The 53383-nt window shown below is 50.2% G+C and overlaps 3 protein-coding genes across 3 annotated transcripts; 2 read left to right on the top strand and 1 right to left on the bottom strand.

Moving 5' to 3' along the window:
* Positions 1–509: 509 nt before the first annotated feature.
* Mmrn2 (multimerin 2) lies at positions 510–21354 on the bottom strand. The gene is made up of 7 exons (XM_021635995.2): positions 21104–21354; positions 7741–7869; positions 7558–7664; positions 7383–7463; positions 6543–6716; positions 4645–6438; positions 510–2006 (listed from the first exon to the last, which is right to left on the bottom strand). The coding sequence occupies exons 1-7, from the start codon at positions 21265–21267 to the stop codon at positions 1630–1632; spliced, it is 2826 nt and encodes a 941-aa protein (XP_021491670.2). The 5' UTR covers positions 21268–21354; the 3' UTR covers positions 510–1629.
* An 862-nt stretch (positions 21355–22216) lies between these two features.
* Sncg (synuclein gamma) lies at positions 22217–26425 on the top strand. The gene is made up of 5 exons (XM_021635988.2): positions 22217–22445; positions 23205–23246; positions 23534–23661; positions 25808–25870; positions 26129–26425. Exons 1-5 carry the CDS (start codon positions 22325–22327, stop codon positions 26147–26149), a joined length of 375 nt encoding a protein of 124 aa, XP_021491663.1. The 5' UTR covers positions 22217–22324; the 3' UTR covers positions 26150–26425.
* Positions 26426–46795: 20370 nt separating this feature from the next.
* On the top strand, positions 46796–50174 carry Fam25a (family with sequence similarity 25 member A). Its single transcript, XM_021635990.2, has 3 exons — positions 46796–46939; positions 48147–48209; positions 49984–50174. Exons 1-3 carry the CDS (start codon positions 46867–46869, stop codon positions 50115–50117), a joined length of 270 nt encoding a protein of 89 aa, XP_021491665.1. The 5' UTR covers positions 46796–46866; the 3' UTR covers positions 50118–50174.
* Positions 50175–53383: the final 3209 nt, after the last annotated feature.

Here is a 53383-nt window from a genome sequence, read left to right as displayed (position 1 = left end):
GTGGCATAGCTCATGGTCAAACCATCAGTGTTCATCTGACACCGATACCTCAGCACACTGGAATGCACAGAGGGTAGTAGCAAGTAATTCCTGAGGGTCAATTATTTGAGTTAAGGACCCCAGCAAGCAATGACAATTGCTAGCAACCCATTACCAAATCAAATCCCATTTAATATGGAGAAGAGGATGTCCGACCAACCTTAAGCACTACCGAAAGCCTGCTTCATTTCCTGACGACTGTGTGGCTGCTCTCTTGAGCCTGTCGTGGGGTCTAGAGACTTGAAAATTGTCACATTCAGGAAGAACTGCCATTTTGCACTGTCCTGTCCAGTGACGGTGTCCCTGCCTGCTGAGAAGGCCTCTAGATAGTCTTTGTAGAATGAACTGAATATTAATCGCTGACGCCAAGCACGCCTGGAACGAGAGTCACTTTTACCCCAGTTTCATTTGTCCCGTTTCCCCGCAAGCTTCACAAATGTTTTCCCTTTCAACAGTAAACAAGGCAGGGCTTTGGAGGGCATTGCTTTATTCCAAAGTTGATTGTTACCAGGAGAGCTTAATTTTCCTCTTCCCTTCCTTACAGATGCTGGGGGAAGGTGTGGACCGTCGTGATAGTGGGAGAATGAAAGGGGTGAGGCCACATGGTGCTGTCCCTGTTTGGCATCTGTTGGCCTTTGCACTGAGCGAAGCGAGGAGAAAGGGCTGCGGAACTAAAATTAAATACACAGATACAGACAAGGGGCGAGGTGACTGAAAGTTAAAATAACTTGTTCTGAGACCACAAAACAACATCCCAGGCTAGCCTTGAGCTTGCCAGGAAGCTGAGGGTGCTGCGAATGTCTGATCCTCATGCTCGCTCCACGTGCTGAGGTCACGGATGGGTGCCACCATACGCAGTTTATACAGTGCTGGGGACTGGCTCCAGGGCTCCATTTCATTTCCCATGGCTGATTCAACCAGGTGGTAACTCCCTTCTGAAGCCAGAAAGGCTGGGCTTTTGTTGTTGTTGTTGTTGTTGTTTTGGTTTTCTGAGACAGGGTTTCTCTGTGTAACAGAGCCCTGGCTGTCCTGAACTTGCTCTGAACTCAGAGATCAGCCTGCTTCTGCCTCCCAAATGATGGGATTAAAGGCATGCATTACCATGCCCAGCAAAAGGCTGTTTTTAACTAGCTTTTCTGTAGTAATAGGACAATTGTTTCCAATTTCAGGGAGGAAAAAAATATTTTTTTTTCTTCAAGTTTTTTGAGGTATTGGAAAGAGAACCTGGGACCTTTTGCATATCAAATGCTGTCACTGAGCTACACCTGAACAGGTTTAAATGTAGTACAGAAGTTTCCAACTACCGAAGGAACAAAATGGGAGGGAAAAGCTGTAGAAATGATTGTCTCAGAGCCAAGACAAGCCATGCCATTGGGAAAGGCATGGGAAGCCCAGCTCCCACTCCAGGCACAGGCACAGTCCAAGGAGCAGCTTTCCTGGCCTCTCCAACCTGTGTGTCCAGAAGAAGGTCTTTGCAGAAGGTGTCCAGGAAATGGCTAGGCCACGAGATGTTCTCCAGCCATCGCTGGCCAGAGCCTTGGGCTAAGAGCAGCTGGCAAGTCTACCAAGTCTGATGCAAGCTGAGGGGGTTCAGGTCTTGACCATCAGGAAGCCCCCAAATGCGGTGCCCGGTTGGCGCTCCTTTGTTACAGACCCTTGGATTAACTCAAACCACACCCTCTCGCCCCTTTGCAGCTCTGCCATAGCAAAAGCAGTGGCTGTACCCCCGTGTTCTGTACTGTAAACTGGAACCCGGTGATGACCTTCAAATACCAGCTGCCCCATGCCTGGGCCTGGGCCGAATGTAACGCTCACTGCAAACAAGTAGACACCACGTTTGGGGGCCCGGAAGTAGCTGTGTTCGGGGAAGTAGCTGCTGCCCACATTGACGGATGTGGTGTTGAACCTCACCATCTGCAGAGCACTCGCCGCTTCAGAGGAACTGGCATAGAAAGCCACGGGGGAGCCTGGCGGGCGGGAGAATGCTCAGTGAGTTATTCATTCATTCACCAACTCTGCCATCCTCATCTTACTTGTGCTACAAGCGAGACACTATTTCTAGATACCTTCCACATTCCCAGAGTGTTTGTCTCAATCAGTGTGATTTCAAAGAGGAGAGGAAATACAGATCTGCTCTCTGCTGTCTGACTGACAAAGGCATTTTCTCCTTTGATCCTCACAGAGAACTTTTTTCTTTGATCCTATCCTTTCTACTTTAGAGATATAAGTATCTTTGGATATTTATGCCTTGGTGGGCTGTGCAAGAAGCCTGGGTATCCAGCTCCCGGTTGTCTGCTTCCTGCCAAAGGTCTTTCTCCCCTCCCTCCCTTCCTCCCCTCCTCCCTCCCTCCCTCCCTTTCAAATCAGTGTTAGGGATGGAACACAGGACCACACACATGCTAGACAAGGGCTCTGCCACCAAGGCATGCCCCCAGCACATAACTGCTAGGTATCATGAGGCATCTGAGGAAAAAGAAACTATTACCTATCCACAAAATAATACTGGGAAATAACTGGGAGCAGGAATGGTGTTCTCACCAGATGTGGGCACAAAGACCATAAAGGAAAAGCTTGCCAGGCATGGTAGCTAACAGCTGTAATTCTAACACTGGAGACAGAGGCAGTAAAATCTTGATTTCTTTTTTTTTTTTAATTTTACAAATACTTTATTGTTTTCTTTTAAATATTAAAAAAAATTCAAGGTTATAATTACAACTTTTTTTTCTTCCCTTTCCTCCCTCCAAACCCTCTTAGAAAATCTTGATTTCAAAGCCAGTCTGAGCAACAAGTAAGACCTCCCTGAGCAGGGGCGAGGGTGGGGAGGGCTCTAGCTGGTCATCTAAAATTGTTGTGTTTGTTATTTTATGTGTATGGATAGTGTTCCTGCATGTATGTCTGTGTCCCATGTGCATGGGTGGTGCCCCCGGAGGCCAGAAGAGCTCACCAGATCCCTCAGACCTGAATTCACAGCATCGACATGGTGAGCGCCATGTGGGTGCTGGGAAGAGCAGCCAGAACTCTTAACTGCTAATCCATCTCTCCAGCCCTGGTTAGTCATCTTAACATAATTTCCAAAGTGCCACACAAAGCCCTAGCACTGCATGTGGGAAAATTGAAACCTATAAAGGGACAGTTTGCTGATCCAGAGCACACATGCAGACCTTGGCCCTGTGATTTGGGGTGCTCTCCTGTCCTCACTTGCAGAAGCACAAGCCTACTGAAACTAGAGGCAGAGAAACACCCACCTGTGCAGTGAGGAAGGGCGCTGGCTACTCCACCTATTTAGGAAGCTGAAGGGCAAACTGACAGTCATGAGATGGGACAAGAACAGTGTACCTTACTGGAGTCCAGACATCACTGTGTATGTGTGTCGGTGTGTGTGTCTGTGTCTCCTATTTTTCAGGAAACGGAACCAAGGCCTCAAAGAAGTCTGCGGAGCAGTTAATGACTTAAGTCCATCATTTTGCCTCCAAATCCAGAAATAGCTTTAGGAATGACGAAATGTTGCTTCTCTCTGTGTCTGGAAGACTTAATGAGAATTGTTTATGAATAGCTTTTCCTGTTCCTGCCACACTGAAAACAGGTCTGGTGTTTCAGTCCCTTAAGCACCCAGCAGGTGGAGCGCCTGCTTCAATGAAAGGAGACTTTCCTGCAGCGCCCCCTACTGGCGGTTCTCTCGGCCTGCCTACATCTGGCGAAGGATTCCTAGGCGAAGGAAGGCCGATGGGTTTCAGGAGATGGAAGCACTGTGAAAGCTGAGGGTGCACTTCCCCGAAGGGCACAAATTCAAGCTCTATGCCACCTCGCAAGAAAAGAGTTGTTAAAGGGAAAAATATTTTCGAATAAAAAAAAAAAAATACTGCAGGAGGAAACAGAGGCCTGACCTTATCAGTCAGGCAATTGGTGAGAAGCGTGCTGGGACTTGCACCACTCGCACTGGGTTCCTGCATACTAAGCCCGTGCTGGGGAGACGAAGCTCTCAGTTTTGGTAACAACTCTTACGTGAGCGCCTCCGGGTTCAGCCTTCTGTGGACTTGCTGCCCCTGAGAGCTGGCCTCATTGTGCTGCTCACTGGTTAGGTTAGAATGTCATTTCCTGGTCTTGAGCCCCAGGTAAGATGTGATGATAATGAAGGCATGATTGAGCAGCGCAGGCTGCGTCCTGAGAAAGCCCAGGGAAAGTATCGAAGGATATTTACACAGCCGACTGTATTTACTACGAGGGGAAGGTCTGTCCCTGTGTCACCTCCGGTGGGTGCTGCCGTGACGGGTGACCCCTGCTCTAATCTACCCTCCCTAGAGTGCAGGGGGGAGCTGATGAAAGATGGGGTGAAGGTGGAGACATTCCACTCTGCGCCACAGCTGGGGCCTCGGCCGACTCATGGGTTCTGCAACTACAACTGATTCTTGGGACTCAGACCCTCCTGTACTCCGGGGAGCGTAAGAGGCCCATAAGCCCTGGAGGTAGGCCCCTGAGTGGGGGTGACCAGTGATCCTGGTTTCTCGCCCCTCATGCCCATCCCCAGAGAGGAGAAGGGAGCAGCTGGGTCGGCAGATAGCTCCGTCCTAGATTCACACAGTCACTCTCCAGGCCCCAGGCACTCACCTGCCTCCCAGAGCTCTGAGTACAGAACACGTTGCTCCAGCCCTTTGGCGTGCGCATCCGCAGACATGGCCACTTGCTTCTTCTCCCTTTTCCGGGATGCTCCCAGGCCTTTCTTGTCTTTCTTACTCATCATGGCCTGCAGCTTACTCAGGTCCAGGCTGGTGTTGCTTGCCACCAGCTCTTGGAAGTTCTGGAAGAGGCTGTGGAAGAGCTGCTGGTGCTGTCCCAGGCTACGCCGGGTGTCCGAGAGCACGGTCTGTACGTCTTCGAGGGAGCCGTTGAGGGAGGCCTCACAGCACTGCCCAACCTGCTTGACGTGGGACCTCAGGCGCTCGACCTCCTGCTGCAGGTCCGCCAAAGCCATGGCTTCCCCCTCTTTCCCCGAGGTGTGGCCGGGCTCCCGTCGCTCTGCCAGTGGAGGGCGCTGCTCCACAAGGCCCCCTGCGGCCTGCTCCAAGGTCTCCACCCGAGTGGCCAAGGCCTCCCAGCCGAACAGCTGTTCCTGCAGCCCGGTGGCCGCGTCCTGCAGGGCGAGGCGGATCTGCTCGTAATTCAGAGGCAGCGGGCGAGGGGTCTCCTCCGACAGCTCCTCCATCATCTCCTCCCCGAAGAGTGCGGCCAGCACCGCCTGATGCCGCAGCGCATCCTCCAGCAGCGCCGCGAAAGAGCCGTGCAGGCGACGCACCTCTTTGCGGGTCCCGTTCGCCGCCGCCTTCAGCGCCTCCACCTCGCGGTCCATAGCCCGCAGCTTGCTCCGCAGCTGGGCCCTCTCGGCCCGCGCCCGCTCACCCTCTCCTTTGTACGCGTCCATCGCTGAGGACATGGCATCTACAGTGCTTTGCAAGGCCAGCAAAGAAGGACCGTCCAGCTGGTGCTGTTCATCCAGGCTCCCTTGGGTCTCTTCCACAGTGCGCATGGCGTTCGTTTGGCCCTCCCGGATGTCGTCCGTGTCAGAGTAGAGCCTCTGGCAGTTGCAGTCCTTGACGTACTTGATGAGGTCGGCGTGACCTGCCTGCAGGTGCTGCAGAGTGAGGTTGAGCTCCAAGAGCTGCCTCTCCATCTCCTCTTTGTTCTCCTCCATGATCAGGGACTTCTCCATCAAGATGACCCGCAGCTCTCGAAGGCCCGTGTGGTTCACCAGCAGCTCCTCCACCTGCCGTTCTACCTTGCTGATCTGGTCGAAGGTCTCATCCGATTCAGAATACAGCTCCTTGATTTCGTCCACGTGCTGCTTCAGGATACTGTTCATCTCCTCGAGAGTGCTCTGCAGCGCCTCCTCCCTCTGGTTGACGGCCACGTGCAGGGCAGAGAGATTTCGCTGCAGCTGCCCCAGCCTGGCCTGCAGGCTCTCTGGCTCTGGCCTTGCTGCCGCAGCTGCAGCTGCTACCACCAGGCTGCCATTGGTCCCTGGATGTTCCTGAGCCTTGACGAGCTGCTCTAACTTGGTGCCCACCTCAGCCTGGACCTCAGAGAGGGCATGGTGCAGGGAACGGCGCTGGGCATGCAGCTGGACCTCCACATCCTGCCACAGCTGGCCCAGTCTCTGGCTATTCTCCTGGACCTTGGTCTCAAGCTTGGCACCAAGCTCTTGGAAGTCAGCCCTGGCCACGGTGACCTCCTGGATCATCTTGATGGCCTGGCGATTGGCGGCCACATCAAGAGACAAGTTTCTGATAGCCTGGGAGAGGCTGTGCAAACTCTCACTGAAGCTCTTCCAGACGGGAGTGAAGTGTGCTTGCAGGAACGCATCGATTTGGGGCTGCAGCGGGTGCTCTGATGTCCTGCCAGGAAACTCTGCAACAGATACCATGTTTCACACAGGTCAGCTGCAGACACCTCTTCCCAGGCTGGGAGAGTAGGGCCTTTGAAGTCTGGTCTTCTCGGGGGCTGCTACTCACCGGATTCTGTTTGATTGGCTTCTGTCATCTCAGCTGTGAGGTTGCTGTCCGGGGCCTCCCAAAGGCCTGGGAAGCCATCTTCTGCCAGCTGGGCATCATTCTGGAGATTTTGAAGCTGGTGTTCCTGTCTTTCCTGTGGCCCATTGATCTCACTGAATTCTGTGATGGGGTGGCCTGAAAACACACCAGGCATAAGTGTTAAAGGCCGACTCACCAGGCCTGGGTCAGGAAAAGACTTGGGACTCAGAGCAGGAGAGTATGTTGGTCTCTTTTGAACTGGGACTTAGAAACCATTAGCCTTCTAGGAAGGGCAAATGTAGATCTCTGAGCTATCACTTTTTCACACATACCCACAGCAGACATGACTAATCAGTCAGCTTATTTCTTTCCTTGGCCACACTTTCATTCCTGACAGCTCTAACCAATAGATAGCTGATCACATAATGACATCTATTCCCTTGAAATCAATTCATAAATGGTGATTCTTGTGTTGACATTGGCACCAGGGGCAAAATGGCTTCCAGGCCCTGGTATTGAGGGGAGGGGAGGGAGGTGCAAGTGTGTGGAAGAGCTTCCTCCAGGCCTGGAAGCTTGTATAGGTCAAAGATCAAGAAAGGTACCTGGCAAAGCCAGCTTTCCAAGAAAAATGGGGTCAGTAAAAGGGACGGGAATCAGTTCCAGGCAGTAGGCAAAGGGCTCTGGGAACCTGGCCCCAGAGAATAGCGCAGGGCCACAGGAAACCCACGCTGATTCTAAGGGCCAAGTTTTCCTGAGATGGTACAGCCCATCGGAGGAGGAAGAACGAAACATGTGAACTCTCCTTCCAGGAGAGCAACGCACCAAGGTCAAAGCCATCCAGCTGGTCCCAGGTCTCTCTGAGCTTGCCACTCGCCTCTGTGGGCTCGGGGCTTGCTGTGGGATCTGCAGAAGGAAGCAGGGTATGCTCATCCCAGAAGTCAGAGAGACAGCATGCTTTATGGGGTCAGGGCTGAGAGGGGGCTTTGGGAAGCCCTACCATGGTCCTGGCAGTCCGGACCCTGGAACCCTGGGCAGCACCTCCAATCCACAGAGATCAGCACCTTCTGCTGGACCTGGTACACAGGCTTCTGGGCCACTCGGTACCTGAGGAAGAAGGCAGGGCCTCAGCACCCCTGGTAAGCCCAACCGGGCCTGGAAATGGCCTGTCCACCCCACTCACGTGACTTTGACTCTCTCGCAGTCAGAAGCCCCCTGTGGACATGGCTGTTGTGAGTGGACCAGGAATTTCTCTGTTTTGCAAGCAGCTATGAAGGTGACCAGCTTGGACTTCTGGTAAGGGCACCAGTTCCTGGAAAAGAAGCCATAGAAGATTGCTGAACCTTGCCTGGTCCCTTCCGAGATGTTTAGGGATGTTCTATCCTGCCTCCTGTTCTCCCCAGCTCTGGGAGTCTGGAAACCGTTAAATGCAAGGGAAGGAAGGTGTTGCCTTAATTCCTAGGCTCTACAAAGCCACTCAAAAGAGCCCCTGACCCAGTGTCTTCCCAAAGCCTCCCAGGGCCAGTGGAGTGAGACCTAGAATCCCCATTTTCATAACATAGCTACCTGCAGGGGGTGGGGAGGAGGTCTCACTGCTCCCTCGACACCAGGGGTCATCGTGGTGCAGCTGGGTTTGGGGAGCCTTAGGTCCCTGAATCTGCGTTTTGTGGCTGTGATCTTAAGCAATATACTTAAGGAGTTCTTATTTCCCATCTCTAGTTGACCAGGCTGGTGCCATTTCCAAGGGCGTGGAGTATCAGGGGCTCTAGAGGCACTTGGTGCCCTGTCCTGGCAGCTGCCCAATTCTCCTATCTTTTCTCACCAGAATCTACTCTCTGGCCCTGCCTCCTGGGCATCTGGCTTCCTGGCAGTTACTGGGGAAAGAAGGTGGCTTGGGTGGAACCTTTCCTCTCTGGGAAAGGCCCTCACTTAGTGATCCTGCAGGGCAGCTGGAGATCACCCTCGGTGTGCTCAGCGCTTTGGAGGCAGCCTCTCCACTTTTACTCTTGCCAGCATGCACTGCAGAGGGCCTGCGATGCAGAGCATGCTCACGCTGACCTAGGGCTGGCTCCCTGGGTTCAATGCAAGGGTCAAAGTATCCTCCCTCATAGTCCACTCTCAGAACAAAGGTCTCCAGAGATGTAAGTGGCCATTGCCTCTGCTGCCCCATGCAATTCAGCATCTCTTGGGTGACGGGCACTGGGCTGAAGTTCAGCACTTGCTGTGACACTATGGTAGCACAGACTTTCCCTTAAGGGTCCCAAGGAGAACAGGCAAGCACAGAAGGGATGTGGTTAGACCTATAAAAGGTCTGAGATATATATAAATATCAGATATATACCTCATGTGTGTGTGTGCAGTATCTAAAGGGCAAGACACACAAGGAGCTGGAAGTCAGAAGAGAGAGCAGATAGAGGCAAAGGAACTAGAAACTATGTTAGGGAGGCATGGGTACCAGAAGAAGAACTGGGCCATTTTTTGAGGTCATGGGGAAGCACTGAGAGGTTTCAAGCAGGGAAGCAATATCACAGAAGCAGTCTGGGTCCAGGGTCCAGAAAGGATGCAAGTCAGTAAGATATGGATAATGGTAATGATAATGGTTTTAGGGTCTAGGGGAGAAATTCAGTCATCTTGGTCCAGGTGATGGGGACATGCAGGAAGTGGCCATGTTTGTAGGTCTCAGAGAGCAGCAATATTCAGGGGCTTTGCTGATTGGGTGGCTTGTTTGCAATTTCACATTCTGAAGCTGCTCTTTGCCCTGGGGCCATTAGGCACCATTAAAGATGTAATGCTTATTGTGTGACCACATCCATTGTGCTCCTGAGACATCACGTTCCTGCTCACCCCACCCCACCACACCACACCACACCACACCACACAGCCTGCTTTCCTACCAGGTTCCTAGAAGCCTGACAAGCAGCCTTTACCTTATAGGCATCAGGCCAGGAAAGCTTTGCAGGAAAACTAGCTAGTCCCAGCAAAAGAGACCTGAAGATGCTGACATGAGGAGAGTCTCTTGGTCCAACAGAGCCTCCTACATCAAAACAGGTCAGAAAGGCACAACCCGACCTCTGAGGATGACCCAGAGAAAAACCTATTGCAAAACAAGGAAGCTGGACCAAGGTGTAGCTTGGAGTTGGAGCGTGTAATTGGCAGGTATGAGGCCCCAATTAAATCCTCAGTACTGAAAAGAAGAACGAAACAGATCATCGGGAGGTCAAAATGGACCACTGGGAGAAGGTTCAAGTCTGTGCACAAGGAAAGAATACTAGTACTTCCAGGTAGGTGAAAAGTCACCACATCGAAGAAACAAGACAGGAGCTATGTGGGGATGGGGGAAGCAGGAGGTGTTGGCAGGGTATTCAAAGAGAACACTTGAAAATGGAAAGCCTACCTTAGCAACAGAAGGGGAAAATTAAAAGCAAGCAAACAGACAAAAACAAAAACAAAAAATCCCAGGCCAGGCACATAGCTTAGCTGGTGAGTGCTGGCCTAGCAGACAGGAAGAGCCAGGCTGCATTCCCAGCACAGAGTAAAAACAGGTTTGGTGGCTCAGTCCAGTCACCCAAACAATTAGGAGGTGGAAGCAGAAGGATCAGAAAGCCAACAGCAACATCACCTACACAGTGAGATTTAGGCTAGCCTGGGCTATGTGAGACCCTGTTTCCAAAACAAAAACCAAAATAAAAACCGACACCAGAAAGATGGCTCAGTAGATAAGAGCACTTGCTGCTCCAGCAGAGGACCCAGGTTCCCTTACCGCACCCACAAGGCAGCTCACAAGCATCTCTAATTCTGGTTCTTCTGACCCCATGGGCACCCAGCATCCATTTGGTACACGAATGTACACAAAGACAAAACACTCAGACACTAAATAAATAAATAAATAAAGTAAACAAATGGCAGGAAGACAGTAAGAGCGAGTGGAGATGAAAGTGAGAAGAAAGAGCATCATTCTCATGGCCAACATCCAAATGACAAGGATAACAAGCAAAGGGAAGGATCTGATGAAACTGTGTGTGTGTGCCTACCAGAGAGAAAAAGACTTATGTTTTAAGATGCAAAAGGCTTAAAAAAAAAAAGATGCAAAAGGCTCACTAAGTGCCTGCAATAAGGTAGAAATGAACTCACATCAAAGCTCACCATTATAAAATTTTAGAACTCTGGGAGCAAGGTGGTTATATTTACATTTTATAGAAAGGAAAGCCAACACACATACAGACACACACAGAGAAGAATGGCTTTGAACCTCTCAACAACATCCCCTGGAAAAGAAATATAGTGAAATATAGATTAAAAATATTGGCAGAAAAAGTTGCTTACTAGAATCCTATGTACATATTATCTATCAGTCAACAGAAGACTATAGAATAGACATGTTTTCAAACACAACAAGTTCCAATCAGGTTGTCTACTCAGCTGCTAAACTGGGAGGATTGCTTGAGCTCAGAGTTCAAGGCCAGCCTGAGTGAGACCTCTATCTCAAAAATAATTAATTAATAAGTCAGATATAGCAGGTTTCTAAGCTGTGTCTCCCATGTACTTTTTAGCAGATTACTAATAAGGTGATTCCAACCCTTGCCTGTACATCAAGACCATCAGTGGCTTTTTAAAAGTAAAAGTCCCCTGTGGGTTGAAGGTGCGTCTTGATGGTAGAGTATGTACTGAGCATGCCAGGGATTCACTCCCAAGCTTCATCATAAAGTAATAATAACAATAAATCTCTAAGCCCAACCCCAGACCAGTTTCAGGAGACCACAAGTCTGGGCCAGTGCATTAGCATTCTAGAACTCTCTGGGTCACTCCAAGGCACAGCCTAGAATTGAGTGCCGCTTGGACCCAGGAAATCCACCAGTGCCAGAGAATGAAACAGCCAGTTGTGGTGGAGAATGCTTAGAGTCCTAGCACTCAGAGTCTGAGGCAGGAGGATTTTGAGTTCCAGGCTAGCCTGAACTATATGGTGACTCTAAAGGCAGACTAAGCTATATATCAAGATTCTGTCTTGTGAGGCTACGGAGATGACTCGGTAGTTAAGAGGACTCGCTGCAAGGAAAACACTGCTCCATTTCCGGTAGAAGTGCAAACTTGTACAGCCGCCATGGGAATCAACAAAACAGTTCCTCAGAAAATTGGGGATTGACCTACCTCAAGACTCAGTCATACCATTCCTGGACATATATCCAAAGAATACTCTGTCCTACCACAAGGACACTTGCTAAATCATATTCATTGCTGCTCTATTCATGATAGCCAGAAACTGGAAACAACCTAGATGTACCTCAACAGAAGAATGGACAAAGAAAATGTGGTGCATTTACATAATGGAATATTACTTAGCTGTTTAAAAAAAAAAAAAAGACATCATGAAGTTTGCAGGCAAATGGATGAAACTAGAAAAAAACATCCTGAGTGAGTTAACCCAGACCCAGAAAGACAAACATGTTATGTATTCATTTATACATGAACATCAGCTATGAAATAAAGGATAATCATGCTATAACCCACAAACCCAGAGAAGCTAAGTAACATGAAGGGGCCAAGGGAGGAATGCATGAATCTCCCTGGGAAGGGGAAATAGAATAGATTTTGCAGGTGGACTGAGCACAGGTAAAGGTGGGAACAGAAGGGAGCTTGTGTGGGTGGTGGAGGGAGAGAGTACTGGGAGACACAACTGGAACTCGGGGCATTTGGGTGGCAATCTGGAAACCCGGTACAGTGCAAACTCCCAGAATCTACAAGAGCGACCCCATCTGGTAATGGGGGACACCGAGCCAAACTGGCCATCTTCTATAACCGGGCAAAGCTCCCCAAAATGGGACTAGGACATCAATCCAGCCACAAAAGCTTCCACCTATAATCTGTCCTGCCTGCAAGATGTGCTGGGGTCATGGTGGTACAGAACTTGTGGAAATGGCCAATCAGTGACTGGTCCAACTTGAGGCCCACGCCTGATACTGCCTGCATGGCCAGGAACTAGAGTCTGGACAGCACAAGACCCAGGATAGAACAAAACATAACTGAAAAAAAAAAAGGCCACAAAATGGTTCCGAATAATATTCTGCTATACTCAGATTGGTGCTTAGCCTAAGCATCAGAGAGATGCAGAGACCCACAGCCAAACACTAGGCAGAGCTAGGGGAACCCAATAGAACAGGGGGAGGAAGGATTGTAGGAGCCAGAGGTATCAAGGATACCAAGAGAGATGGCCCATGAAATCAACTAAGCAGGACTCATAGGGCTCATAGAGACTGAGCTAGGTCCTCTGCGTATATATTGTGGTTGTGTAGCTTTGTGTTCTTGTTGGACTCCTCCTAACAGTGGGAGTGGAAAGGGATGTCTCCGACTCTTTTGCCTGCACTTGAGACCCTTTTCCTCCTATTGGGTTGCCTCATCCAGCCTGGACATGAGGGATTGTGCCTACCATTATGATAGCTTATAAAGTCATCCATGTTTGGTTGATACTCCCCCTGGAAGGCCTGCTCTTTATTTGAAGGGAAACAGAGAGAGGGAGAAACAGGGAGAAGGGAGGGGGTGGGTGGCTGGAGACTGGGAGGAGTAGAGGGAGGGGAAACTTCAGTCAGAATGTAATACACGCGAGAAGTATTAAATACATGAATGAATAAATAACTAAACAAACAAACAAGAGCTAGCTACTCTTCTGGGGGACCAGCTCCAGTTCCAGGGAGCTTCTTCTGGCCTCTGCAGACACGAGGCACATGCATCATGCATAGACATACACGCGGGCACAGCACTCAGGACAATCGTGAGCCAACGATGTAGTCCAGAGGGCAGCCTGCAGGGCGGCTCTGGAAGAGTCTTCAGGAAGAGTTGGTTGAGCATCTGATAAGAGTGCTAAGAGTAGATATAGATGAATGGTTGAAAGGTTGAACTTCACTTAGTTAGTTAGTTAGCTAGCTAGCTAGCTAGTTAGTTAGTTTTTTGAGACAGGGTTTCTCTGTAGCCTTAGCTGTCCTGGACTCGCTTTGTAGAACAGGCTGGCCTCAAACTCACAGAGATCTGTTTGCCTCTGCCTTCCTGAGTGCTGGGATTACAGGCATGTGCCACCTTGCCCAGCTGAGAAGTTGAACTTTTATTTTATTTTTTGTTTTTTGGTGTGGTTTTGTTTTGTTCTGTATTGAGACAGGGTTTCTCTGTGTAGCCTAGGCTGTCCCAGACTCACTTTATAGACAGGCTTGCCTGGAACTCATAGAGATCCTCCTGCCTCTGCCTCCCTGAGTGCCAGGATTACAGGCGTGTACCACCATGCCCGGCTGAGAAGTTGAACTTTTAAACAGTGACAAAAACAGAAAACCAAGCAGAGAGGAAAAAAGATTTTAAAAAAAGCAAAAGACAGTGTTTTACTCCAGAGAAAACTCAGCGCATGCAGCGGATAAAAATGATTCACAGTTTATTTCAAGACTCAACTCAAGTAGCAGTCACCATCACGTGGCTAGAAACACTCTGAAGATAAGGGAGAATGGTGAGGGGTATGTGTGTGCCTGCAGGTGTTTACCTCTGAGAGCTACGGAAGAAGATGGGATCTGACTCGTAGACAATAGTACTTCCAAAGAAGTAGCAATGTTAAGTGTGTAATTCATACAGAGATCAATGACAAAAGCACTGCCTAATGAGTTGAACGTTATCCCTTTTGGGGACCAGGAGTTGCTTCAGCTGTGAACCTGAGGTGCTCTAGAGTGACCTGGGAATAGGGAACCTCAGTTGAGGAACTGCCTAGATAAGATGGGCCTGTGTCAAGCCTGGCTTAGTGGTGCATGCCTGTGATCCCAGCACTCGGGAAGTCAGGTGGTTCACTGTGAGTTCAAGGCCAGCCTGATCTACAAAGTGAGTCCAGGACAGCCAAGGCTACACAGAGAAACCGTCTTGACAAAACAAACAAACAAACAACAGCTTGGCCTGTGTCTAATTGCTGTAAGAGGGCCCAGCCCACTGTGGGTGGTGTCATCCCTAGGCAGGTGGACCTGGGCTGTTTAAGAAAGGCAGCCTCGGAAGCCTCGGTAAGTAAGCAGCTTCCTCCAAGGTCTCTGCTTTAGTTCCTGCCTTAACTTCCAGTGAGAAGACATATTAATTCTGGAATAGAAGGGCTGTAACCTGTAAGTCAAGCAAGACTTTTCTTACTGCACCCAAATTGCTTTTGATTAGTATTTTATCATAGAGAGGCAACCTAGAGCAAGAAGTCAGCAGGCTTTCTCGCTAAAAAGACAGATATGGTAAATATTTTCCGCAAGACTAGCTGCACAACTTGCCCAGGGCAGAGTGGAAATTTGAGCTTTTTGTTCAATAACTATTATAGTTTTTTAAGATGGGGCTGGAGAAAGATGGCTTAGAGGTTAAGAGCACTGTCTGCTCTTCCAGAGGTCCTGAGTTCAATTCCCAGCAGCCACATGGTGGCTCGCAACCATCTATAACGAGATCTGGTGCCCTCTGTTGGCATGCAGGCAGAACACTGCATATGTAATAAATAAATAAAACAAGTCTTTTTTTAAAAAAAAGATTTTTAAGATAGTAACTGGCACAAATGCACCCAAGTGTAGGCCCTCTGGAGGCCTTGTAGAGCCCCAGGGCAGAGCTGTGAGCAAGGGCAGGACAGATGCCCTTGAAGCTGGCCCTGAGCTTTCCAGGTCAGAATGGACTTTGTCCGTCCCAGCTGCTCAAGCTTGTCACTGTAATCTAGAAGCTGTCATTGAAGATGCATAATAAACGAGGCCAGTTGTGCTCCAGGAAAAACTTCATTTCATAAAAAAATAGGTTTCCCAGTGGCCATTGTTTTCTGGCCACTGCATAGATGCACATACATCTAAAAAAAAAAATAGAAGTTTTAAATATATAAATGAAATTGTGGGAGGCATGCTGATACACGCCTATCATGCCAGTACTTAGGGAACTGACGAAGGAGGAGTACAAGTTTTTGGGCAGCCTGGGCTACGTGGAAAGACCTGAAAAGGAAAAACAGAAAACAAACAGGGGCTGGGGACTAGGGCTGGGAAGTGCTCGCCACGTGAGCATGGTGACACAGCGGCGCACTCCTGGAATCCAGCTCTGGGGGGGCAAAGAGGATTCCTGGGGCTTGCCGCCCAACTAATCTGCTCTAGTTAGTGAGCACCAGGTTCAAGGGGAGACCCTTCAGTGGGTATAGAGCAACTGAGGAAGACGCTTGATGTCGACCTTAGGCCTGCACAGGCATGAACACACACACGTGTGTACACAAGCATGCACACATATGAACACACACATACGTGCACAAAAGGAGGATTGTAACGCAGTTGGGAGAGGGCATGCAGAGTCCTGAGTTCAACACCAGCACCACATAAAACCAGGAGCAGTGGCACAAGCCTTTAAGCCCAACACTCTGGCAGTGAGGCGGTGGAGGCAGGATGATCAGAGGTTCGAGTTCAACCTCTGCTACATAGCAAGTTCTAGGGCCAGTGTCTGGAATACATAAGATCCTGTCTCAAAAAAAACAAGAAAGAAAGAAAGAAAGGAAGGCCAGCCTGGGCTATCATGGACCCTGTGTCAAAACAAAACAAAATATAGGAATGCTGGCCAGGATATGGAGGTGGAAGTGAGAACGAAAATTAGTGCAAAACAGATAAAAATGTAGAAGTTCCTGCTGGTCATATCAGGGCATGCCTATAATCCCAGTACTCGGGAGGCAGGAAGTAGGAGGAGCAGAAGTTTGAAGCCAACATGGACTATATAGGGAGCTCAAGGCCAGCTTGAGCTACATATAGAGATCCTGTCCCAAAAATAAACAGGCTGGAGGGATGGCTCGGTGGCTAAGAGCACTGACTGCTCTTCTAGAGGACCCAGGTTCAATTCCCAGCACCTTATGTAATGGCTCCACAACTGTCTATAACTCCAGTTCCTGGGGATCCACAACCCTCTCCTGGCCTCCTCCGGCACCAGGCACACACCCATTCACACAACATGTTTTTATTTTAATTTTTAAAATTTTCATCTTCTTAAGTAGCAGAAAGTATTTTTGTGTGTATTTATGAGGTACAATAAATTTCCGTTGCGTATTTTACTTTACAAAATGTATACAAAAATAAAGAAAAATAAACCTAAACTAAAACAAAATACATAATTGCCACATGGTCCAGCTATAGCGCTCCAGTGCCAGCAAACGGAGACACCTGCATAGCCTGTCTACCAGGCAATGCTTGCGACAGTCGCGGCGTGGAGTTAGAGTAGGCATCTATCAACAGGTAAGTGGATAAAGAAAACTACGTAATCCCAGCACTCGGGAGGCAGAGGCAGGTGGATCTGTGTGAGTTCGAGGCCGGCCTACTCTACAAAGTGAGTCCAGGACGCCAAGGGACTATTACACAGGGAAACTCTGTCTTGAAAAACCAAGAAAAAAATTATACACACACACACACACACACGTATATATATATGTTGTTTATACATGATATATATGGTATGTATATACGTGTGAAATATATATTCAGTCATACAGAAGACTGAAATAATGTCATTTACAGGAAAATTGATGTAACTAGAAATCATCATATTAGAGAAAATAAGCCACACTCAGAAAAACAAGTGTCTCATGTTTATTCTCATATGCAGGGAGCACTAACAAAAGGGCCTGGAGGTAAAAGAAAGGCTATTTAAATAGAGCAAGATGATGGGATGAGGGAGAAGAAGAGGGCAATAGGGAGGGTGTGGACATGACCAAACACATAGTATGAATGTATGACAATGTCATAGTGAGGGGCCTGGGAGATGGCTCGCCGGCAAAGCACTGGTCCGTGCAAGCACGGGAACCTCCGTCTAGACCAACACACATGAAAAAGCCAGGCATGGTAGCAGGCGCTTGTAATCCCAGCATTGCGGGAGCAGAGACAGGAGGATCTCCGGGGTTTATAGGACCACCAGTATAACTGAGTTAGTGAACTGGGGGCTCCGTGAGAGACCCTGCCTCAAAAAAAAAAATAGACAGGGATTGAGGACACTCGATGTCAAGCTCTTGCCTTCACATACAAGTAGACATATACATGTGTGCGCGCACACACACACACACACACACACACGGACAGAGACAAACAGAGACAGACAGACAGACAGAATGTCCTGCGAATGACCAGTCAATGTCCTGAGATGCACAGGGCCGGTGTCATAGTCTCACAATGAGGAATTACCCAGAATGCCTCAAACAAGTCTAAACAAGCCCCGCACCTTGAAGCTTGTTACAGAGCCCAGGAGGCCTGTGTCTGCCTGTGTCTGCCGTGCCGGGCCTGGTCCAGCCTGCCAGGGGTGACGGGACTTTCCAGCTCTCCCTCCTGAACTGAAAGCCACGCTACCCACCCTTCCTGCGTAGGAACTTTCTCTTCTGAGCTGCCTTGCCGCTGCCGCCTCTCCCCTCCTTTGGCAGCTCCCCGCTTGGCAAAGCACAGGCAGCCAGCCTCGAAGCCCTGGGAAAATTCCTAACCTTTGCTTTGGTTTCCTCCAGCTCTTGGCAGCTCTTGGGAGGCCCTCAGCACATGTGCCCTGGGCTGGACATGCTGAAACTCCCCATTGTTCTTACTGCCTCTGCCTCAGGCCTGCGCCTTCTTCTGTACCTCCTATGTGGAGCCCTGCTGGGCGTACTGAGGGTCAGGTGCTAGGCAGGAGCGAGGGTAGGGTCCGGTCCCAACCCTGGGTGGGCACAGACAGGAGGGATGCTGAGCCTGTGTGGGAGCTGGGGGACCTGAAGCTCTCCTCCCCTTTCCTTCCTGGACTCTGGTGACCTTGAGTCAGGCCCTCCTCCTCCTCCCACTCCTGGAAATGTGCAGAAGTCGAGTCCCTAGAGACACAGAGAGGGCTTGTGGGGAAAGCTGACAGCGCCTGTTATGGGGGAAGGCTGAGGCTTTCTGCATAATGGATGTGCCCCAGCTGCGTGGCTGCTTTTGTGAAAGTGTATCTTTGCTAGCCAAGAAGCCCATCTCTACCTTTCCTTCCTAGGCTAGAGGCTGTCCTCCCTGGCAGCTGTGTTTCCTGAGGCCTGCATGCAGCTGTTAGTGTGTCGTCCCAGGGAAGACACTCCTCCAAGGGCTTTGTGTCGGAACAGGAGTGGTGATATATCTTCGCAGGCAAGCCCAAAGCCCTTTCAACAAGCAGCCTGGAGTTGGGGCTCCTGCATCGAAGACCAGCTGCGTCAGCCTTGGCCTGTGGGGCACCACTCTGCTGCTGTGTGACATCGCTCTGCTGTGTGACCTTTAGTGATGTGTTGGTCAGCTCTGGGCCTTGAGCTACCAGCCACGAAAGTACCTAGGGCTCCTTTTATTAGGAGGAGCCCGCTACTGGGAATGACACTGTGTGTCCCCACCCTGTGTGAGACAAGGAACACCTGGCTCCATCCTTGATGAGATCTGAAGCCCTGAATGGCGTCCCCTTTCCTCTGAGATGTCACAACAATGTGGTCATCTCTCCCACACTCAGCATGGTCCCCACCACAGACCAAGTCTCTCTGAAGCAGCTGTCTTGGGTCTGAGGAGCCCAGATTCTAGACAAGTGACCACGCCAAGGAACTGAAAAGAACCTCTTACCCAGGAAAGCCAAATGTGCTCCTTGCTAGCTCCTCGGCCCTGCCCCTGAAGGACCCCCAGGGGCTTGGGAAGCAGCTAACCATGTCCATCTGCTCTGGGACTGGCAGCCTGGAAAAGCGTGCTTGGCCGTGGCGGGGCCGCAGGGTGAGAGGAAGCATGCTTTTCCAGGCTGCCTGCAGAGGCTCCAACTTGTTCTGTTTCACTCTTCTTCCAGAGGCTCTTATCCCTGCGAGTCCAGGCCCTGCCTGGCCCCTGAGCTCTGAAAACTGGAAGGCCAAATAGACAGCAGGAGGGCTGATTTGGGCAGCAGAGATTTGGTGACTGATACTGATTCCCCATCCCCATCCTCACCCCCACCCTGAGCTGATGGAGTAATGGATCACAGCTCCTAGGACCCCCTCACCCCCCTTCCCCTTCTGTCCAAGGACCTGAGCAGCACTTCCGCCTCCTGTCACAGGAACATGGGAAGCAATCAGCCCAGGAAACTGCGGTATTTCCTTCCTTTCCCACCAGGTCCTCCAGATAGATACTTCAGTAACTTGGGCTTGGGCTGCAGGGTCCAAGCTTCTGGGGATGTGGGGAGGAAAGCCCAGTCGGCAGGAGTCCTAGCTCAGGTCATCTGGGCAGTGCAGTATGCACAAACCCTTTAGTCACTGGAGTCTGGCAACACCATCCAGGGAAGGATGGAGGGTCCTGTCCTCTGCTCTCAGGGGCTAAGGGAGCAAGCAGGCCATCTCCACATCCAGGATGTGGGAAGAACCAGGACCAAAGCGCCTCCTTTCTGGCCTCTCAAGTTCCTCCGTCCTTTCCTTCACAATGTGAGGAGGAATTTGCAGACCGGGACCTGCAGCTGGTGGCTTTGGGAAAGAAAGGCTTGGTCCCTGGTCCTGAAGCCGGAGGTGGGAGGCAGGACTGCCCGAATCAACAGCCGCCTGTGCTTGGGAGCCTGTGGTAGAACTGAAATGGACAGGACACCTCTTTCCCTACACCACCCCTTCCTCACGAAGCATCGAACGCTTCCTCTCACCCTGCGGCTCCTCCACGGCCAAGCACGCTTTCCAGAAAGCACCCAACACATATTCCCTTGGGGGTGTCAGAAGCAGATGGAAACCTGGTCCAGACAGGCGTGGGAACTCTATCACACACCCTCTCTTATGTAGTAGGGAGGCTGTGGGTGGGCGAGTTGGCACAGTATAGATCGAGGGGTTCCCACTCTGAGAGCTGGGTGTGAAAGTGAAGGTCCAGCTATCCTAATCCTTGGCTGTGACCGGGGGCCAGTTAGTCAACCATTGTAAGCCATAGGCTCCTGTGCTGTGAATAAGGCTGTAGGGGTGGTTAATATGGATAATACTTGAAAAACGGAGCCCCAGAGGCTGGCCCAGCAAGTGGCCCCTGTGCTCTGCCTCGGACATGTTCAGTCATGAGACTCCAAATCCTGAGGGACAGACCAGAGTCCAGGTACCTCTAAGCATAAAGAGGATGTTAGAAAACCATGTCTGGGGCCCGGCTGCGTCCTGTCCACAGAGGGGGCCTCATGGAATCGCTCTAGGATTCCCCGCCTCCACGAGCTCTGGGGATTGTGGTGCCCTTGCTCACTGTACAGCAATCATGGTCTGGTACCATGGGCACTTAGATCCAAATGCCTTCCCTGGGAGCGGCCGTCCCCTAGGGTTTAGGCTGGGCCAGCCTTGCTGGGGCTCAGCTTTCAGAGCTGAGTTCCTTCAAAGAGCAGGAGCCACAGCCTCATCAGCTGGAAGCATCTAGAACAACAGTCCCTCTTGAGTCCCAGGCCGGTAGTGAGAGCTGCCTTCCCTGTTGCAGCCCCAGCCAAAGCCCCTTGCTAAGGGTCAAGCAGGGATCACCCTGGTATTCTCAGCCTGGGCTGGGGAGCACTAGCACAGAAAACTAGCACCCGTTAACCACAGAGATAGCTACACATCAGCCCATTCCACAGATGTGTTTCGGGGACCTCTGCCAAGGCCGGGATTTCCTTACCGTCTGACAGGGTCTCTGCCGGTGTCCTCAGTCTCTATTTTCCAGCCTGTAGTCACCCTGGCTCTGTTGGGATCAGAGAACCTGGTACCAGGGTCCTGTGCCCAGGCCCCCAGCAGTCCCCAACTCAGGTACCCCCCAAGGCCCAGAAGCAGTGTGAGGATCATGGCGGGCTTAGCTGATTCTGCTGAGGCTCTGCCTTGCAAGTGACTCCCAAATTTGCTGGTGATGTGGTCTTCAAATGAAATCTCAGAAAGAAAAGAAAACACGAGGACAACAAAGGGAGGAAGTGGCTTGGTCCTGCCCACCCGGTAAGTCTCATCCGCCCCCGCCTTTTCCAGCCTGGCCCCCTCTGAGGCCACCAACCACTCAGGCCAATTCCCGTGTCCTAAGGGCTCTTGAATCAGGGACACTGGGGGTATGAAGACACATGAAGGTGGCCCTGTCAAATCCATTTCTACAGGATTCTGTCCTGGGCCTGGAGATAGAGCTGTAGAAAGTGTGGGTCTCTGGAGATCTGCTGTCCCCATACTGTTGGCCAGGAAGTAGGGAGCAGGCACACCCACGCCCTCTCAGCACCTGTCTGTGCTGGTCTATGGGAGCCAGCAGGTGGGTAAAAGCTCAGAGAAGAAAAGGAACTATGCTAGCCACACAGCATACAGCCCCATCTAGGGCATGGGGGAAGCTTTGTGTGTTTCTGACCTCAGCTTTCCAACAGGTTTGACTGGAGCTCCGGGCTCAGGAGCACCCAGGATATTGTGGGTAGCTGGGCAACCAGGACAGCCTGTAGGTTGGTCACTCACTGGGCAGGCCCTGACCCCTGCCCAGCCGGGTACACTGAGGCATCGGCCAAGGCATTTATCTTCTGTACACAATGGCCAGGGCACAAGACCACCAGGGCTCCCCAAGGATGAATGAGGGACAGTGATAGATTAGGATATGTCTGGCCTCCCTAGAAGCATCCCCTCCCCTGGGATGACAGGAGTCAGCAGGGCAGAAGTGAGCCAGTGGGGCCCAGGCCCTGCTCTCTGGTGTCCTCTTGGGGCATACTTCCCTCCAGCCCTCCCTCCCTGCCCCCACCCTGCCCTCGCTGGCTGGGCTCCAGCCAGCAACCACAGCATCAATATTTTATCCGTGTCAATAAGAGGCAACGGCAGCAGAGACAGCGGCTGCAGCGCTCCAGTCCACAGCTCGCAGCAGTCAGGTCCCAGCCTTGCAACCACCATGGATGTCTTCAAGAAGGGCTTCTCCATTGCCAAGGAAGGTGTGGTGGGTGCCGTGGAGAAGACCAAGCAGGGAGTGACGGAGGCAGCAGAGAAGACCAAGGAGGGGGTCATGTATGTGGGTGAGTGTGGCGAGAGGGGCGGGGCAGGGTGGGGCAGGAGGCTTTCTAATGGATGGTGGGATCTTCTACTTTCCCTCTGCTGATTCCCCTCAGCTTCTGGGGAGCATTTTGAGAGAGATAAAATCCTGAGTGTTGAGGCAGGGTCCCCACACCCTGAAGATCATGCTAGTATCTGTTTGTCTTTGGAACTCTTTGTGGAGGGACTCGGGTCTCTAAGACAGGATCAGAGTGCCACTCAGATCACCTGAGTGTGTACACACAAAAGTGCACACACACACGCCTGGGGTCTCCTAACCCTGGAGTCCCCGAGGCAATGATCTGCTCAAGTGGACCCCGTTTCTCCAATGGGAGCTGCAGACCACATGACCCCACTTGGCCTAGAGGAAATGAGTAGGCTGTGCAAATGGGTCCAGTTTAGTGCTTAACCCACTCCTGCTCTCTGGTATCACTCCAAAGAGGGGGCAGGGGTGGCCAAGCCTGTGACTCAGCTTTCTCTGCCCTGTTCAGCTGCTGCTTCTGAGGCCCAGGCCACACCCATGCAAGGGCCGTAGACCCACCAGTAGCCCTACCTCAGGCCTGGTCTCTTTGTCTCCTCTTCCTGTCCTGTCTCCTTCCCGTCTGTCCTCTATCCTTCAGACATAGCAGGAAATGGCCCTTTGAAGGGGCTGCTGTCCCCGGACGGCATCCTCATCCCCTCCTGGCCCCACAGTGTGTCCAGCTGTTTGCCCTGACTATCTGCACACCTCTTCCCTCCAATAGGCACCAAAACCAAGGAGAACGTGGTACAAAGCGTAACCTCAGGTAAGGTGACCCAGAATCGGGGAACTCGAGAATCCTGTCTTATACCCGGGGCCCACACCTGGAGGCCTCCTTGTATCGACTGGACCCCAAGCCCTAGCTGAACCAAATCCCTATATTCCCTGAAGATAGACCAGAGCAGGCTCCCGCCCCCACCCCCATCACATTGTTGCTGCCTTGGAGAAAGGTATGGAAGTAACCAGGAGTCAGCTCCAGGAAGGGGCTGTTCTCCCCAGCTTGGAGGCAGCAGGGGAGAGGGCTAGGGCTGAGTTCAGCCGACTTTTCTGCAGTGGCTGAGAAGACCAAGGAGCAGGCCAATGCCGTGAGTGAAGCTGTGGTCACCAGTGTCAACACAGTGGCCACCAAGACTGTGGAGGAGGCGGAAAACATCGTGGTCACCACCGGGGTCGTACAAAAGGTGAGCCTGGCTCGTGTCCTTTCCCTAGGCTGCCTCGGCTGCCTAGGAGATGGCGCTGCCCTGCTGGAAACTATAGTGTCAGACCCCGCTTGGCTTTACAGGCAGCACCCACTGTGTGTTGGGGCCACTTGGCGTTTTTATACCTATTCATATCTGGAATCCTTACCGTAACCCTTAGAGTGGGGACTTGGAATTTATTTTATGCACAAGGAAAGTGGCAGTCAAGCCACGCCCAGCCCGTCACTTTTGACATACACTTTACAAGGTCCCTGTATGGTGAAAGGCGGCCTTCTAGACAGGCTAAAGCTGCCAAACCAGCACTGGGGCTCCCAAAGAAGCAATGATGGCAGCACCGCCCACTTGTGGCGGACAAGCAGCAGAGCTCTGACTCCGCCCTCTGCTGAAGTCTTTGTGTGAGCGTGTGGATTGTATGTGCATTATAGGTGGGGCGGAGATGTGTGCGAACGTGTATGCATGTGATACCTGTGTGAACACGTGTGCATATGTAGGCAGGCAGCTGAAAGACGCAGGAGCATCAGACCAAGGAGCAGGCCAATGCCATGAGTGAAGCTGTGGTAGCCAGTGTCAACACAGTGGCCGCCAGGGATAGATGACAGGAGCTGTTTCAGCACTTGCCAAAGAGTACCCTCTGTTTAAGCCTTTTACACTCATTAACCCATGTAGTGAGCTCCCAGACTCCACAGCATAGGCTGTAGAAAGGAAGGCCTAGAGCAATTAGTGGTGTGGTGTACCTCAGTCATGTGGAGGTCCCATGTGTGACCAGTTCCGGGGCTACACCCTTGAAAGGATGCATATAGATTGTGGAGGGATGGGGACTCCAGAATGGACGTTGGGAAGGAAGCTGCCTCCAAAGATTTGTTATCTTCAGCCTCCCTTACATTTAGAACAGGTGGGGCCCCTGAGTCCCACACAGCCAGCACTGCAGAAGCAGAGGAGTGGAGGAAAGGGGAGGGGTCACCCACCCCAAACACCTGTTTCCAGGGCCAACAAAGGTTCTCCTGCCACTGGAGTGCTGCAGGTGCACCTCTGCAGGCTGTGTGACTCTGAGAACATCCTATCTGGATCCCCACTTCCTCCTCTGAAATGGTACCACCTCATGGGGCTGTGGGAGAAGGCAGAGGAATGGTGCCAGGAAGCAATTCTGCCAGGCATGTGGTGAGCACCCATCATCATTGCCACCACTGTCACCAGTGCTGTAGGCAGCCCAGGAAGCCTGCTCCCAAGTCACCAAGAAGAAGGATCCTGGGAGCAAGTTCCAGGCTGCCCTTCTAATTCCGGAGATGCTACTGAGTCTTTGGAGCCGTGCCAAGGGACAGTCATTTTTCTGGTGACTCACCAACTGGTGCTGATGCCATGCCCTACCCCTGCCGGTGACCTTCAGAAGAATGCTGCGTGGCTGTCTAACCACTCATGCCATGGGTTTCAGGTCCATTCTTAGGGCAGTATGCCTAGGCAAGCAGTCCCCTGCCCTTCATCCAGAGCTTTTGGCTCTGAGGTAACATAGGTAGTTTCTGAGAACAGACTCTAGACTGACTGTCAGTCTAGTTCCAAACTCCCTGCTGTCCTGGCCATGTAAGCAAATGCTATGGTGATCGGGGAAATACAAGACAGGCCTGAGCCAAGATCCCATCCGGAAGGCAGGAAGAGGGACCCACACTACTGAGGTCCTGAGAGGGACCTGGAGCAAGCAGGACCCATGCCAACAAACTTTGAGCTCTGAGGCCTTGCACCAGTATGTCGGCCCTGACCCCTAATCTCAGGGTCTCTGTGAACAATGATGCATGCTACTACTGTTCATACAGCCTAAGCGAGGGGGTTCATGTGATTCAAGGGTCTCTCTCCACCCCCAAACTTACTGCACGTCCTCCAGGCTTTCTCACTTAAGGAACCTAAGCATGCAGGGAGGCAGGAACCTTGGGATCTGTCTGCGGAAGGGGAAGCTGGATTGCAGGCTATCTGGTACACACAGAAATCTTTCTTTGGTATCTGGCACCTCTGGACCCTCCAAGCACTGGAAGATGACCTGGCGGCAGTGGTGGGGGTGGGGGGGAGGGAACTCTGGCTGTAGGCAGCTGAGGGCCCGTGTATCTTCCCATAGCCTCATATCCCCTTTGCTCCCCTGCAGGAGGACTTGAAACCTGCCCCTGCACAGGACCTGGAGGCCAAAGAGCAAGTGGAGGATGAAGAGGTAGGAGCTGGGCTCCCAGGGTACACCAGAAAGTCCTGGGGTAGAGACCTGAGCCGTAAAGACTCCCTGCTTTCGCTTCTGAGTCGCGGGAGGGATATGGGTGGAGCAGTCAGGGGCCTGAGTGTGTGATCTCCCCATAAGTAGCCATTTTCAGGTTGTCAGGGAAAGCTGTGGACCTGGACCTGGGTGCAAGTCTGTCTCTTCCTCCCTCCCCTCCTCCTTCTCTCTCTCTCCCTCCCTCCCCTATCTCTCTGCCAGGCCAAGAGTGGAGGAGACTAGCAAGCAGCCAATCAGCCACAGAGGCCCAAGGGACACCCTCTGCCTTGGACCCTGTCCCAATCTGACACACTGACTGCCCTGCCTAGAGTGCCCCGTGGGTTGCTCATGTTCTCTGCCCGGTAGCCCAGTGCCACAAGCCTATCTACCCACGCTACTGCCAGCGCCAGCGCCCCCTGCTGGCTCCTTCTGCCCTATGGTCCTCATCACAGATCTGATGCTGCTGTGAATTTTTTTTTTTTTTTAATGATTCCGAATAAAACCTGAGCCCCACTCCCATCCATGCTTCTTTTCTGAGCTGCGCCATCACTCATGAAGCCCTCTGGACATTCCCAGGGGAAAGGAGTCAAGACTCAGCATTTGACAGGGCACGGTGGCACACACCTGTAATCCCAGCACTCGGGTGGCAGGGGCAGAGGCAGGTAGATCTATGTGAGTTTGAGGCCAGCCTGCTCTACAACCCCCCCCAAAAAAAGAGAGAAAGAAAGAAAGCAAAAAAAAAAATACTCAGAATTTGATGAGACCAGATATACTTCAAGACGTATAGTTCTGCTAGAACCAGTGCCTTCCAGGGCACTGTCCCCCTCATAGCCTGCTGTCTTTAGCAGCAGGGCGGTGGCCTCTCCCTCAGCTTCCCTAGATAACAGGCAGTTGATACTGTCCACAGAAGTGCAACTGGACAGATCGGGCTTGAGCCTCAGGATCCCACCACCTGCCCAGTTGGTGTGTGTGAGGAACCTCAGGTGGGCAGAGGGTGAGAATGTCTACAATTTCAGCTTGTGTGCTATCAGGACGGGGGCACCTTGTGCCTTCCCTGGAACAACTAGCGAAGCCTACAACCATAGTCAGGACAGGCACAGCAGAGACAAGCAGCCTGGCCCCAGGCATCCTCAGGCAGGTGGGCTTCCCTTTCCTGTCTAGCCCAGGAGACTACAAACAAAAGAAAATGGCATTGGTATATTTGGAAATATGGCTTAGTGGCAGAATGCTTGCCTGCTACGCATGAGGCCGTAGGTTCAATCCTCAGTCGTGCAGGTGAATACATAAACAAGCCCTGAGAAAGAATTAAGGAGCTGAGTTAAAGAACTTGCCCCAGGGCCAGAGCTGAGCAGCATCGGTCTGGGCACAAGCTAGGTGGCCTTGTTCCAGAACCACCTGAGTCCATGCTCTGCCATGGTCTCCACTGTGCCAGTTCACAGTCCCCGCCCCTCCAAAATTTCAAAACAGTCCAGACACCCCACCTTACTGGGGGCCAGCATGAGGCTGTTTGGACTCTTTCTTAGGAATCATCCTTGTCTTGAACACTCAGCTTGGGTTCAGAACTTTGAAGTGGCTTGCCCAGGCCTCCCGTCTGCCAGTGCCAGTGCCAGAGCTTGAGTCACTTGTCTCCCATGGAGCCTGTGCAATAGGGAGCAGCGGTCAAGGACAGCCCAGTCAACCTGCCCCTAAGCTCTTGTGTCCAGGTGGGTGAGGCACAGGCATCACTGATGGGGAGGAAGGAAAGAACTGAGGGCCACTGGTCCCATGGATAGGAGAAAGGGGTAAAGGCAGGATGCGCCTGCACACACCTCCTCTCCCCAACTCACACATTTCAGGAAGTTGTGCCCGCTCAGGAAGTGTGCCTACCTAAGAGGTGTGCCCACCCGGAGCTCTCTGGGCTGGAAGAGCAAGGCTAGTTCGGGCGACGAGGGTGGAGGAAGAGCAGAAGGCCTGGTCCTGGGAAGTCTCGCGTCTCCCAAGCCCAAGTGCCTTTGCAGAGGTCTCTGCTCCCCCAACCCCCTGTTCTGGACTCAAATGACAAACATGAAGGTCAGCCTGCTCCAGGAAGACCCTTCTTCAACCTGCAGGCAGCTGCAGTGTTCCTGGCTTTTGACCCAGTCACAGCCTCTCTGCTTACCTCTGACAAAACAAAAAGCAGCGTTCTGGCCTGTGCTTCTCAAGACTGCCTCCTCTGGTGGGCTGGGCTGTAACTTTGGGAAACTTTTCAGCTTTTAGTGAACTTTTCTCCTCCTTTCTCTCTCTCTCTCGGTTAAATACTGATTGATTTGTTTAGTTTTTTAATTATATGTGTACGTGTGTATCTGAATATGGGTTTCTGAACACAAGGGCAGTGCCCCAAGATGTCAGAAGAGGGTGCTAAAGCTCTCGGAGCTGGAGGTAGAAGCAGGTAAGAGCCACCCTTCCCAGATTCTGGGACCTGATCTCTGATCCTCTGAAGTGTTCTTAGCTGCTGAGCCATCTCTCCAGCCACCCCCTCTTTAAAGTTTATTTTTGTGATAGGGTCTCACTGTGTTGCTCTGGCTGTCCTGGAACTCATTACGTAGACCAGGCTGGCTTTGAACACATAGAGATGTGCCTGCCTCTGCTTCCTGGGTGCTAGGATTGAAGTCATGAGCCACAATATCCATGGTTTTTTAAAATTTTATTTGTTTTCGATACAAGATCTCCTGTAGCCCAGGGAGGTCTCAGACTTTACCATGTAGCTAAAGTGGTCCCGAATGACTGACCCTCCTATGTCCGCCGTCCAAGTAGAAGTATTTCACCCACAGCTGCTTTTTGCATGTTTTGGTCTATCTATCTATCTATCTATCTATCTATCTATCTATCTATCTATCTGCATTGCAGTGTTTCACCTGAATTGCAGACAGTTGTGAGCTGCCACGTGAATGCTGGGAATTAAACCTAGGACCTCTGGAAGAGCAGCCAGTGCTCTTAACCATTGAGCCGTCTCTTCCCTGGTTTTGTTCTTTTGAGATAGAGTCTCACTCAATAGCCCAGGCTGGCCTCCAACTTGCAGTGATCCTTCCTGCCTTGGCTTCCCAAGTCCTGGCATTACAGTTACGAACACCACACTGGGGTTTTTTGGTCAACCTTAAAAATTGTTAATTTTGGAGGAGCGAGATGGCTCGGTGGATAGAGTGCTTGCTGCTAAGTGTAATGATCTGAGCTCAAGCCCTGGAACTCCATAATGGAAGAAGAAAACCGACTCCTGCAGGGACTCCAGCCTCCGCACTCACATCACAGTGCACATGTGCTTGAGAAATAAATAACAAACACAAAGAAATAACAAATCAATAATGTTGAAGTTTTTTTCTTTTAAACTATCACTAGTTTGGGGCCAAGTGAGGTAAAATAATAATAATAATAATAGTAATAAACCTACTTGCTGCACTCAGGGGACAGAGGCAGGAGAATCATGAGTTAAGCGACAGACTGGGTGATAGGGAAGCCTTGTCCTGAAAAAGAAAGTAAATTAAAAAAAGAAAAAAGAAAAATCACTAAATGCAACGGAGCAACATGGTGGCTCTACCTGCTTTCTGAACATGGCACCTCTGCCCCATGGGCTGTGATGATGACACTCACTTGAAGTCAGAAACCTGCAGGCCGCTTTTGCTAGGACAAACTTCAGAGTATCTTAAAGGGGACTGACACACGTGTCCCCTTGTTACCATAACCTTTGGTTCATGCTTTGACTAGCAGATGGGCATGCTAGTCAGTGAAGTAATATTTGTTTAGGACTGGCAGTAAAGACTGACTTACAAAACTCAACCAACCCCTCTCCTCCTCGTTTGGGATCTGTGACTTCTCAGGGCTGCTGGCCCACTGGAGAGGCGCCTGCAAGTGTCCAATCACCCAGCGTTTCCTAACCAAAGCCCCCATTCTTTTCCTCTTGCCTGAGGACAAAAGAGCTTGAGTTAGCTGAGTTTCCATCCAGGGCCAGCACATACTTTCTCATTGGTTGGCATTCTGAAGAAATCTCCCTCCTTCACTAATGGGTTTGGGAATAAACATCCCTCAATCCATTCATGTCCATGGAAACACTTTAGGGCAACTGTGCAAATGTCCTGTCTTCAAAGTCGAAGAGATCCAGGGTTAGACAATGTAGGAACTTGTCCTAGGTATATCCAGACCTGAGTTCTGACGCCAACGTCTGTTACTATATGCCCTATAGTACAGGGCCACCTTAAGTTGTCTTTAACATCTTTCTAGGCTAGTGTCTCCACTGAGGCCTCTGCCTTCTTACAGTGTGTACCATGGCAAATAGGACTGGCAGCCATCCCTCGATGAGCAAGAACAGTGGCAGAGGCCTTCCCATGAAGGCATAGGGGAAGGGATGGGTGTTCGGAAGCCAGCAGATAGAAGGCAGGGGCTGGCCTGGGTTTCTGGAGTCTCTTGGTACCTATGTGATGGGAACTCTGTGCGCAGGTACTGCTCCCCTCCTGTACCCCACCTAACCTCATTCCTTCCCCTTTCTCTAGTGCACGCATGTGTGCAAAGCGAACATACACTCTGCTCCCTGGCTCTCCAAGCCCAGAACTGACCCTCCACTATTGTAAGCAGAAGGGTAAGGGTCATCAGGGTGGGCCTGGGTAGGCAGAGGCTCACCAGAGCTCCAGGAGAGTCCAAACAAGGTGGAGAGAAAATGAAAATCCCTGTACTGGGCCTGGGAACCCAGAAGGGTGTGTAGCAAACTACTTTGTTTCTTTTCTTTTTAAGATTTATTTATTTGTTACCTATATAGTGTTCTACCTGCATGTGTGCCAGAAGGTCAGAAGAGGACACCAGATCTCTTTATAGATGGTCACAAACCACTATATGGTTGCTAGGAATTGAACTCAGGACCTCTGGAAGACTGAACTCAGTCTGTGCTCTTAATCCCTGAGCCATCTCTCTGGCTCCCTACTTATGGTTCTTGAGTGTTGACTTTAGGCATGGCTGTTTTCTAACTCCTCCACTGGGATCCAGGCTCCCAACATGCTTCCTAGCACCTCCAGATTGTCCTCAGGTTCCAGGAGAACCCCTTTTCAAGAAAGTAAAGCAAGCAATCCCAGGACATCCCTGCCCTCTGCCTGGCTGGTGGGTTTGGGTAATCTGTGGCAGACTCCTTCCCTTGCCTGGCACAGAGGAGCAATGTGTGCCCCCTCCTGAACTGGGGCTGCATGCGTGTCCTAAAATCTTATCTTCAGGGTTTTACTTTACCCTCCCTTATCTGTGCTAATTGGATCCCAGGAGCCTTGGGGTACATAGCCCACCGCCATGCCAGAGCCAGGTGTGTGGGAATATGCATGCTGTGTTTACCAGGACCTGTAGCAGTGGGTATCTGTACTGAGGTGGAGTTGGAGTAAAACCCGACTCACCATTTCTGCCTCAGTTTACTTCTACAAACCAAAGTTGTTTCAGCTACATGACTCTGAAAATTATACAAGAAACTGTAAAGTTTTGAGGCAAAAGATTGTGTGTGTGTGTGTGTGTGTGTACCACAGTCCCTGGGTAAGTAGTCTCCTGGATCCCTTTCCCACTCTAGTTAGGGTCCTCCTGGGGCCTGCATGTGTCCCCACTGCCCTGTCCCTCACACACTCTTACTCCCTATCCCCCCCAAACCCAGCCATGTGTCTGCTAGCCTGCCCCTGCCCCTTCCCTCTGCTGGGTGAGCTGGCTCAAAACTCCTTCAAAAATGCAGAGAGCTGGAGAGGCAGCTCAGAGGTTAAGAGCACTGGCTGCTCTTCCAAAGATCCTGAGTTCAATTCCCAGCAACCACACCGTGGCTCAGAACCATCTTTAGTGAGATCTGGTGTCCTCTTCTGGGGCACAGGCAGAATGCTGTATAAATAATAAATAAATAAATAAATAAATAAATAAATCTAAAAAAAAGTTCAAACTGGAGCCAGGTGTGTGGCCCACGGCTGTAATTCCAGCACTCGGGGAGGTAGAGGCAGGTGGATCTCTGTGAGTTCGAGGCTGTCCTGGTCTACAGAGCGAGTCTAAGACAGCCAAGGCTACACAGAAAAATCCTGTCTCAAAAAAAAAAAAAAAAACAACAACTCCAAATTGGCGTTGAGGTCCACCACAGCAGTGAGCAGCACTGACCCTCTGCAGCTGTCCTCAGACAACCCAGAACTCCCGCAGGCCACGCCAGTGAGAATTCAAAAGGCCTGGTGTAGGAGGCAGAAGAGGCCCAGGTGCCAGGGAGTGGAACCCTGCCTGAGCGTCAGCAGATACACCTTTCTGACGCATCAGGAGCAGCAGGTCTCTGTAGAGTGAAATCCTTGTGCCTGGTCTCCCTGAGCTGGAGGAGCCACAGGACCCCTAACCGGGCCAACGCTTTGATCTTCGAGGGGGGCCCATCTATGGAGGGGCCAGCCAGGTAACAGGTCCTATAGGCTATGGTAACCGTCCACTGCCATCTGAAAGACCTCCACCTCCTGGGTGTCCTGGCCCAGGGCACACAGGACCAACAGGTTTTCCAAATCCCATGGACTTTTTTTTTTTTTTAAACCTCCTCTGGGCGGTGGGGGAAGGAAGATGGAAGTCTCACCTGTCAGGCAGGTCCCAGCCTTAGTTTCTCCACATTTAACTCCCTTCTTATTCCAAACTGGTAGGGAAGCAAGCCAGGAAGGAGGGATCCAGAGCTGTAGGTTACTAAGAGCACTCTGGGGCAGGGCTCACCGACCTTTGAGTGGCCCAAGGCACAGGTAAAAAGGATGACACAATCCAGAGGACGTACAGAAAATTCTAGGGGTGTTAGGGAGTGGAGGGTGAGGGAGAGCGGGCTGCACTCCCCTCACAGGCCCCAACCCCTACTCAGTGTTAGCCTCCTTTCTGCCAACCCTTCTAAGAGATCTCTGCTCACTCTGCCCTCAGCGACTGCAAAGGGCATTTCCTGGGGAGCTGACTCTAAGCAGATTTAACCCTGCAAAGCTGTGGGTCCCCAGGGCATTGCTCACGCTTCCTCTTTCCCAGGCGTTGCCAGGCCCCCAGGGACCAGGCTGCTAACCAGGACCTGACAAGGCGGCCAAATACTCCAGCCACCAGCAGAGAGGAAACTGGGCCCTTCTCTCCAGTCTGGGATCAGCTGAACTTGGCCCGGAGCTCTGTTCGGCTGCTGCTTCCTTGAGCTGCACTTAATTAAAGCTACTATTGTCCTGCTTTTGGGTGCACTTCAGTGATTTCGCCGAGCAGGGCCCAGCTCTTCGGCGCCGTTAGGGGCGGGTTTCCATCCTCCCCGCCGCCCACTACTCATTAGCTCCGCAATCCAAAAGCTTCTCCCGCTGCGGGAAGCAGACTGCGCCTAGAATGGGGATACTCCGTCCTCCCCTGATCCTCCGGGGACTCCTGTCTGAAGAGGGAGGGACAGGGTGCTGAGGACTTGCTCCAGGAGAGGGAGAGGGGAGCCGGCGCCTGGGAGGCCGCGCGGGAGACGCACCGGCCACACCCTGCCGGGACTCACCAGGAGGTGCGGCCGGGTCTTGGTTGCAGCCTCCAGACGGAGCCTGGTCCCCCAAGGACAGAGCAGCGACCTCGAGGCACAGTGTACTTGAGGGAATGAGGTCGACCTTCCTTAAGCTCCCTCTTCTTCTCAAGCTAACTAGAAACTAATGGTCCAAAACGAAACCGGGCATTTTCGTCGGGCATGTCCCAGGTGGAGTAGGGGTCCTGCAAAGTCAGCTCCCCGACCCTCAGCCCTCTGCACGTGTCCACGCACGGGACCTCAGCCCCGGGCGCGCCCTGCTGCTGGGTGACTCACAGATGCCGCAGGGTGAGGCTACGCCTAGGCATCCATTCATCTGAAAAACACTGCCACACCCGCGGAGACCTCTACCCGCCTCCCTTCCCATCTCCAGTCCTGTATGCAATTACTGTCTTCTTTCGTAGTGGTATCTTCCCCCAACTGGAGGATAAAACGGTTAATCACTTCAGTTAAAAAAAAAAAAAGAGGGGGGGACCACGCCCTTCCCAGTTCCTCAGAGATTAAGAAAAACTAGATTTCGTTGCAAGCTGGCCCCAGGCTGGCCCTGAAGATCTTCCTCAGCCTGCCAGCAGGGGGCAGTGCCTCCACGAGCGGGGGGGGGGGGGGAAAGCCTTTGCTTTGAGCTCTCTTTACCTTCCAGAGTTGCACCCGTACATGAATCCGTATGGCTGACTGTACCCCCAAAGAAGGCCTACCCAATGTGAAAAAGGAACCGATACTGTTACCTCAGCTCAAAGGGAAGGCTGTGAAGGGACATTTCAGGCTTTCTGAGGGCTTCTGGCATCTCCAGAAGACCTCCCCTATAGGAACTGGTGCTGAGTCAGGAGACAGTTTGGGGCCACACTACAAGGCCGAAGGAGCTGGATGTCGGACGTCCCACTGTCTTTCTGTCGTTCATCCTTGCCCAGGGTGACTCAGAGGTAAATCCCAAGAGTCTCACGTGGCTGTGTCTTACCTGCTCTGCTTTAGGCATGGATGTGGGGCCCAGCTCTTGCTGGGAGGGGAAAGGTCAAATCTGTGGGGTCAGAGGCCTTCTAGGAAAGGTTTTTGGTGACATGTTTCTGAATTAGGCTTTCTGTTTCAATTGAAAGCTAAGGCTTCCCCATGTTACCTGTGCTTCAAAGTCATGAACTGGCTACCTTGTCAGCTGTCTCTCAGGCATTCCCTTCCTCTCTGTCCCAGCCGCATGCCTTCCCCTTTAGTTCCCTTCCGATGGTCAAGCTCTTCTTCAAGTGCCACAGCCTGGCACTGCTTTCTGTGTCTGCACCGCTCTCATAAACTACCCTTGCCTGCACCTGGCTCCTCCTTGTTTCTTGTTTCAGTTTGGCAGAGCTCTCTCTCTGTGTCTCTCTGTTGCTGTCTCTCTCTCTCACACACACACATGCACAGATGTGCACAGTAATGTGAGTGCAGGTACCTGAGGAAACCAGAGGTGTCAGACCCCCTTGGAGTTGGAGTTGCAGATGGCTGTGAGCTGATTGACGTGGAGTCCTGGGACCTGAACTCATGTCCTCTGCAAGAGCAGTACTCATACTTAACCACTCTTCAACCAAAGCCATTTATTTGTTTGTTTGTTTGTTTATTGGCAGGATCTCAGTACATAGCCCAGGCCAGGCAAGCAGCTGACAGCTTCCCAGTCTTAAATCCCCTTAGACGGTGAACAGGCAAGAGCAGAATTGCCTACTTCGCAGTTTTTCTTCCTTCCCTCTCTTCCTCACAGCTGCCTCCCCCCCCACCCCGCCCCTTCTACTTTATGAAAACAAGCAGCATTTACAATTCCATTGCCCAACCCTGAGCTGCTCCTTTGTTTTTGACTTAGGTAAGTTTCCCATCTGCCCTTTGGCTGAAATATTTTCTGCTGTCTCTTGATTCGTTGAAATCATTCCTCATTGAAGTGGCTTCAAGACGGAAACACTGATAAGCTATCTAGGATCGAAGATGACAACTTTTACAACTGGGTAAAGGGTCCCTAAAGATTTATAATATTCCATTACATATGGCCCATCTTTCCTTTGTTCTTTCTTTTATGTTATTTTTTTTTGTTTTTGTTTTGTTTTGTTTTTTGAGACAGCGTTTCTCTGTGTAGCCCTGATTGTCCTGGAACTCTCTTGGCTGGCCTGGAGCTCACAGAGACCTGCCTGCCTAGTTTTGGGATTAAAGTCCTGTGCCACCACCACTTGGCTGGCATTTTCTAAAACGTTTTTTAAAAAACGTTAAAAATTTACAAAGAAAGGTGGGGGTGTAGAGAGACTCTGCAGTTAGTGGGCTGGCTGCTCTGTACACAACCTGGGTTTGGTTCCCAGCACCCACATGGTGGCTCACAGTCACCTGTAACCCCAGTGTGATCTGGTGCCCTTTCTCACCTCCAAGAACACTGCCTAGGGGCTGGAGAAATGACTCAGGGATCAAGAGCACTGGCTGCTTTTCCAAAGGTCCTGAGTTCAATTCCCAGCAACAACATGGTGGCTCACAACCATCTATAATGAGGTCTGGTGCCCTCTTCTGGTATGCAGGAAGACATGCAGGCAGAATACCCTATAAATAATAAATAAATTTAAGAAAAAAAGAGCACTGATACACATGGTGCGTGTACATGGCCAAACACAACACATTTTGAAAAAGAAATATTGTGTACATACATGGTAGGCACAGCCTCTACCATTAAGCTCCATCACCAGCCCCTTCTAAATTGTCTTACTAAATTGTCCATGACGGTGGGGAAGCCCATTTTGTATCCTTGACTTTGTATCACTCCTGCCTCAGCCTCCTGCATGGTAGCTGGGAATAGAGGCATAGGCTGAGGCCCGCAGATCCCGAGTTTTTAATGTGCTGGGCAAGCACAGGAGAGAATTCAGTACTCTGGTCTCCCTGCTGCCCCTCTCCTTATTTTGTATTTGGTTGTGCACACCCCCTCTTCTTCTTCTTGTCATACTGACTGCACTTTACAGTCTGGCTCCCCCATCTACTCCTGCTGTGTGCACGCATACTGTTAGCCTATAGGCAACCTGCTCCTGCGTTGCCTTGTAACCTATGATGTCATCATGTGTGGCCCACCAGGTGTGTGGCAGGCGCGGCTCAGGTGCGCCTGCACAAGCTATAAAAGGACCAACCCTCTGCTTTGTCCCTCTCTCACGGTCCTCTCTTGCTCTCTCTGCCTCGCTTTCTTTCCTGGGGCCCCCACCATGTCTCTCTCTTTCCTTTTCTTTATCTCTCCACTTCTGTCCAATCAATCTCTTTCATATAATATCTGTTGTGTGTGTCGCATCATTTTAAAATAAATACTAACACATACCCCCCTCCAAATGCACTTACTAAGCTCAGAGTGCCTTGACTTCCCCCTGCAGGTGGCTATGTGAACCCCCATCTCTGAATAATGATTTAGGTTTTCTCACCCCCAGAAACAACCAAATTTAAACAGTTTCTATCCTATTCAGGTATGAAGACTAGAAGGGCCAACCTGGCCTGACCTAGTTTTGTGTGCATGGGCAGTGAGGCAAAATTGTGTCCTCTAGTAACCGCTTAAGGAAAAGTCCCTATTTATCATTTTCTGCTGATATATAAATGGGTGTGTGTATAATTAAAATCAGATACATTGTGGGAAGGACGTGTTCAGTAAGAAACTTGAATATATGGTCTAATTTATCAAAGTAGAAAACTACACACTAGTAGCTTTCTTTCTCATGAACCCCATAAAAGAAAGCCCCAAACAATGATTAGGACCCTTGAGTATTTTCAGTAAAGCCCATTCTGTTAATTTGAAGTTTCTCTCTCTCTCTTTCTCTCTTATCTGCACTATCACTTTGCTCCAAATAAAATGATCTTATCTTGTTTCATTTGCAAATGAAGAAAACATGTGACCCAGACTGGGATTACTGAAAACATTAACTGTTAATGGTGTTTATCGATCTTGTCAAATACATATTACAGGAAGCCTTATTTTGAAGCAAAAACCAGGTTAAAAAATCAAAATAGAGGGCCAGCTGTGGTATCGTCTGTCTATATCCCTGCCCCTCCCCCATTTTTAATCTCAGTATTTGGGAGGAAGGGTCAGAGGCCAAATTAGATAGATCTCTGTGAGCTGGAGGCTAGCCTGGTCTACATAGTGATTTTCAGGACAGCCCAAGTTGTGTAGAGAGACAGCTCAAGAAACAAAAACAAATAAAAATTTAAATGGAGTCACCTATGCTAAAGTTCCAAGTCAAGACTAAACCCATCTGTTTATCTGTCCCTTCCAGAGGTCAGACTAGAGAAATAGAATTACCAAACAGGCTCCTTTCAATTGGCAAGACAATGAAGTTCTTGTGCTTTAGTCCTCCACAAAGAGGCAACCTGAAGTCACCTGCTGTTCACTGATTATTTCATAGTGTTCTGGCTCCAGGTGGGTCCCCGCCTAGAGGGGAAGGTAATCTGGTTGTCTGATTTCTTCTTCTCCTCCTCCTCATTCTATTTCTCCTCCTTCTCCTCTTCTTTTTCTTCTTCTAACAGGAACTTGGGTGTTCCTGGCTGGCCTCAATCTTGATATATGGTTGAAGGTGAGCTTAAATGTCTAATCACCTTGCCTGTGCCACCCTAGCTGGTTTATATTGTGCTGGGAATTGACATGAGAGCATCATGCATGCTAGGCAAGTACTCTCTCAACTGAGCTGCATCCCCAACACAGCCCTGCCTTTTTATTCAGGAGGCCTTTCTCTCCAGCCACCCCTGTAGCCACTACTCTGTGTATCTGTGAAATTGGTTTTTGTAGACTTCATATGAAAATGAGACCGTTCAATATTTGTCTTTCCATACTTTGGGATTATTTCACTTAGCATAATGTTGAGGTCCATGTTACTGCAAATGGTGAAGTCCTCTCTCTCAAGATGATTAATATTGTACTGTATGTATGTACTGAACTCCTGTTAGCTACTTTTTGATGCTTGGTTTTATGTGTGTTTGTTTTTTGAGACAGGGTTTCTCTGTGTAGCCTTGGCTGTCCTTGAGCTTCTTCTGTAGGCCAGGCTGGTCTCGAACTCACAGAGATCTGCCTGTCTCTGCCTCCCTCCTGAGCACTGGGATCATAGGCATGCACCACTATGTCTGGCTGTGTTTTTGTTGTTGTTGTTTTTTTTTTTTTTTTTGCTTGAGACCGGGTCTCCTTGTAGCCTGTGTTGCCTTAAACTCATTATATAGCTGAGGATGACCTTAAACTCCTAATATTCCTGCTTCTGCTTCTCAAGTTTGGGATTGCAAGCATGCATTACCACACCTAGCTCAGTCACTCTTCGATGATGTTTCCAAATCTTGGCTATTGTGGCTAAGGCTACAGAGAATATATGGTCCTCTGCAGGTATTTTTTTTTGCCATGCCCCTTCCGTTTCCTTTGGGTCTGCAACCAGAAGAAGAAATCTGGATTATATAGTTTTGTGGGGTTGTTTTGTTTTTAATATCAAGGACTCACCATACTGTTTTTCACAATAGTGGTACCTAGTTGCATCCTTCCAGAGTGTTCACTGTTCTGTTTTCTTCATATCTTCATCTATACTTTTTGTCTCTTCTGTTTTGTTTTGGTTTTTGGTGGTTTTGAATGTTTGGCAATAGGGTGGGGCAGGGTATGAGGATGGTATCTGAGCTTCAGAGCTATGCTTCACTTTCTCTCTGGATGCCTGGCAGAGGGGTGTCTACAGGGGTTCACTTTGTAGCCCAAACTGTCCTGGAACTCATGGAAATTCTCCCGCCTCAGCCTCCCTAGTCTTGGGTGTGTGCCAACATGCTCAGCATCTCTTGAGTTCTTGGCAATAGCCGTCCTACAGGTGTGAGTATATAGAAGGGCCAGGGTTAGATCCTCAACACCTCATCCTACATATAGGCACATGTATGTGCTGTGTGCCGCTACTGTCTCCTATGAGAAGTCCAAGTGCGGGTTTGACATTTCTTTCCACCTTGCTTCCACAGCCACCATTGTCTACCAAACACCATATCTCTATTAAAGCTCCATTTTTATATTTGTATCTCTGTGTGAATGTGCGTCCCCAAGCCAAGACCCACGGAGGAAGTAAGCGGACAACCTGTGGGATTTAGGTTTTTCTCCTCACCTTGTGTGTCCCAGAGCTCAAACTCAGGTTGCCAGGCGTGGCAGCGGGCTCCTTTACCCACTGAGCCACCTCCCAGTCCCACTTAGTTATTTTTTTGGTTTTGTTTTGTTTTGGTACAAAGTTTCTCTATGTAGCCTTGGCCGTCCTGGACTCACTTTGTAGACCAGGCTGGCCTCAAACTCACAGCAATTCACCTGCCTCTGCCTCCCTGAGTGCTGGGATTTTACGCAGGCACCACCACTCCCAGCTATCTCTCTTGATCTACCAAATTTATATTACTAGGTTAAACAGTCAAAACAAACTAGAATGTTGGGGGATGAGAATCCAAATGGAACAAAAATGTTAACAAGGACCGAATTCTATTACAAATGCAAAGAGCTGCCAGGAATGGTGGCCTTACTTAAAACTTTAGCATCCAAGAACATGTGGCCGGATGGACGTGTGCTGAGGTCAGCCTGGGCTACAGAAGTGAGTTCAGTGCCAGACTGAGCTGCCCCGAAAGGCTTTGTCTCAAAAAACAAAGGCTGAGGAGTATGATAGGAGTGATGGTGCAAGCCTTTAATCCCAGCACTCAGGGAGGCAAGCGGATCACTGTGAGTTCCAGGACAGCCTGGTCTACAGATCGAGTCCAGGACAGCCAAGGCTACACAGAGAAACCCTGTCTCAAAAAAAAGAAAAGAAAAGAAAAAGAGTATGACAGTGTCTTGGGGGAGAACCCCCTTGCCGAGAAAAAAAAAAAAGGGTCCGGTGGGAGGGGAAGGGGAAGAGAGAATAATGGGGAGACACAGTCTTGGTAGCGTGTGTAAGAAACTGAAGGACATAAAAATTTTAAAGTCTACACTCTCATCGGGCATGTTTGCATACTCCTCTATTCTCAAGATTTGGGGAGCTGAGGCAGGAGGATCAGGAGTTTAAGCTCACACTTTGTTTGCCCATATCAGTAGATCTACCTCTTTAGGGCTCCTTTGGGGCAGTTTCCTGAACCAGGAGAACTGGAGTGAAAGCTGTCGTACAAAGTAAGTAGTTGTGGGTCCACGGTGACACACAGGAGTCAGGCGTTAAACGAGTAAGGGGAAGGAGCAGTTCCGTAGATTCCAGTCAGTCAGTGTGGAAAGGAGAGGGCAATGGTGGGTAGCCGGGGCGAGCCACAGGAAGAGCTGCTGCAAGTAACGCACACTCACGCTTGAGGGACAGTCAGATAGGGCTCTCTTTTATTTTGTTATACTATTTTTAAGTAATTTATTTTTATTTTATATGTATGAGTGTTTTGCCTCCATGTATGTATGTGTGCCACATGCTTGCAGTGCCTGTGGAGGCCGAAGAGGACGTCAGATCTCCTGGACCTGGAGTTGCAGACAGCTGTGATCCACCATGGGTGCTAGGACTGGAACCTGGGCCCTCAGAAAGAACAGCTAGTGCTTTTATCCATGAGCCATCTCTCCAGCCCTAGTTTTCTCCTTAAAAAGAGAGAGAGAGAGAGAGAGAGAGAGAGAGAGAGAGAGAGAGGGAGAGAGAGGGTCCCTGTGAATTCATGGCCAGCCTGGTCCACTTAGTGGGCTCCAGGACAGCCCGTACTACAGAGCCCCAATGCTCTTAACCTCTGAGCCATCTCTCCAGCCCCTGAGAAACCCGCTCTTAAACAAACAAGCAAAACAAAGCAAAAGACAGAGAAGTTTATATTATGTGGAGTGCTCTCAGTCCCCCACTGGGAAGGATACTTGTCTAAGGAATTTTTTCTTTTTTGAGACAGGGTCTCACTATAGCTGAAGTCATCCTCAAACTCTGTGGTCCAGGCTGACCTGGAACCCATAAGTTTCTCCTGCGTTAACCTCTCAAGTGCTGGCACTTCAGATGTGAGCCACCGTGCCTAGCTCTGAGGTATTCTTGCCAAACACACATAACCTCTGTCCAGTCACGGGAAACCAAACCCAGCTCAAAGCACATTCGATAAATCATGATCAGGGCCAGTTAAAAAAGAAAGGCAGGAACAGCCTTGGGAGGTCATCTCATGAAACTGCAGGAATCGACACACGACTTCCAAATGTAGTGTGTGAGCCTGGGTTGGAAAGTTGGTCAAATTCCAATAAGGCCTTTAGTTTAATTACAATTAATTAGTTGTTTTATACCTGAGGGTGTCTTTGTGCACCACACGTGTGCCTGAGCCCGCAGAAGGCAGAAGAGGGCCTTGGAGCTCCTGCGACGGCAGTCCTCAGCAGTTGTGAGCCTCTGTGTGGGTGCTGGGAGTGGAACCCAGTTCCTCCGTGAAGAGCAGAAAGTGCTCCTTTTTTTAAAAAAAAGATTTACTTATTTATTTTAGACAATGTTTTGCCTACATATTGCCCGAAAGCCAGAAGAGGGCACCAGATCTCATTACAGATGGTTGGGAGCCGCCGCGTGGTTGCTGGGAGTTGAACTCAGAACCTCTGGAAGAGCAGCCATCTCTCCAGACCCTAGTTTATCTAATATTTTTGTTTAGTTTTGTTCTGAGATATGATCTCACACTGTAGCCAAGGCTAGCCTCAAACTCACAGTAATCCTCCTGCCTCACTTTCTTGAATGAGGAGATTGCAATTGTGAGTCACCATGCCTGGCTAGTGCGTTCAATTTAATTCAGTTAATTAATTTAAATTCCTTAAAAATTTTTACTTTGGGGAAACTGGCAATAGAATCAGGAGTTCAAGGGCATCCTTAGGTAGGTAGTGAATTGAAGGCCAAAAGCAACAAAAACAAAACCAGGAGCAAAGCTAAACAAACAAATACAAATACAAACAACTGATGGATATTTAATCAAATAACTTTAAGTCGGTTAGTTAAATTAATACACTTCTTTTGTGAAATTAATCCTGTAGAGCGTTGTCAGCTTCCCGGATGTGCTCTCTGTGCTGTGGCTAGGGAAGCTGGGACTGTTCGGGAGGCTGAGGAGGAGCATAAGGACTTAGAGGGAGCACTCTAAGATGCTCCGCCAGGCAGGACTCCTTGCCTGTTTGTTGTGTGGGAAGCTGCCAGGGCCCAGACACTCTGCTATGGAGTGGAACAGCCCTTACAGCAGTGTTTTGGAGGAAGTGTGGTAGGGGGGAAACTTCCTTTCCTGAGGTATTACCAAGACCCCTCTGTCTCTCAAAATTGAGTCAGGTTCATGAAGATTCTCCCTCCAGGCATCTTTCACAAGTGGAGCCCCTACTGACCTCTGGTGTCCACACACCTGGACTTCCTTGTCCTTCATGCCTCACCTTCATGGACCTTCATTTGTTCTGACCCCCCCTGCCCTGCTGCTCCCTCCCATCATTTAGTCCTTGCTTCCCACACAGCTTCTGCTCAGCTCACTTGACTCTGGGTGTCCAAACCTCTCCCATCTCCCAGCTCTCTGAAATTAAGCTTGACACCAGGCTTTTGTTTTCTTTCTTTTGTTGTTCCACACACTCCTAAGGAGAAGTGATGGAGATCTAGAATTAAGCTGCTGTACCTGGACCGATAAGTTCTTATTTTGATGGCCCTCCACGCCCACTCTCTGCCACACCCTCCCTGACTACTCTATCTGGGCTCCTGGCTCTGACTGGGACCCCTCAGAGGGAAGGTGCTGGTTAGAAGTTGGGGAGGGGGAGGGGAGGTATCTGCTCTCCCAGCTGCCTCCTTGTGCATGGTTTGGAAGTGCCTGTGCTTCTCTGATGACAGCTGCAGCTCCTCTCTTGACCTCCACAGCCGCAGCTCCAGGAAACAGGGGTCTCATGCCTCTGAGATGCTTCGTGTCCTACCCTCTCTTATTGCCCCTGTGAATGGTCCTGTTCCTTAAGCATACACCTAAATGTGCTCTCCGGCTTCCACCAGGAGTCTTACTGTTATGTGTAGGGTGACAGGACAGGCCGGGTATAGCTTCCTCTGGTGACCCACAAGCCAGGTCTGTAAGAGATCGGGTGAACAAGGCTCCACTAGGGCTGGGAGGGCTCAGCACGTGCGGCACTTGCGGGTACAGTATCCACTCCAAGCTCTGACCCTTCCGCTGAAGTGTGAGGAAGCAGAGGCAAGAGGCAAGATGGGCCGCCATTCTTTGGCTGTCTGTGACAGTCAGACATGAGACAGCCTATGTATTTAGCCACCCAAAGTAAACATTTTAAAAAGAGCACTGGTGTTTGCTAAGTCGGCAATTGGTATTTGAAAAACAAGCCTTCCTCAACTTGATGATTCAGCCAGCAGGTCCTTTGCCAAAATGGGGTTGCTGAACAAATTCTCCTCGGGGAATTAATTCATGCCTGTCAGAGCCAGATTCTCCCTGCCCAAAGGAAGGCTCCCCTTGACCTGCTGGCTCAGGATCGGTTGGCCTGGGTGCCTGAGTTCAAGGGTTGCTCCCCTGGAGAATCTTCCAAGATGTGGAAACGGAGGGCAGATCCCACACACCTGAGTCATCCTCAGCCTCACGCAGGCAAGTAAAGCTGCCCAGTGACACAGACCAGTACCATCGCAGTTAGCAGACTCTGGCAAAAAAGAATCCAGTAGTCTCAGGAGTCTAGAGGAGGAATACAGAGGGCCTGTCAGGACACTCAGGGTGGCTTGGGAGGACAGGGAGCAGGACACAGTCGGAGCTGAATGATCACAGAGACTGGACCAGGGCCAGAGCCAAAGGGTCAGGAAAATAAGTCCATCTCTGGGCAGTTTGGCCTCTCCTGGCCCCTCTGCTTTTCCTGGCCAGGCATTGCGGGGAGTCGGGGGGAGGGGGTCTGGGCAAAGGGCAGCAGTGTGACATCAAAGGACTCCTCAGCCAGAGACAGTGTCGTAAAGAGGGCAGGGTCCCTGGGCAGTGGTGCCTGAAGGGCAGGGGAAAGGCAGCTCCCTGGGTTGTGTGTGTTGACTTTTGACAAGGGTCTGTTGGGGCTGGTAAGCTTCAGAGAGGAGAAGCGTGCTGAGGACTGCTCTGAGGGTAAATAGGGAGTGGTCCAGAGGCTAGTCTAAAGCAGGCAGGAGAACAGCAAGAGAGGACCCTTGTGAGGGTAGGGTGGTCACACGCACCCTTGGTGGAAACAGGGCCTTTGATGGGTTCAAGAGTAGGGCAGTCACATGCACCCTCAGTGGAAACAAGGCCTTTGATGGGTTCAAAGTATCTCCATCCCCACCTGTTGTACACTCCTTCCCCAACCTAATAACCCAAGTGGAACACTCTAGAACTTTGGCCTAATGGGGAAATATCGGGAGGACTGGACCTATTTGAGTGCCCCACTTTCACAGTCATTTCCCCACCCATGGGGTTATAGATAAATCCACTTGTACAACTAGCAAGAACCACATTCTTGGGTTCTTTTTCTTTCTTTTAAAAGTCTGTGTGTATGTCCATGTGTGCGTGTGAATGCAGGCATGTGCGTGCTGTGACATGTGTGGTCAGAGGACAACATAGGGTGTCAATCCTCACCTTCCACCTTGTTTGAGACAGAGCTTCTTGTCACCTTTTTCCTGCTGTATATACCAGGTTAGCTGGCCCACGCGCCCCAGGACTCTCCTGTCTTTACTGCCCATCTTCCTGAAATAGTTCTAGGATTATGGATACTCCCGACTGCATCTGCCTTTCTGTGGATCCCGGGGAATTGAACTCTGGTCCTTTTGCTTATTTGACAAATGCTTTACCCATCGAGTCATTTCCCCAGCCTACTTTTTCTTAAAAAGGGCTCTTCCGAATTAAGTGTCTGTCCACTTCTGCCCTAAGGAGATAGCTGTGACATGTGTGGGGCTTGGCCATCTGACTGGAGGTCTGGCTGCCCACATATCCTATAACTACGCTAACCACAGCCCAGGGCCTGCCAACACCACACGGGAATGTGAGAGGGCCTCAGCTCTGAAGGGCCTGGGTCATAAGGGCCTTTGGTCTGGTAAACACTAATTAAATCCTGACACACCCAGCAGGACGGGTTTGAGGGATGAGAGAGGCTTCACAGGTGGATGCCTTGGCCTCCTGGCCCAGGGCTAGACCTTGTGAGTGGGAACGCCGGAAGCCCTTCTGCTCCTGTCCCTAGGCCAGTGCAGTCTGTGTCCCTCAGTTCTCTAGCTGCAAGGGTTCTAACACCTCTAGTGTGCTTTGCCCCCTCCAGCCCCCTCCCCCACTGCTGTAGTGAGTGGGGCTTACTGCCTGGGAGGGACTTCCCCAGCACATCTGTGACGAGCAGGAGGGAACAGGTATTAATTTGCAAGAGTTTTTATGCTTTGTCCCACTGGCTGTCAGTGACACAGCCAGGAAGGCATAGCTGCCCCATTTTACGGGTGAGGAAACTGAGGCTTAGTTTGGGCTCGTGATTAATAGAGGTACGTGATTAAGGATGGCATGTGGCTTGAGAAATCCCAGCCTATCCTGAGTAATGAGGGAGGCGGCCTGATCCTCTGTGTGTGACACATCAGGAGTGCTGGGATAGAGCTGCTCCTTGGGGGAATTCTAGTTAGACACACATCTCCCCAAGTGGCAGTAGGCCTCTGCCTGCTTGTCTAGGCTGTAGGTAATTAAGTGGCTACTGTTTCTGCTTGTTTGTTATTTGTTTCGAGACAGGCTTTCTATGTATAGCCTTGGCTATCCTGGACTAACTTTGTAAACCAGGCTGGTCTTGAACTCACAGTGATCCACCTGCCTCTGCCTCCTAGAGTGCTGGGATTACAGGCTTGCACCACAGTGGCTACTGTTAAACTCACAGAACTTATCCCTAGAAGCTGGACCCCATGGTACAAAGTGGCCAGGACTCTCCCATGTGCTGGCTGCCCCAGTCCTGGATAACCCAGGAGCTAGGATGACTGCAAATGAGCCAACTGAGCCAGGCTCACTGACTATACATCTGGTCAACCCTGTGCCCTTGCGAGGGTGAGGCAAATCTGAGCCTCCAGTCCAGTGGAGACTACACGGCTGGTCTGCTGGGGCAGGGTCCTTGGCAATGGGAAAGGTAATGCTGCCTATTCTGCTTGTGTCTGCCCTAAAGACAGCTTTAGCTCTAGGCTCTAAAAGCTTGACTAGGCCACAGTGGGGAGCCTGGTCGGCAGGCTGGAGGTCATGTCATCAGGTACACAGTGTTGAGGCTTAGAGAGCTTAGACTGCAGGCAGGCCTGGCAGAACTGTTCCCAAGTGTTATTATCTCACAGAGCTCTCAAGCTTCCCTGCCACGGGGACCACGCATGTTCAGAGCTGACCTCTCCTGTTCTACCTTCTGACTACCCAGAACTCCTCGGAGAGGGAGAAGGGCGTGTGGGCTTACTGAAAGAAGGGTAGTGCACAGTGCTAGGGTAGCCCCACCCAGGCTCTGAACTGACTCATCTGTTCAGCCTACTACTGGCTGGGTGAGGGCTTGGTGCCCTGGAGCCTGGCAGGCCATCCTAGGCATGTATAAAAGCACGCCAATCCAGTCCTTGGCCTTCTACCTATCACTGTCTGCTGCTGCACGATGCTGGGAGGCTTGGGGAAGCTGGCGGCCGAGGGCCTGGCCCACCGCACTGAGAAAGCCACAGAGGGGGCAGGTAAGGGCCTGGGTTTTCTACCTGCCCAGAAGCTGGGGTCTCCTGGGATTGTTGAAAGCTAATTCCGACAGGCAGGCAAGAGCCTTGGGGTAGACTGAGGCGGAGGCCAATCAGGAAGCTTGGCCCAGCGGAGGTAGCAGAGTTGTAGGCACAGAGGCTGGGGTAGTTGCTCAGGCTAGAGCCACTGCCCAAGCAGCCTCCCTCCTAGGGTCTTGCTCCATGACCCAGGCTGAGGTTGCTTGGAGGTTAGGAGGAGGCTCCCGGAGGCTGGCAGAACCCAGGTGTCAGCAGAGGAACTGGTGGCCTGGGTCCCTCTGTCTGGAAGCCTAGAGTACCTTTCATGTCAGTATTGCTTATTTTAGGGCCTGAAGCTATAGCTCAGTGATAGGACATGGATTTGTGCAAGAACTATAAAACCAAACGAAACAAAAACCCTGCTGATTTTGGTTAGTTTATGTAGAGAAAAAGGAGGGTGGATTTTAATTTTCACCATACTTTATTCAAATGTTCTTTTATGATGAAACCATGGAGTCCGGTGCTGTCCAAAGTCTAAAAGGACATGTCTATGTCTTCCGAGAACCTCGGACATGGTCTTGCCAGCTGAGGTCTGTGGCTGCATGTGGCAGTTCATATGAGGCTCACTGAGGGACATGGATGAAAACTTGTGGCAAGTTTGCTGTTCTCTTTGGAAATGGCTGCAAACATACAGTGCTTTTTCATTTTTGACTTCACAGCTTGCTCAGGCCCCTTCTTAGTTTTTCAAGCCTTCTGAGCTGTGAGGGACATGGCAAAGCAAGGTGGGGCTAGAAACAGTTCTCTAAAAGCTTTGGGTTTTACCTCCCACCCCAAACCTCCAGAACCCAGAAGTGGGTAGGGATTCCTCTTCCAGGAAGAGTTGCTTTGTGGAGCTTAGCTTTCCTGGATATGTACAGATGTGGCTAAGTGACAAACACACCTACGCTGGCTCAGGTATTTAGCTGGCAGAAGCTAGGAATCCATGCCCTTCCAGGCTGAGAGGAGAGGCATGGAGAGCCCTGTGCAGCAGCCAGGCGTCTTGAAGGGAGGAATCTAGGGGTTCTCCTGAGCTGTCTGTCATGAACAGGGCAGCATACCAGAGTCTCACCTTATTGTCTAGAGGCATCCAGGCCATTGTGAGGGGAAGTGGGCCTACCTCTACCTTCTCTCTGAATTTGTCCTTTCTATTCAGTTCACGCAGTGGAAGAGGTGGTGAAGGAGGTGGTGGAACACGCCAAGGAGGCTGGAGAGAAGGGTAAGGCTGAGGTTCTTTAGAGATAGGAATGGGGATGAGGGAAGGAAGGAGAAAGGGGGGCGCATAGCTCAGTGGCACTTACTTAACGTGTGAAGTGGTTTCATTGCCAGCATGGGAACGGAAGTAGGGAGAGAGTGAAGTGAACAGGCAGGAAGATAGAGATGGAGGAAGGAAGCCCAACTGCTAGGGCCAATCCTTTTCTTGCTCATCCAGACCTAGCCCTGCCCCAAATGTAGCATCCTCACAGCTGGCCTGCAATTATCTGTGCAATCTCCCAACATGCAATTATCTGTGAAGGTTGTACCTAGAGTCTAGGCTGTTTTCTTTGTGGAATATTAAGAAGACAATGCCACAAAAAGATGATGTGGCAGCACCTAGGGACAGAACATTTAAAATAGACAATTATATATTTCAATACGCATCTATATAAAAATTTACTATGTATGTGTTGTGCAAAGCAGACTCCAGCTGTATGAAGGTCTAACATTTAAATACATGAATATATTAAGCTGTTGGACCATAACTGTTTAAGCTCAAACCAGTAAAATGAAATGTTGTGAATTCAATGGCTCAAAAACAGCAGAAATGTATTGTTTCTATAGCCAGGCGTGGTAGAGCATGCCTGTGATCCCAGAAGTTGAGAGAATGAGACAGGAAGATATGAGTTTGAGGCTACCCTTGGTTACACAGCGTGTTAGACCAGCCTGAACTCTACAGTGAGACCCCCATTTTAAAAAGAAGGGGGAAATGAGGAAAAGAAAAGAAAGAAATGGGTTGTCCTCCATGCTGAGGTCTGGAAATCCCCATGGCAGCCATTGAGCTCTCACGGGGCAGCTCTCTGCTGTGTCCTCACGTGGCTGAAGGACCAGCTTGCTCTCTTGGGTGTTACCTTCTGCTCTCAAGACTCCATCCACCCTCCTGACCCAACCAGAGCCACAGCTCCTACCTCTTCATGGCATGGTCTGGAGGAGGATTACAGCATGGAATTTTGGGGACACAAAAATCCAGACCAAAGAAGTGTCATAAGAGACATTAGTATAATCATGGAGAGGGGAGGCATTTTTGACTAAGATTAAAACAAAACAAAAACAAAAACAAAAACAACCAAGTAGTCATAAAAAAAATATTAGGAACCAGGTGTGGTGGCGTACACCTAACAAACCCAGCACTCAGGAGGCAGAGGCAGGTGGATCGCTGTAAGTCCAAGGCCAACCTGGTCTACAAAGAGTTCCAGGACAGCCAGGAAACCATGTTTCAGAAAAACAAAACCAACCAACCAACCAACCAACCAACAAACAAACAGAAAAGAAAAGAAAACATGAGGTAAAGTTGTCAGTATGAAACATCACTATTTTACACTGGAGAAATGGGGTGGGGTGGCGCACAAAAAGCGAAGCAAACGAAGTTAAGTCAAAAGGAAGGCCACAAACTGTGAGATAATGTTCGTGACAGAAACAGTAATCCAACAAAGCAATCAAACATAAAACATAAAAATGGTGAAAGAATACAAGGCAGCAATTTCTAGAGAAATGAAGTGTAAGTAGCCAGCACACACATGAGCTGTCTGGGCTGTCACACTGAAATTTGAAGAAACAAAGGTTGTTGAGGAAAATCAAACCAAAATGAAATTCGGGATGATAGGCGTGCCTTGCCCTTTGTCCTTGGGGGCTGTTCTAGGGTTGATCCCGTAAGATGGCCTCATTCCACAGGCCTCTTCAGCTGGAAGTGCGGTGGGCTGCCCACCCCTATAAATTTCTTTTTCTTTTCCCAACAGCCGTTGCTGATGCCCTAAAGAGAGCCCAAGAGTCAGGGGACAGAGTGGTGAAGGAGGTCACTGAGAAGGTGACCCACACCGTCACCGACGCTGTTACCCACGCTGCAGAAGGCCTGGGTAGGCTGGGGCAGTGAGTCAGCCTCCTGCCATGGCTGGCCCTTCCTGAATGTCAATAAAATGTGTGAAGTGCGGACAGTCTTGACTTTACTCCTGTGTGCATGGAAACCCCAGGGAAAGTGGCTTTTTGTTGTGCTTGTTTTGGGCGTGGGAATTTATGTGGAGTAGGTTGGCCTGGACTCGTTTGCTATGTAGCTAAGGCTGACCTTGAACTCTTGATCTCCTGAGTGTGGGATTGCAGACAAATGCCACCATGACTGCCTAGGCCAGGCTGACTAATTTTGAAATGGAAACACTTCAGACTGTCAGCTTCTCCTCTGCTGCAGAGGAACATCCAACATGGTGAATACTTTTCACCTCCTGTGGTCTCCACCCAGTGAATCCAGCAAGCAGTCCTCCTGTCTGTGGAAACACGGTCTGTCTCACTGACCTGGAGCTAACCAATCGGACTAGGCTGGCTGCCCAGCAAGCCGAGGGGATCTGCCTGTCTCCGCCTCTGCAACACTGGGAAGACAAGCATGCATTGCCACCATGGCTGTTTCAGGTTTTATTTTCAATGTGGGTTCTGGGGATGGAGCTCAGGTCCTTATGATGGCACCGCAGGCCCTTTACTGAGGGAGTTGTCAACTGTTAGTCAGCCCTTCCCCACCTCTCTCTTTTCCTTTTCTTTCCTTCTCTATCTGTCAAGTGAACAGATCTGTTCTCTGCCACTGAGCTCCATCCCATCCTATGGGGCAGCTATGTAGGGGTCTATGGGGTTCAAAAAGCAGGGTGCACATTCCCTGTAGCATTCTTAGCTTTTCCTTGCAATGGAAGATCAGGACCAGCTCTTCAGAGCATAGCGGGGCTGCTTGTCCTGGAATTAGGCATTTATGCTGGATGGTACCCAGGCCAGTTAGGGAGGACGAGGTCCACTGCTTGTTTCTGGAGGCTCCTGTTGGACTTCACTTGGAGATGTGTGGCCAAGACATATATGTGGGTAGCAGGAGCTCTCCTCCTTCTCATGAGTGATTCAGTACTGTACAGTCTAAATCTATGTGTGAGACTGGATGTGGCCACACAGCCCTGCAATCTCAGCACTCAGGAGGAGAGGCAGGAGGGTCAGGAGTTCAAGATCAAGCCTCACTTATACAGTGAGTTTGAGGCTAGCCTGGGCTACACAAGACCCTTTATACAAACAAATGAACAATCAAATAAACAGTGTGTAATTAGGCAACATTTAACGGTTTGGAGTTTTGGAACAAAGGCCAGATGTGGTGGTGCATGCTGGACATTCCAGCTGTTGGGAGGTGGGGGAAGGAGGCTCAGTTGAAAGCCAGCCTGGGCTACATGAAAACCCTCAAAAAGAGGGGTTGGGGACAAGGTGGACAAAGTGCTTGTTGCACAAGCATGAGGACCTCACTGTGAGTCCCCAATATCCATGGTCCAGTTATGGGAGCAGAGACAGGTAGATCCCGGAATCTTGCTTTGCCAGCCAGACAAGCTGAATGAAATGATGAGCTGCAGGTTCAGTGAGAGGCTCTGGTTCAAAAATCAAGGAGAAGCACAGTGGAGGAAGACACCCTACATAAACCTCTGGTCTCCATATATGTATGGACTAGTATACCATCACACACATGTGCAACATGCATTTATCATACAAACACATACACACATACAACTTCTTGAAGCATAGATTAAGAGAAATTCTGTGTAAAAATATGACATTTTTATTTATCTTGCTGGAAGCTCTTTGCTCTTAGCAGAAATGAGGAGAATGAGGAGAAAAGGTGTTTTGGCTAAAGAATAAATAGTTGCTGGTTTTGTTTTGTTTTTCAAGACAGGGTTTCTCTGTGTACAGTCCTGGCTGTCCAGGAACTCGCTCTGTAAATCAGGCTGGCCTCACAGAGATATGCCTGCCTCTACTCCAAGTGCTGGGCTTAAGGATATAGCCCCCAAACCCGGCCTAAAACAGTTTCTTGACACATTTTGGCTCTTCTAAAACTCTCAGAGATTTCTAAAAGGCTCAGGAATATGTAAAGAGTCATCACTGGAAAGTTCACATTGTCTAGCTAGTGTTGCACTTACCTAAATTTCCTCAGTCCAAACCCAAGCTTAGAGGACTAAAGACAGTATGGGTGGAGGCATAAATTGGAAAGGTGACAAAGGAAAAAAAATGCAGATTTACTATACATTCGTGGTCAGTAGCAAGAGCATGACAAGATGAAAACATCTGGAAAAACAGTATCTATAAATTCTACCAAGCCATAAGTTCCATAGTCTGGAAAATGAGATCTGTCCCTGGAATGCTACCAAACATCTTTGGCTAACAAATAGTGCCTACACAGGAAATGGAACATTCCACAGGGCTACTGAGGAGGGGAGCTGAGTGTAGCTCATTGGTCCAGTGCTTGCCAAAGACAGGCAAAGACCATCCCAGGCCTGAAACAACTAGGGGAATGTAAATAGTGTGTTAACAGGTAAGTTGCAAAATAAATACACAGAACAAGTTCATTTTTCATATATCATATATATAAGAACAGCCCCCAAGCCCTCCAAAGTTCATACCTGGAGACATTAGCAGTGGTCCCCTCTGCGGGGATATGAGAAACTCTTTAGCATTGTATATTTCTCTAATGTTTGATTTTAAGAGGAAACTAATGCAGCTGTTTTAAAAATGCAGCTGTGGAGAGCAATGCTATCTTACTCAAGATTGTTCCCTAGTGAAGAGCCGTGGAGGGTTTTTTACCATTTGGGAAGAGGGACGGAGCAGCTTGTGGAAGCTGAGCACTGGGGCATTGTTGACATCCTGGGTGGACTCTGCAAGATAGTTGCTTAACAGGCAAGAGGGGCCAGCTTGCATTGTTGAACTTGCATAGCAGACCTCATGTGAACTAGTCCACATACCATGAGTTCGATAAACAATGGAACTGTTCTATCTTAGTCTGGTGAGATGGCTCAGTGGATAAAATGCTTGCTGAGTAAGCTTGATGCCCTGAATTCAAGCCCTGGAACCCACTTAAAAGCACAGGGGTACTCCGCAAAGTTGTCCTCTAACCTCTGCACATACACCATGGCATGTGCCTACCCCTACCCCACAACGACAATAAAATATTAAAAGAATTGTTCTGTCTCCAAAGAGAGTCAGAATGCTGCCTACATCTTAATTCATGCCCACACTGCCATTTCCTAGAATAAGCACTTTTTCCATCTTTCATTTTCTTCTCTGTGTAGTTAGCAATGAGGGGTATGAAGTCAGTGTTGTCAGAATTATAGTGCTGTCAGCAAAAAGGATGTGATGTAA

Source organism: Meriones unguiculatus, chromosome 9 (assembly GCF_030254825.1).
Source record: "Meriones unguiculatus strain TT.TT164.6M chromosome 9, Bangor_MerUng_6.1, whole genome shotgun sequence".
In the NCBI taxonomy this organism is placed as follows: Eukaryota; Metazoa; Chordata; class Mammalia; order Rodentia; family Muridae; genus Meriones; species Meriones unguiculatus.
Note: the sequence above shows the minus strand (reverse complement) of the source record. Positions and strands in the feature narration are given on the sequence as shown.

Bases quoted from the DNA above. Each gene is read 5' to 3' on its own strand.
- Fam25a (XM_021635990.2), top strand. From the start codon at position 46,867: ATGCTGGGAGGCTTGGGGAAGCTGGCGGCCGAGGGCCTGGCCCACCGC. The intron at 46,940-48,146 runs GTAAGGGCCTGG...CTTTCTATTCAG, and splicing joins GAAAGCCACAGAGGGGGCAG to TTCACGCAGTGGAAGAGGTG. The intron at 48,210-49,983 runs GTAAGGCTGAGG...TTTTCCCAACAG, and splicing joins CAAGGAGGCTGGAGAGAAGG to CCGTTGCTGATGCCCTAAAG.
- Mmrn2 (XM_021635995.2), bottom strand. From the start codon at position 21,267: ATGATCCTCACACTGCTTCTGGGCCTTGGGGGGTACCTGAGTTGGGGA. The intron at 7,870-21,103 runs GTAAGGAAATCC...CTTCTTTTCCAG, and splicing joins GGCAGAGACCCTGTCAGACG to GAACTGGTGCCCTTACCAGA. The intron at 6,717-7,382 runs GTGCGTTGCTCT...GTGTGTTTTCAG, and splicing joins GCTGGATGGCTTTGACCTTG to GCCACCCCATCACAGAATTC.
- Sncg (XM_021635988.2), top strand. From the start codon at position 22,325: ATGGATGTCTTCAAGAAGGGCTTCTCCATTGCCAAGGAAGGTGTGGTG. The intron at 22,446-23,204 runs GTGAGTGTGGCG...TCCCTCCAATAG, and splicing joins GGAGGGGGTCATGTATGTGG to GCACCAAAACCAAGGAGAAC. The intron at 23,247-23,533 runs GTAAGGTGACCC...ACTTTTCTGCAG, and splicing joins GGTACAAAGCGTAACCTCAG to TGGCTGAGAAGACCAAGGAG.